The sequence below is a fragment of the Lactuca sativa genome, chromosome 8, assembly GCF_002870075.4.
Source record: "Lactuca sativa cultivar Salinas chromosome 8, Lsat_Salinas_v11, whole genome shotgun sequence".
NCBI lineage: Eukaryota > Viridiplantae > Streptophyta > Magnoliopsida > Asterales > Asteraceae > Lactuca > Lactuca sativa.
The window spans coordinates 41,988,446-42,060,534 of record NC_056630.2 but is presented as its reverse complement, the minus strand read 5'-3'; the positions used below and the strand labels follow the sequence as shown (position 1 = coordinate 42,060,534).

Below are 72,089 nucleotides of genomic sequence, written 5' to 3'. Positions count from 1 at the left end.
TGTCCACGACGTGGCAGTTAACTGAAGTCAGCTTTGGCCGTTTAACTTTGACCATTGACTTTTTTACTTAAGTTGACTTTTGGTCATACTCCTAGTTTTGGAAGGTGGGCTAAGGTTTTACCTTGTGTGACTGTATAGGTGGTGTATAGCATCTATATTTTCGGTGGTGAGAGCGGTAGAAATTGATTATCATATGAGAGGTGAGTCTTCTCACTGTACTTGTGGGTTGAAGGCACTAATTCCAACCCAATGGATTGTGTTATGTAGGATGCTAGTTGTCTTTGGATAAGGCATGTTTGTGGCATTGTCGTCTTGGACATGTCAGCAAGAAGCGCATAGGCCAACTGTAAAAGGCTGGAGTCTTGGAGTTATTCGACTTAAGGTCGGATGACACTTGTGAATCTTGTTTGCTTGTAAAGATGAACAATTCACCATTCATGGGTACTTGTGAAAGGGGTGAAGATTTGTTGGATCTCATACAAACCGATGTGTGTGGACCTTTTAGAATCGCCATAAGGGATACTAACCGCTTCTATGTGACTTTTATTGATGATTACAACAGATATGGATATATACTTAATCAAACATAAGTCAGAAACCTTTGAAAGATTCAAAGAGTTTAAACAAGAAGTGGAGAATCAGCTGGGTAGGAAGATAAAGATGCTCCCATCCGATCGGGGTGGTGAGTATCTTAGTATCGAGTTCCAAGACTATCTTAAGGAATGTGGGATTGTTTCACATTTGACGCCACCTAGGACACCACAGCTTAATGGTTTGGCTGAGAGGCGCAATAGAACCTTGTTGGACATGGTTCATTCCATGATTAGTCGAGCTTCGATACCTATCTAATTCTGGGGGTATGCCTTAGATATTGCTGCCTATATCCTTAATCTAGTCCCAACTAAGAAGGTTGCCAAAACACCTCACGAGATGTGGACATAGAAGGCTCCCTTGTTAGCACACATCAAGGTTTGGGGTTACGAGGCTTTCATGAGACACGAGACTCACGACGCTTGAACCTCGTAGTGAGCGGTGTATTTTCATCGGCTACCCACATAACTCCTTTGGATATCTCTTCTACAGACCGACTGACAATGTTGTCTTCGTTTCGAGTAGAGGAGTCTTTTGCGAGAGATAACTCATAGGCCAATGAGACAGTGAGAGGGAAATTGACCTTGAAGAGCTTCAAGAGTCAAGTGGTGAAGGAACCTCAAAAACTAGCGATCAACCTGAGGAGGAAACTCCTGTTGAACCAGTTGACGAATTCGTACCTCAGAGGCGTTCCAGTAGAGTTAGTGTTCCACCTGTGTTTTATGGTTTCCATATAACATCTGAGGGTGATACATTTATCAGTGATAGCACACTGGTAAATCAGAATGAACATAACAATTACAAGGAAGCCATGGTAGGCCCCGAGTCTGCAAAGTGGAAAAAGGCTATCGACAGTGAGATTCAGTCCATGTATGACAATCAAGTTTGGAACTTGGTTGACAATCTACCGAGTCGTAAGACAGTCGGGTGCAAATGGATCTTCAAGAAGATCGACATGGATGGGAAAGTACACACATATAAGGCGTGAATGGTTGCGAAAGGATTTACTCAAACTCATGGAGTTGACTATGATGAGACCTTCTCACCAGTAGCGAATATTAAATCTATTAGGGTTATGTTAGCCATAGTTGCATTTCATGACTATGAAATATGGCAAATGGATGCAAAACCGCTTTCCTTAATGAGAAGTTGGCTGAAGATGTTTACATGAGTCAGCCAGAGGGTTTTGTCAATGTAAAGTATCCTAATAGAGTGTGTAATCTTGAGAAATCCATTTATGGATTGAAACAAGCATCTCACAGATGGAATCTTTGTTTCGATGAGAAAGTCAAAGAGTTTGGATTTTTGAGAAGCGAGGATGAGTCATGTGTGTTGTCAAGGCTAGTGGGAGTACAGTTAGCTTTCTGGTGTTGTATGTGGATGACATACTACTCATATGACATGACATTCCAACCTTGCAGGAGGTTAAGTCCCGGCCTGGAAACTGTTTCGCTATGAAGGACCTTGGAGAAGCTGCTTGCATCCTAGGGATAAGGATATTGAGAAACAGGAGTAAAAGACTAATTGGACTTAATTAATGTACCTACTTGGAAAAGGTGTTGAAACGGTTCAACATGGAGAATTCCAAGAAAGGTGACTTACCCATCCAAGGCAATACTAAACTGAGTAAGACTCAGAGTCCGAGTACAAAGGCTGAGATAGCTGAGATGAGTCGAGTTCCATATGCTTCCGCAGTTGGCTCAATCATGTATGATATGACTTGTACTCGCCCTGATGTGGCTTTTGCTTTGAGCATGGTCAGAAAATATCAAGGGAACCCTGGTAAGGCTCACTGGACTGCGGTAAAGAATATTCTTAAGTACCTACGCATGACTAAGGACAGGGTCCTTACTCTTGGTGGGAGTGATGACTTAAGAGTCATAGGGTATAGTGACGCCAACTTTCAGACCGACATAGATAATTTTCGCTCTCATTCGGGCTGGGTTTTTACCCTGAATGGTGGAGCGATAGCTTGGAAAAGTTCCAAACAAGAGACTGTAGCTGATTCAACATGAGATCAATAGTTAAATAATTGATTTGTTAATTTATATGGTTTATAAATTAATGAGAAATCAATGAAAATTAATTAATTATTAATCAGAATTAATCAGAAATTAATTTGGGATTAATTGGAATTAATTAAAGGTGCAAGGGGTGAATTGTAATTATTCAATAGTTGAACAAAAGAAGGCAATTCTAGAACCATCCAAGGGTGGACGGTTTTGCAGGCTCTACTCGGGTTTCTAGAAGCCTCCTAGATGCTGATAAGGAAAAGATTTCAATTGGTATTAAATATATTATTTAGTTAATTCGAATTTTGTTTTGCCTGCAAGTTAGCTAAACTATAAATAGGACCCTTTGGCTCATTATTTTCATTCATGACCTTCCTAAGAAGCATAGGAATGAAATTTCCTGCTCTCCCCTCTCTCACCTCTTCATTCTAGAGTTTTTAGGGTTTTGGGTACAACCATTGGAGACACTAAACTTTTGGTGCTTGCTTTCTAAGGTTTTCAAGAGAGAATTTTGTATAGTTATTTACTATAATAATAAAAAGGTATGTAAACCCTAACTCTATGTTTATTTCGATATTATAGAGTTCCTTTATGGTTCTTTATGTTCATAGTTTATTGCTATCAATAGAGAAAATGTAGATCCAAATATGTTGCATGTGAACTTAAGGGTTAAGTAATTTTCCACCTCATGCATAGATTTATAACATATAAAACTTATCACAAACCGATGGACAAAGTGAGTGGACTATCCAGACGCTCGAGGATATGCTCAGAGCTTGTGTGTTGGATTTTGGCGGGAGTTGGGATACGTATCTTCCATTGGCCGAGTTCCCCTACAATAACAACTATCATGCCATTATCGGTCAACCTCCCTTCGAGATGCTCTATGGGCGGAAATGCTTGGCCCCGGTTTGTTGGGGAGAGGTCAGACATCAAGTTATGGGGAGCACTGAGGTAGTACTCAATACCACCAAGTTGATTTAGCAGGTGTGAGGTTGACTGTAGACCGCGAAAAGTCGCCGGAAGAGTTATGCTAACCGGTGACGACCAGACTTCAAGTTTTAGGTGATGTATTATATACTTTTGAAGGTGTCGCCTTCAAAAGGTTTCATACGATTCTAGAGAAGGAGCAAGTTGGGGCCCTGGTATATTGGTCCTTCTAGATTATCGTCCAGGTGGGCAAGGTTGCGTACTGGTTGGAACTACCTTTTGAGCTCAACCAGATCCACAACACATTCCACGTTTCTCAGTTGTGTACGTGTGTAGCTGATGATTCTACGGAGATTCCCTTGGATGATATTCGGGTGGATGAGTGCCTGAATTATGTAGAGAGACAGATTACGATTCTTGATAGGAAGATAAAGACCTTATGCAACAAGGTAGTGGGCTTAGTTAAGGTGCAATGGCAACACCAGAAGGGTTCATAGTGGACTTAGGATCCTAAAGAGGAGATGAGAGAGCATTACCTAGAGCTATTTGCAGTTGCATACTTCGAGGATGAATTCTGATTCAATTAGGAGATAGTTGTAACATTTGAATCTTGAGGTACATTTTATTATTCATGGTTTGGTTGTTTAGGGTTTCCACGACATTGTGGAGGATCACACGAGGTGGCGAGGCATTTTTGGGCGCGTACTTCTTTTGACCTGCCACGGCGTGGTAGGTTATAGGCAACAAAGTGCCCGCCATTGGAGACTTAAACCTTAATCTTTTGGGTTTTGCACCATATTTAATAGAATGAGGAGGCTAGTATTTGCTCATCCTCAACCTCTATCACCCTCTTAAGCTCTAAAGAATCCATAATCCCTTTCCTCCATTGTTGAAGCTTATTTTTGTGCTTTTTGGAAGATTTACAAGGAAAATGCAAGAAGAACTGAGCCAAGCTCCAGCAAGCAAGTTTCCGTTTTTTATTCTAGCACACTTTAGGACCTCTATAAGTTTCCAAAACTCAACCTTTATGTTGTTAGGTTGCTAGATCTTTAGTTTGGATACATTTTTATTACGATGGTTTTGAGACATATGACGTATGGTTTTGATGATTTTTAAAAATGAAAAAAAATTATCATTATTTTTGGGACGTTACGGTTGGCTTCTTCAACTCAGCTTTATTAAGTCTAATTATAGGTTGCTATACATATCAAAAATGGAAACAAACAACCGATGGTAAAATTAAGTTCACAAATAGCATTGTTTGATGTGGTTGTGTTAGTATGACTACTTTCAAAATTCAGTGTAACCTTTTTCTCAGGTAAGTATAGGAAATTCTACACATTTAATTATTTCTTTACATGTTTTCACTTCATACGCGAAATGCTCCTTGTCAACTTGGAAACTGAAAGTCAAGTGGTTCTGGTGGATCAAAAGCCAATGAACAAGGGGAATTTGTTATGTTTTCTAGTGTTGATGAGGCCAAAGAACTCGAACTATGAAAATCTACACTTTCCCAAATCGACTATTTTAACATGATATAACATGTAAAAATGGTTGATTTGGAAAACTATCGGTAAAAACTGATATAAAAAAACTGGCAATGAAACTTGATATAACAAGTCAAAATGGTTAATTTGAAAAAAAAATTATGAACTTCCACCAATTATTGAAAACAAATAAAGTATAAGTGGTTACATCACCCAATTACAGGTGAAATATTATCCAACAAAATTACATGTGGATGATATAACATGTCAAAATGGTTAATATGGAAAAACGTCTAAAACTTATGGTTTAATTGTAAAAATGACATAGAGTGTAATGTTTTTCTTATTTGAATATTTTTGTAAATTAAGAGACGGAGAAAAGAAGTTGTATAAAAAGTTATCATTGATGATGAAAATAATAACGCATTTGATGCTGAGGTGCATACCCATGTTTCTAGATAAAGAAATTGTTCATAAATATTACAACGACTACTACAACAACATGTTATGACCACTTTTCCATTACCTATAACTTCCACAAGAAGACTCTTTGGTCACAACCAGTAGCTTCCAATCCCAATTTTTGCCAACAAAAATACATATAAAATGTTTGTTGATGTGGTAAATGAGCATTATGAAGAATGTGGCATGGTTTGGTGCCATGATTTCTATCTTATGTTTCTACCCAAATGTATCAAAGATCACAAAAAAATAGGAAAGTTGGATGGTTTCTTCATACGCCCTTATATTCTTCTGAATTTCATAGGACATTACCTTCTAGATCATAACTTTTACGTACACTCCTTGTTGCTGATTTGGTGGAGTAAATTTGTAATTTTGTTATCATTTAAACATAAAGTTCTTCATAATTGCAACACACTTTACCTTTTACCGATATAGGTAATGTAATTTATTTTCCACCCATAATAAAAATGTACTTACATTAATTTTACCCATGATAACAACGTACGTATATTTTTTACCAATACTAGCAAGATGTACCCATAATAGCAACGTACTTACACTTTGCTACCAATATATAGAATGTACTCTATTAGTTATATATTACTATTATAGGTAAAAATTGTAATAATGTTACAAATTTGTACAAAGAAAATGTTGCATATGTTGCCATTATGGGTAAATGTGTAACAATGTTACAATTTTGTGTAAAGAAGATTGAGTAGTATGATATTCTAGTAAATATAATAAGTAAGTTGCTATTAGGGGTCAATTTTTTATTAATGTTTGTAATACCCTGTTCTGGGGAGTTTCTTAATTCAAGATTGTGGACCATAATTCAATCATGTAAAGGCTTTGGTCTTTGAGAAAATAAAGTTTAGACCATATTGAATGTTTAAAATATTGATCATGAGACTTAAGCCCTTGATTTATGTGTTGGAACCAAAGGCTAAAATGGGAAAATTGTAGGCAGGCTTCTTGTATGGATTATGGTTTTAGTTCGACACGTGTTAAGCCAAAGGTAACTATATAGGATTGTGGGGCTCGTCAATACCTTTCCGTGCATATAAAGAATGACGGAAACGAAGTTGAAACGAAGAATTTATGACTATTTGAAGTTGAGTTGGAAATTGAGAATTTTGCCCTACGTTGGGTGTATGAAAGCTACGTTGGGCGTAGGTGCTGAATTATGGACGGGAGTTTAATGACCTATGCACGACGTAGGTTATGCTGCGCATGGAGTAGTTGTTGCTAACCAAAACCCTAACCCTAAGGTTTTGACCCTTATTTAAGGTCTCTAACTTCTTCGAATCCTTCTTATTACTAGCCTCAATCACCTCATATCGTTCCATGGAAACCCTAGCCACCAATTGTGAGTTTTGAATCTTTTAGAGAGTTTTATGTTCTTTTTGAAGGAAGTTAGTGTTGGTTGAATCAAGTGGGAAGCTTCAAGGTGTGTAGATCTGGGATTTGCAAACCAACATTTATCTTTGGAAGGTTTAAAGATTTCATCTTGATGCTTGTACATGTTGATGGGTTTTATGCAAAAAAAAACAAACTTAAACTCTTAAGTGTGCATGCAACCCTAATAACAATATATGTTTTCTCTATTGAACCCATAACTAAGAACATCTAAAAGAAATCATAAGAACCCTAGGTAATTTTTGTATAATACTAAAGAAAAGGTTTAGGGTTACATACATTTTAGTTGTTATAGCAAACAACTAGAATTCTCCTTTGTTGATCTCTTGGGAGAAAGCACCATAAGTGTAGTGCCTCTAATGGAATCACACCCAAACTAGCAAGAGGAAAACCATAGAGAGAGGTGAAAAGATCCAAGATTTTATCCAAGGCTCTTAAAAGAAAGGCATAGACGGAATTAAAGGGGTATGGACTCCTTATATAGCTGAGGAAACTTGGTGCCAAAGCAAGGGTTAAAGGGATATGCCCTAGATCCTTTACTTCGTGACCAAGCAGCCCAAAACCCCTTGTCAAAGGGACCTTGGACGAATTCTCCTAGGGATTCCCTACATATTTTCGTCCACCTCCTCCAAGGGGTTCTAGAGCCTTCTTTTCTCAACTATTAACAAATAACAAAACAGTCCATGTACTCTTTATTAATCCAATTATTCCCAAAACTAATTCCAATTAATTTCTGATTAATTAGTAACTAAATAATATGATTTCTAATTAATATATTATTTTCATAACACATTAGTAAACCATTTATTTAATTTATTATTGACATAATAAATTAATCCCTCTCTCTAAAATCATCATGTCCAATTGCTAGGTTTGAGGGCGACCCAAAAGGACTATGCTACTATCAATTCAAGTACATACCAATTTTAGGTATGAGTTTAAACACCTGATCAAACACATGTTAGATATAGTATGTGTGACATCCCCATTTTCATGCCAGAAAAGACCGATTTTGTTTATGCTTTATAAGAACCAGAGTACATCTATTAATAAAAATGTTGTGGAATTTGTTCCCAGAAAAACATGATAAATACGTTATCAAAGCATTTCCGAAGAAAAGTATTTTTATTCATTTTAAAACATTTGGGATGTCATGGTCAATACAAAAAATAAGCATAAACAGAACTTACATTCATTATCACTAGTGATTTATATCTCCTTAATCTCTCAGTGTAATGTAACTTCATATCGACACCTGTGATATAAATAAACTGAGTGGGTCAGGTTGGGAAATCTGGTGAGTACATAGGGTTTTCAACCCACAATAATACTTTTATTATATTTAAACATCAAACAATCAACCCAATTACCCATTCTCATTACCTTCTTAAGGATTTACCCTAAGGATAAGCTAATCCTTGTTCATTCATTCCTAAGGATCATCCTAAGTAAACAACATGAAGTCCATTGTTGCCAATGACACAGTGGTCAAGCGCAGCTGCTAATATTATCGTGTAGGCGCAGCTGCCAGAACTGGGACTTTTTCTATGAGGCGCTTCTGCCGGTATTGATCTTTAAACGCTACTGTCATGGTCATAAGGCTCCCTATTCGGCGCATCTGCCGATACTGTCCTTAGAGCGCAGCTGCTAGGACATTTACCGTAGATCTAAAACATCTATGGGTTGTGGCACAACTGCCAGTGCTCATCTATACGGTACTAGGTCCATTGCTGCTAATGTTTACCTATAGGGCACTAGGTCCATACTACTAATGTTCCTCTATTTCAGCTTTTATCCCTCATCATTCATCTACCTATGTTTTACCCAACATATTTTGTAGATATAAAATACTTTATACAGTTTACATCATTTAAAACATGTATAAAATCATTCATCCATCAAAGACAACAAGTATTCAGACAATATGCACACATAGCACGTAATTTATATTAAAATACTTCATATGTATGTGTAAGATGAAAGGGACTATGCACTCACCTGGGAAGGTGGTGACCCGGGACTCAGACAACACTTCGTTACTCTTAAAACAACTTCCTCGACAAAAGCCTAGTATCAATATCACTAGGGTTTAGTCTAATATTCGTCAAGGCTAACTAATAGTCTGGCTATCATTAGTATTATATAAGAGTTAAACAATACTTATATAACCCATAATAATAGCCCAACTACTCCTTATAAGGTCCTAATAACATTACTATATTGAAACATAAGCTATACTAAAGATAGCGTAGGCATAACTCACTTACAACGAGTTTTCTCGAAAACCGGGTTCGCTGGAGCAACGTTTCTGAGCCGAAAGGCTCTTTTCTCGAGGATTTGGGAGCCTCGGGGCTTCCTTCGGGTGCTAGGGGGTTTACCTAGACTTTAGGGGGGGTTTGGGGCTTTAGATAGAGAAACTAGAGAGAGAAATAAGGGTTTGAAGGTGTGAGGAAGTGAGGGAACGTATGCGCAATTAGGAAAAATCAAAACTTTCGCATAATACCTAAATCAAAGTTGTATTGTTCATCGAGAGTATTCTAGGGATATAAAGAATGTCAAAAACGGATCTCATATGCGAAATTTATGGCCTTTCGATGATTTTAGGGAAATACCTGCTATGATGACGTAGTAGCACCAGAGTGTGCCATGTAACCGAGATATTTGGGTCTTCCAACCGACATGATGAAGTGGCACCACGAGGTTGTAACACATGGTGCCACGATATGATGACACATGGAGATGTTTTAGATGGTAGCCGACACATCTATATGAACCAACAATTCGACGACACGTGGCAACAAGGCAATGGATCAACATTAATTAAGGGCGCGACGCGCCTCACATACAACCTATATATATGTTATGATTTTTTCTCTTTTGGCTCACACATTCAACCCCAAATCCTATCGAAAGCTTCATGTACCCCTAACCCCGATACTCCATTGTTCTCGGATACTTTAGCGAGGCTTTGAGGTATCTAAGAGCCCGACGAAAAAGAGCTTTTGGGTCGAGATTATGCCCGCAACTTTCCAAAATTTCGCTAGATTTTCTGTAATTTAAGCTGCACTTACTATGATCTAAGTGTAACTTATATTTATATTCATAGTCGTTACTATGAATGTATAAATAAAATCTATCAGTGATTCTAGTCATAATATCGATTATTATACTTATGGGAATGATGTCTAGGGTTAGATTTAGTGAACTGTTTAAATTTAGATTTCCAAATAGTATACTCTATATACCAAAAGGACCCTACTTATGATATGGTCTTACTTGGTTGTACCTTTTTTGATAGATCTCTATATATATTCATTGGGATTGTTCACGAATCCAAGAAATAGTATAAATACAAACAATTATCGAAGCATAATAATATGCATACTTAGGTTGTTTAAAAGGGAAAATTTTGAAACGTTAGCCCAGGGGCTAGCATCCCAAGGATCTTCGACCTTAATTAGGCAAGTTTCTCATTATTCTATATATTACAGTATGTGTCCTCTGTAAGTTAGGATGTAGTTGCACTATGGTATACTATTAGACAAATGGATTAGTTTAGTTAGTTGTATGTTGTATTGGATTGTTGTATGTCTTTCTGCTATATATATATATATATATATATATATATATATATATATATATATATATATGTGTGTGTGTGTGTGTGTGTGGTGTGTGTGTGTGTTGATATATTATGTGGGGAGTTGAGGGCGGACCAACTTCTTGCTGAAGGCTAATATATTCGGGCAGACCAACTTTATGCTAAAGGCCAATGGGCGGACCAGCTTTATGCTAAAGGCCATTATGTGTATGTATTGTATATGTATTGTGGTATATGTTATTTTGGGGAACTCACTAAGCTGTGTGCTTACCCAGTTGATTATAAATATTTTCAGGTACTTTTTTGGATCGTGATAAGGGAAAGGCTTGACTGCACACATGCACATTGGCATCATGTTTTCTACATAATTTAATTATCTTATGATTTAATTGAATAATAAAAGTGAAAATTTTCTAGAGTAAATTACACAAATGGTCCCTATGGTTTGGGGTAATTTGCGCGTTTGGTCCCTAACTTATTTTTTTAACTCGGAAAGTCCCTATTGTTTGTTTTTGTTACACCATTGGTCCCTACTGTTTGCTTTTGTTACGCTCTTGGTCCCTATCTTACCTAAAAATACTACTATTTAAATAGAGAAAAATGGTGGGGTAGGTAAGGTAAGGTGAGGGGATGAGGTTGGTAGTGTGTTTATTTAAATAAATTAAAAAATCAAGGGAAAATAGGGTTTTTAGGTAAAACAGGGACCAAGCGCGTAACAAAAACAAACAATAGGGACCTTCCGAGTTAAAAAAATAAGTTAGGGACCAAACACGCAAAAATACTACTACCGAGTTACAAGTTGGTATCAGATCCCTGGTTTGAGAGAATTGGATGAATACTCGTGTGATTTCAGACTCAAACTAAGGATTTGAATATCTTAAAAAATATTTTAAATAAAAAGAACTTTATTCAAAAGAAAAGAATGTGATGCATAAAGTTAGCTAGAGCTCATAAACAAAATAACACATGCCTTACACTAGGTAGGGTCCTTTTGGTATATAGAGTATACTATTTGGAAATCTAAATTTAAACAGTTCACTAAATCTAACCCTAGACATCATTCCCGTAAGTATAATAATCGATATTATGACTAGAATCACTGATAGATTTTATTTATACATTCATAGTAACGACTATGAATATAAATATAAGTTACACTTAGATCATAGTAAGTGCAGCTTAAATTACAGAAAATCTAGCGAAATTTTGGAAAGTTGCGGGCAGAATCTCGACCCAAAAGCTCTTTTTGTCGGGCTCTTAGATACCTCAAAGCCTCGCTAAAGTGTCCGAGAACAATGGAGTATCGGGGTTAGGGGTACATGAAGCTTTCGATAGGATTTGGGGTTGAATGTGTGAGCCAAAAGAGAAAAAATCATAACATATATATAGGTTGTATGTGAGGCGCGTCGGGCCCTTAATTGACGTTGATTAATTGCCTTGTTGCCACGTGTCGTCGAATCGTTGGTCCATATAGATGTGTCGGCTACTATCTAAAACATCTCCATGTGTCATCATATCGTGGCACCATGTGTTACAACCTCGTGGTGCCATTTCATCATGTCGGTTGGAAGACCCGAATATCTTGGTTACATGGCACACTCTGGTGCTACTACGTCATCATAGCAGGTATTTCCCTAAAATCATCGAAAGGCCATAAATTTCGCATATGAGATCCGTTTTTGACGTTCTTTATATCCCTAGAATACTATCGATGAACAATACAACTTTGATTTAGGTATCATCAGCTAAGGTTGATATTATCGTGTATCAACCTTCAAAATTAGAAAAATCATAACTTTCGCATACAAGCTCCGTTTTCGACGTTATTTTTTTCAACGCGTAGGTAAAATCAAGATCTACAACTTTCATTTAGACTATGTTGGCTAATTCTCGACCAATCTCAAATTTAACATTAGGAGGCGTTTAGACTGTTAAATGACCGCGAAGATTTCGTAACTCCTTCATACGGACTCCTTTTTCGTCTATCCTTTTACCGTTGAGTTCCTATTAATGAGATCTTCAACTCTCATTTAGGTCGCGTAAGCCAAAAACCGCTCGAACTAAAAATCGAGTTTCGGGTCGTGCACTGTTAAGCCAAATCTTAGAAATTTCATAACTTCCTCATATGAAGTCAGATTTGGGCGTTCTTTTTTTGTATGTTCTCGGTTTAACATATACTACAACTTTAGTATAGATTGCTAAGGCTAAAAGTCAATCCATCATAAATTTACTATTTACGCTTCCCGGTGTCATGCCGGTTTTGCCGTAAAACTTCGACGGGCCATAACTTCTTCGTTATAACTCGGATTTCGGCGTTCTTTATATGTACGGAAACCTTGAGACATATTCTACAACTTGGTTAAGACTATTTATTATAAATAATCTTTTGCCGAAAAGTCATTTTCGACACTTATTGTCTCTAAATTGACTAGCCCGGATCTGCAGGCGTTACAGTATGGTTATGAGTTTCATGCTTTTTTCCACATAATATTGGTCCTTATGAGTATGGGTTACTCCGGACCATTTAAGTGCTCCCTTCTTGTAACACTGTAAATTTTCAAGACAATTTTTCTTTTGAAAAAACATATGATTCTCAATACACACTTCATAAACATTATTTGTTTAGTTTACAAAACACAATCCCTTCTTAATTACTTAATAATCCAGGATCCTCGAAACATAATTCTTTCACTGGTGTGTACAATCAAGTCGGTACCGTCCCGAGATACTGAGAAAACCTGAAACACATATCACATAACACGGTAAGCATAAATGCTTAGTGAGTTCCTCAAAATACCACATACAACACATACGCCACTCGAGGCTATATTACGACCAACCGGTCGATGTGTCTCAGCGGGAACCTCTAGTCCTGTAGCTCGTTGGACCCTCTGGTCCGGTTATAGCTCGTTGGACCCTTCGGTCTGGTCTATATCGTTGGACCCTCCGGTCCGATCTATACAACACATAGCATACATATATCAAAATGCACATAATCTCATACATACAAATAGCACCCAAGACCATCCGGTCTACACATAGATACCACTCTAGGTAAAGTATAGTGAGAAGACTCACCTCGAATGAAGTCGGATAAACTCTCGTGCTCGACGTCTCGACCTAGCCTCCTCCTATCATCCGGATAACATTCCTGATCAATACCATGTCATAGTCTCGTTTCTAAAGATTGGGTAGAAGGCCATTCTACCCCTCCCTAAACTCTCTTGAATCACTCTTGATCAAACCTAAGGTCAACTGAAGTCAACGGTCAAACTTTGACCTGACTCTTCGAGTGCACAAGGGCGACTCAGCGAGTCCATGCGGGGTCCCCTGAATCCTTCTAGCCTCACTTGGCATGTCGAGTTATCCCTTCACTCGACGGGTTACTCCTGACACGAATCGCGGGGCAACCCCGACTCGACTTGTCGAGTCCACTTATGAACTCGGCGAGTTTCTTCCATGACAACACTCAAATGACCTTCTGAGGTCAGATCTGCTTCTCTAACCTATAGATCTGACCTTCCCAAACACGATAATCACGTAATGGTCCGGACTTTACATGCATGCAACATACATAGGGCTCCTTTTGGTGAAATCTCCTATAAAATGGAAACCTAAGTTCATTTCCCCCATGAAACAACATAAAGCAGGAAGGATAAGGCTCTCTGGACCTCTAAAGGTCAAGATCCAGAGTCTAACACTCAAAGGGACAATAAACCCAACAAATCAAGCCAATAAAGGGTATAGAAAACCCTAAATTTCAAGGGTCTTAAATAAAATAGAGAAAAGATCGATTTGCTACCTCAACACTGTAGATCTAATCTTGGAAACCACAGATTAGCAACCCTCTTGACCTCCTCTAGCTGGAAACACCTTCTTCTTCGCAAAGCGACACTAAAAAGGATTAAAATAACTTTCTCTCTCACACAACTCACGCCAGCTCTCTAGGGTTTCTCTCTCTCGACCGGTAGCCGTAAATGAGGGATATAAATGCCTTTAAATAGGCCTCCAAACCCCATGATATAGGATTTCCACTTACAGCGCTTACTCGGCGAGTCTACTCTTGGACTCGTCGAGTAGTTCATTAAACTCACGTGGCCACCCCACAGCTACTCGACGAGTTATGGCGCCAACTCATCGAGTAGATCAATGATTTTCAAAATAAATCATTAAAAATAATATACCTGGAAATCCGGATGTTGTACTTCTGTTGTTTTTAGGTTATAAATCCATAAGAATGAGAGCTTGGGAACTCTCATCCATCTATGCGTGGGTTCTTGAGCAAAAAGTGATAATATGGACTTAAAGTTTTGGTGTTGTGCTCTTCTTAGACATGAAAATGGATAAATTTAGAGACTTTATCCATTAAGATATTTATTTAGATCAGATCTGGGAGTTTGAGAGTTTGGCTTGTTGTGTTAAGATTTTAATAGATCTTGGGCGTAGCCTCTATACGCATGGCATAGCTCTACACTGAGTGTAGATTAGCTACGTTGAGCGTAATTCAATAGAGAGTTGTGTTGGATTTGGTGTCTAGGCCCATAACTATAATTGGTATGTACTTGACCCGGGAGTAGCATGGTCCTTTTGGGTTGCCTTCACCAATGCAACTTGATAGGATGGACTTTTGAGAATAAGGTTATTTGTGATTTGTTAATATATTACAAGTATAATATATTAATATGAAATCATATTATTTAATTAGTATTGATCAAGAATTAATTTTGAATTAATTTAGTGATCAAAAGAGACTAAATAAATATACGGGGACTGATTTGGTAAATCAATGATTCTTATAGTGTGGGCCAATGATCCATGGTTATTTAGGATGGGCTAAACCAACATAGATAGTCCATAAAGGTTTAACCCATGGAGCCTAAGTAATATGAAGAGTCATGGTGCATTAGGGTTTGCATGGATGTAACTCTAGCACTTGTCACACTATAAAAGGAACTCCATAGGGCTAAAATCGGTTGCCACATACATTCTTGGAGAGTGTGAATCGATTTTGTGCTAAGCAACTTATTCTCTCAAGCCTATTTTTTCACTTGGTGTTTGTGACACATTAGAGGCATCACATTTGTGATGCTAAAGCTTTTGAAGGCCAAGAACCACAAGTCCTATTAAGAGGTAAGTTATCTAACTAGTTATTTTTGTTCAGTTGAAAAGTTGTATGCTAGTTAGGATGTATGTTTTGGAAAATCAAATTGCATGTATAATTAGAGAAAACATAGATCCAAAGCATCTAGGGTTGCATGTGCACCATAAGGTTGTTAGAGTGCTCAAAACCCTTCAAGTTGACTGTTGACCTTTTGACCGTTTTGACTTTTGGTCAACCATGTTGGGACTTAGTATTGGAAGGGTAAAATGATCTTTTTCCCAAAAGAGGTTTAATTGTGAGCCTAGACCTTTCATGAATTAGTCATTTCCTTAATTACTAATTAGGGTTTTACTATGGTTATGTTTAGCAAGAGGATACTTGATATCGTTGGCTCGAGTGGGTGGTTTATCTTGTCTTAAGGGTTGAGCTTAGTATTCTCATTATACTATGTAGGATTCCAGTAGTCTTTGTGATGCTGCATGGAAGACCAGGTGGTGGCCCCTGGTATATGTATGCAAGACCAATCAGTGGCCCCTGTAAATTGTATGCAAGACCATGGTCTGGCCCCCGACAAATATATGTATGTTGCTAGTTGTATTTGTGATGCTTGCAAGAAAGACCAGGAGGTTGCACTTGCCACTTGTACATAAGACCAAGATTTGGCTCTTGGTGTGGTAAGGTAAGACCATGATTGACTCATGGCTGATAGTGACAGTAAGACTATGGTCAGCCCATAACATTCTCTATCTTATGTATGATATGTGATATTTTGGGGAATTCGCTAAACTTTATGCTTACGGTTTGTGGTTTAAACATTTTTAGGTACTACTAGTTCCAAAGGGAAGGGCCGACTTGACTGCACTACATCCCCTGATGGTTTTTTCCACATTGATCGTTTTTGATATACTATGATGTTTGAAAATAAATTTTACTTTATTTGGTTTTGGAACAATTGGTTGTATGACTCGATGTTTTAAAATGAAATTTTTATTGGCATTTTTGGGACGTTACAATGTTGGTACTCTGCATAAAGAAAATGTTGAGTATTTTTCTACAATAAAAAAATATAAGTATGTTTCTATTATAGTTAAAAATAATATAAAGAAAGTACATTGCCCGTATTGCTACTTTGTATAAAGGAATATATATATAATTTTAAATATGATTTATGTCTATAAACATAACATATAATTAAATAGTTTCAAAAATCAACTTTTTTTGAAAGGTGTAAATAATATAAAAAGAGCTAGCAGGACACTAGAAACCGTTACATTGTACAAATAATAGTAGGAAAATACACCAATCAAACCATCATAACATATTAAAACTAGCACTATGTTTTATCTAGCCAAATGACAATTGTGGTTGTCGAGGCCAACAATTAAACAACCGTAAAAACTACATACTAGATATTGTATAATGGCAAGGGGATCGAATCCACGGAGATTGGTTAAATTTGTGATTCTATAGAAATCTATTTGCAAGAATACTCTTAAATCGAAAATAAACATAAAAACGGGGGATTGAATCTTTTGGTTGTCTTAAAGAAACCGAGTTATAGTAAAACTTGAAAATTCCAGTTAGACAAGAAAAGAGTTTGGTTCAAATCAATGAGAGAGATGGTTGAAATTAGCCTTCACAACATAAATATCTAGTGAACTTATCATTATATGTTAACTCATGTTCTACCCAATATATTTTGTAGATAAAATACATATACAGTTTAAAACTTGTATAAAACATTTATTCAACAATCACCTCATATAAACACTTAATATAATTACACATAGCACGTATTTTATAGAAAATACTTCATATCTAGGTATAAGATGAAAGTGACTATACACTCACATGTTTTGATGAAAATCGGGCAGCAATTCGTTTCCTAAAACGATCGTTTCTAATAAAACCGGGAGTTTTATTGAGAAACCGGGCTCTACAAAAGTCGGGCTTTGAAACCGAAAAGATAAAATTTTCGGGCTTCACGGGCTCTTCTTGGCGTACTCCGGGGCTTATAATTGATACCGGGGCTTCGGGGGATGATAATATGAAAGAAATATGGAGAAAGGGGCTAAAAATGACAAGTTTTCAAAATGCCCCCGGGAGGTCTCGCACCCTTCTATTTATAGGGGGAGGCTTCTGATCGGCCGGCTAAGAAGAAACCACGTGTCCTACATCCGAGGGCTCGCAGGGAGGGTGGCTCGCACATGGCTCGCACATGGTTTGCGCATGCGAGGGGCTCGCTGGCAGTCTGTGATTGGACCGAGGTCTAGGGTCCTAAGTAGGGGGTTCGTGGCATGTTGCGAGGGCTCGGTCTCGTGCAAGAGGGTACGTGTTGCCTTCTCAGTGGACCACTTTGGATAAGGCCAGGTGCTCGGATGACTCAGCAGGACACGTGGCGCGTTTTGAGCGAGGGTGACGTGGCAGCTCGTGACTATGCGAATTTTCTTGATTTTGCGCCAAAACTTCTAAAATCCATAACTTTCGCATACGAGCTCCGTTTTTGACGTTCTTTATATGCACGCGTAGCTAAAATTACACTCTACAACTTCTGTTTAGACTTTCGCATACGAGCTCCGGGATAGGAAATCCGTTAAAAATTCATAACTTCTTCATCCGACGTCCGTTTTCGTCAGACTTTTTACCGTTGTGCTACTAATGACGAGACCTTCAATTCTCGTTTAGGTTGTGTCGGCTAAAAATCGCTCGATCTAAAATTCGAGTTTTTAGCTGTCTACTTCTAAGCTGAAACTTCGAAAAATCATAACTTCCTCATACGAAGTCAGATTTGGGCGTTCTTTTTATCGAACTTCTCGGTTTAACGAATACTACGACTTTCGTTTAGATCACTAAGGCTAAAAGTAGTTTATCAAAAACTCACTTTTTACGACATTCAGCACCGTGCCAGTTTTGTCGCGAAACTTCGACAGGTCATAACTTCTTCGTTATAACTTGGATTTTGGTATTCTTTATATCCCCGAAATCCTTGTTTCGACCACTACAACTTAATGTAAAGATATCGGGCTTATCTCACACTTTAATTTTGATGCTTATTTTTATTCTTAATTAATTAAATGTTAGTATTAAGCATAAACACATAATTCACATAATATTCACATAATTCCTTTTCATTTCTTCAAAATGAGTTACAAAGGTTAACCTAGACTATCACCTCAATATAAATGCCTAGGATAGAAACACGAGTGTTACAATTCTCTCCCCCTTAGGATGATTCCGTCCTCGGAATCACATATCACCAAACAACTGCGGGTAGCGACTCATCATATCACTCTCCGTTTCCCAAGTGAGATTTGGTCCATTCCTATGTTTCCAGCGCACAAGGACTAAATCAACCATCTTGCGTCGCAACTTCATAGTCTTACGGTCAACTATTGCCTCAGGTTCTTTAATTAACCTTTTGTTTTCATCCAACCTTAACTCAGAAATTGGAATTATGCCGGGCACATCTCCCGTGAACTTCCTGAAATAACACACATGAAAGGTGTTATGAATACGCTCCAGTTCTTCCGGTAACTCTAGCTTGTAAGCTTGATTCCCGATCTTCTGAAGAACTTTGAACTGTCCAATAAACCTTGGACTCAACTTTCCTCGTTTCCCAAATCTTATAAGTCCCTTCCACGGCGAGACTTTAAGTAAAACCGAATCTCCAACTTTAAAGGTTATCGGTTGTCTTTTCTTGTCATCATAACTCTTTTGTCAATCTTGAGTAGCTAACATCCTTTCCCTTATCAATTTCAACTTTTCACCAGTCTGATGGACTATTTCAGGTCCCATAAACTGCTTTTCCCCAGCTTCCAGCCAACATGATGGTGTTCGACACTTTTCTCCATACAAGGCATGATAAGGTGCCATCTTAATGCTTGAGTGGAAACTATTATTATAGGAAAATTCTACTAGAGGTAAGTGTTCATCCCAGTTACCTTGGAATTCTAGGGTACATGCTCTCAACATATCCTCTAATGTTTGAATCATTCGTTCTCTCTGACCATCGATTTGAGGATGATAAACAGTACTTAAACACAACTTGGTACCCAATTCCTCTTGTAGACTTCTCCAAAACCTTGAGGTAAAACGGCTGTCACGATCGAATACAATCGTTACCGGAACACCGTGAAGCCTCACAATTTCCTTCACGTAAGAATTCGCAAGTTTATCCATAGACCATTTCTCTTTGGCTGCTATGAAATGTGCACTCTTAGTGAAGCGATCAACGACCACCCAAATCATGTCGTGACCGTTCCTTGTTCTGGGCAGTTTAGTCACAAAATCCATGGTGATGTCTTCCCATTTACCCATGGGTACGGGTAAAGGTTCTAAACTCCCATATGGTTTCTGATGTTGTGCCTTAACTCTAGCACAAGTTACACACTCGGCCACATACTTAGCAACATCGAGCTTCATCTTCGGCCACCAATAATAGCGCTTTAGATCCCAATACATTTTTGTACTGCCGGGATGAATCGAGTACAGGGTCTTGTGAGCTTCTTCCATCAGAAGATCTCTTACTCCGCCCGTCATAGGTACCCAAATTGTATCTTGGAATACCTTCAACCCTTGGTTGTTTGTACCGAATACTAACGTTTTGCCCAAACATTCTTCCTTTCGGTCATTTTTCTCTAAAGCTTCCTCTTGAGCTTTCTTTATACTTTCCACAATTGTCGAGACAACTTCAATTCTCAACGCTCTAGGCCTTTTCTTTTCAAGGTTTACCTTCCGACTGAGAGCATCAGCACAACATTTGCTTTACCAGGGTGGTAAAGTATCTCACAATCGTAGTCCTTGAGTAACTCTAGCCAGCGTCGTTGCCTCATGTTCAATTCCTTCTGATTAAAGAGATATTGGAGACTCTTATGATCAGTGAAAAGTTTACACTTTGTGCCATAAAGATAATGCCTCCTTATCTTTAGGGTGAATACTACCGTTGCCAACTCCAAATCGTGAGTGGGGTAGTTCTTTTCATGCTCCTTCAATTGCCTCGATTCATACGCTATCACCTTATCCCTTTGGGTCAGAACACAACCTAACCCAACTCCGGACGCATCGCTATAAATTGTGAAGTCATCAACTCCTTCCGGCAACGAAAGAATCGGTGCTTCACACAATCTCTTCTTCAAATTCTCAAAGGCTTCCTTATGCTTCTCATTCCAAGCATAAGTAGCTCATTTGTGGGTCAAAGCTGTTAATGGAGTAGCAATCGAAGAAAAGCCTTGGATAAACCTTCGGTAATATCCAGCTAATCCTAAAAAGCTTCGAATCTCCGTAGGACTTTTTGGTTGTTCCCACTTCATTACAGCTTCAATCTTTGCCGGGTCAACCATTATTCCTTCTTGGTTAACCACATGACCTAAAAATTGGACTTCTTGAATCGAAAATTCACATTTAGAGAACTTTGCATACAGCTTCTCCTTTTTCAGGACTTCTAGCACTTCACACAGATGCTTTTCATGCTCCTTCTTGCTTTTCGAATAAATCAAGATGTCGTCTATGAATACTATCACGGATTTATCTAGGAATGGTTTACAAACCCTATTCATCAAATCCATGAAAGCTACTGGGGCATTGGTTAGTCCGAACGACATAACCAAAAATTCATAGTGTCCATATCTTGTTCTCAACGCAGTCTTTTCGATATCCTGCTCTCTCACTTTTAGTTGATGATATCCCGACCTAAGATCGATCTTCGAGAAATAGCTCGAACCTTGCAACTGGTCGAACAGGTCATCGATCCTTGGCAACGGGTACTTGTTCTTTATCATCGCTTTGTTCAGCTCTCTGTAATCGATGCACATTCTCACGCTCCCGTCTTTCTTCTTTACAAATAACATAGGGGCTCCCCAGGGCGATGAACTAGGTCGAATGAAACCTTTGTCTAATAACTCCTGAAGTTGTGTCATAAGTTCTTTCATCTCTGTTGGTGTTAATCGATATGGTGCTTTTGCTATCGGCTTTATTCCTGGTAACAAGTCGATACGAAATTCTACTTGTCGATCAGGGGAAAATCCGGGAAGATCTTCGGGAAAGACTTCCGGATAATCACACACCACCGAAATATTCTGCACCTCCTTCTTTTCCATCTTAGCATCGATCACGAACGCTAAATATGATGTACACCCCTTGGCCAAACACTTTATGGCTTTCATTAGAGAAATGATTCCAGAATTTACTCTGCGTTTGTCTCCATACACCATAAACGACTCTTTCCCTGGCGGGTTTACTTTTACTATCTTCTTTCTACATAATATTTCTGCATCATTGGCGCTAAGCCAATCCATTCCTAAAACTATGTCGAATCCATTTAACTCGATAGGCAATAATTCCTCGTGGAACTTATTCCCATCCAAGTCAATGAGGATGTTTTTCATACGATGGCTAACAAGTACAAATTTGCCACTAGAAATCTCGACTATTATAGCATTAACTAGTCTATCTATAGGCAAAGCTAGCTTTCTACCAAATTCATGCGATATAAAGGAGTAATTGGCTCCAGAACCAAACAAAATTTGGGCAGGCAATTCGTTTACGAGAAAGGTACCTGAAGCGACATCGGCTTCTTCTTTCGCATCTTCAAGTGTCATTTGAAAGGCTCTCGCCTTCGGCTTTGGTGGAAGATTGGGTTTTGCTGCGTCCTTCTTCTTCGGGCAGTCCCTCAAAATATGCCCTTCTTCATTGCACCCAAAACATACGTTCTTATTGAAGGTGCATTCATTGGCATAATGCCCAGGCTTTCCACATTTGTAACAAGTGACTTCCACACTGCACTTTCCAGCATGTTTCTTCTTACACTTGTCACACCACTTGGCTTCGGCTCCTCCTCCAAATTTTCTCAAACCAGTCTTCGAGAATTTGTTCTTTTTATTGGAACCTGAAGTTCCTTCAAACTTTCTCTTTTCGCCAACTTCAACCTTGATGGCGGCTCTCCCTTTTATCATATCTTCAACAGACTTGGCATCCCAGATAGTTGCTTCCAAAGTAAGTGCCTGACGTACTGGCACCGCGTACTCCCATGGAAGTCCCTTTGCGTATCTATCAATTTTTGCCAACTCATCTGGGACAATACGCAAAGCAAACTCCAATTTGTCTGTGAAGTTATTCGTATATTCGTCAACGGTCATACTCCCCTTCTTCAACGTTAGAAATTGGTTTTCTAACTCAAGCACGTTTTGGGCCGAGTCATAAAATCCTTATACTTGCACCCATTTCTCTCCATTCTACCCTCGTAGTTATTTCTCCCAACCACAAGTGGATTAGTTTGACTAACAGATCTACTGTTGTTTCCTTCTTCAGATCGATCGTCATTCAATTCACGTTGTTCAACAGGAACTGAAGGTTCATCCCTGTTGTTCAGCAACATTTGCCTCAATTCCTCCCTTTGTTCAACCAACATGGTCTGAATCATAGTTCGTACTCCAGCCATGGTGATGGGTTCAGGTGCAACTCCTACTATCGGCACCTGTTCCACCACTTGAGGTTGAGGTTGTTGGTTTCTGTTTGCATTTGCCGCTCCACTTCGAGTTCTTGCCATTACAGTCTATATACCGAATAAGGTGAATTTAGGTCTTTATCCTTGTTAGACATGTTAATTCGCTTATCACTCCGAAACGTTTACATGTTAGTTCTAATCTCGTAATCATACGCTTAGAATCCTACACACATAAGGTTTCCAGATCCGGTCGACAATAGACCATAGATCTGAACAAATAATGGCATATATGGCAACATATAGCATTTAGCACATAAAGGCACTTTAGGAATCTTTCATAAAATAAACTAGTGCTCGTGTCTAAAATATGGTGGACACTCATCTCACAATTATCACTTAGCATTCTAAGTTCAAGTCTAGAAATTCTATAATTTGTTAGTTCGATTAAACTAATGCTCTGATACCAACTGTGACATCCCCTAATTTCTCTGCCAGAAAAGACCGATTTAATTTATGCTTTTTAAAATAAAATTAGAGAAATCTTTTTAAAAGATGTTGCGGAATTGGTCCCCAAAATAATACATGATAAGAGTTTATCAAAATCATTCCTTAAGAAATGTATAGTTTCATTTCATATCAAAACCTCGGGATGTCATGTTCCGATATAGATTCAAAGCATAAACAAGACATTATAAGCCTTTCAACAGTTATTTACAACTACTGGCCTATAATCAAAAATCTCTCATCATCTTCCGACTATGCTCGGGGTCCACTACCTGTAATCATAAAAACTGAGTGGGTCAGGCTTGGGAGCCTGGTGAGCATATAGGTTTTTCAACCCACAATAATAATATACTTATTAAGTTCACCAATCAACAATAACCTTGATTACCCATTCCCGTTGTCCTCAATTTACGTCCCTAAACACCTATCTCAAGGGACCTAGCCTAAGGATTATCATCGGGATGGACACTACTGCTAAGGGGTTTCCTCAGCCATATATGTCCTAAAGGCAACCATGAGGGGGATGGAGTACGCCAATGAACATTTAAGTCATCAACACCTACAAGTTGTGAACCTGCTAGTGTTCCACTGGACTATCTAGAAAGGTCCGTGGTCGTCATCTATACTCCGCTAGATGACTACAACAACATCGAGGCATCTCACCATTTTAACACACATTATCTATTTCATCTACCTATGTTCTACCCAACATATTTTGTAGATAAAATACATATACATTTTAAAACTTGTATAAAACATTTATTCAACAGTCACCTCAAATAAACACTTAATATAATTACACATAGCACGTATTTTATAGCAAATACTTCATATCTAGGTGTAAGATGAAAGTGACTATACACTCACATGTTTTGATGAAAATCGGGCAGCAATTCCTTTCCTAAAACGATCGTTTCTAATAAAACCGGAAGTTTTATTGAGAAACCGGGCTCTGCAAAAGTCAGGCTTCGAAACCGAAAAGATAAATTTTTCAGGCTTCACGGGCTCTTCGTGGCGTATTCTGAGGCTTATAATTGATACTGGGGCTTCGGGGGATGATAATATGAAAGAAATATGGAGAAAGGGGCTAAAAATGACAAGTTTTCAAAATGCCCCCGGGAGGTCTCGCACCCTTCTATTTATAGGGGGAGGCTTCTGATCGGACGGCTAAGAAGAAACCACGCGTCGTACATCTGAGGGCTCGCTGCTCGCAGGGAGGGTGGCTCGCACATGGTCTGCGCATGCGAGGGGCTCGATGGCAGTCTATGATTGAACCGAGGTCTAGGGTCCGAAGTAGGGGATTCGTGGCATGCTGTGAGGGCTCGGTCTCGTGCAAGAGGGTACGTGTCGCCTTCTCAGTGGACCACTTCGAATAAGGCCAGGTGCTCGGATGACTCAGCAGCTCGGATGACTCATCAGGACACGTGGCGCGTTTTGAGTGAGGGTGACGTGGCAGCTCGTGACTATGCGAATTTTTTCGATTTTCGCGCCAAAACTTCTAAAATCCATAACTTTCGCGTACGAGCTCCGTTTTTGACGTTCTTTATATGCACGCGTAGCTAAAATTACGCTCTACAACTTCTGTTTGGACTTCGTCAGCTAATTTTGACTTTAATTTTTATATTATTATTTTTAACAGACCGGGACAGGAAATCCGTTAAAAATTCATAACTTCTTCATCCAACGTCCGTTTTCGTCAGACTTTTTACCGTTGTGCTACTAATGACGAGACCTTCAATTCTTGTTTAGGTTGTGTTGGCTAAAAATTGCTCGATCTAAAATTCGAGTTTTTAGCTGTCTACTTGTAAGCTGAAACTTCGAAAAATCATAACTTCCTCATATGAAGTCAGATTTGGGGGTTCTTTTTATCGAACTTCTCAGTTTAACGAATACTACGACTTTCATTTAGATCACTAAGGCTAAAAGTAGTTCATCAAAAACTCACTTTTTACGACATTCAGCAGCGTGTCGGTTTTGTCGCGAAACTTCGATATGTCATAACTTCTTCGTTATAACTCGGATTTTGATACTCTTTATATCCCTGAAATCCTTGTTTCGAACACTAAAACTTAATGTAAAGATATCGGGCTTATCTCACACTTTAATTTTGACACTTATTTTTATTCTTAATTAATTAAACGTTAATAATTAAGCATAAAACACATAATTCACATAATATTCACATAAATCATTTTCATTTCTTCAAAATGAGTTACAAAGGTTAACCTAGACTATCACCTCAATATAAATGACTAGGCTAGAAACACGAGTGTTACAACATCACCTCTCGATCTGCTACTTAGATCCTCCGGAATACTCCCTGCATCGGGTATGGGTCCTCTACTTTCAGTAGTACGGGCCCATACTACCTGCCACATCTACCCATACTCTCTACACGGACCATCCCAGATTCCCTAAGTAGCTGCTCAACCTTCTCAATCGCCAATCCCAACACGCATGCTCGCTCCCCAGCGAAATGCTCTACTCTGTCATCGTACTCATATGACTAAGGTCACATCCTAGGCTCTTCCTAGGTTCGCACACTTCTCCGCCTTCAGTTGCTGAGAAACTCCTTATGATGCCAGTCATCTACCTTCTGAATATCGTCACATTCACTTGGTAGATGACTCTCATCATCGGGAATTCCACAAAGCACGAAGCAAGCAGCATTCGGGCATCGAATAAACACGTAAAACCCACTCTAGGTGATAACTCCACTTGCTCTACTCATACTAAAAAGATATCACCGAACTCTGCAACTCTACCCCTCGCAGGTATCTAGCTACTCCCTTGATAGGCTCCACAAATATTCATCTAGGCATCTCTCCTAGATTACTCCTCTACTCAAATCCCTCTCTACAAGGATTCCTACTGGACACTCTCACTCAGCACATACTCGAAAGTGCATCACAGATAGCAGCAACTCCTAGGCTAAGGCATCACAACTCAGGCCACTCTGGTCCTAAATATAAATACCTAGCCTACTCTAGCATGCATAAAATCTCATAATATCTCATAACACATAACGTAAGAGTATTTTCGGAAATCACCGTTCGGGCTTTGGCTGATTTTACACACTGCTCTGTCTCGTTTTCTTCGAGAAACTCTTGCTCATTTTTAGAAAAAATCATTTATTTTGAAAATTTTCCTCAATTCCTCAGTTTGAGTCCAGATATACCCTAAGGTGCATCCAAATCCCTCAAACCAAGGCTCTGATACCAACTTGTAACACTGTAAATTTTCAAGACAAATTTTCTTTTGAAAAAACATATGATTCTCAATACACACATCATAAACATCATTTGTTTAGTTTACAAAACACAATCCTTTCTTAATTACTTAATAATCCAGGATCCTTGAAACATAATTCTTTCACTAGTGTGTACAATCAAGCCAATGCCGTCTCGAGATACTGAGAAAACCTGAAACGCATATCACATAACACGGTAAGCATAAATGCTTAGTGAGTTCCTCAAAATACCACATACAACACATACGCCACTCGAGGCTATATTACGACCAACCGGTCGATGTGTCTCAGCGGGAACCTCTAGTCCTGTAGCTCGTTGGACCCTCTGGTCCGGTTATAGCTCGTTGGACCCTTCGGTCTGGTCTATATCGTTGGACCCTCCGGTCCGATCTATACAACACATAGCATACATATATCAAAATGCACATAATCTCATACATACAAATAGCACCCAAGACCATCCGGTCTACACATAGATACCATTCTAGGTAAAGTATAGTGAGAAGACTCACCTCGAATGAAGTCGGATAAACTCTCGTGCTCGACGTCTCGACCTAGCCTCCTCCTATCATCCGGATAACATTCCTGATCAATACCATGTCATAGTCTCGTTTCTAAAGATTGGGTAGAAGGCCATTCTACCCCTCCCTAAACTCTCTTGAATCACTCTTGATCAAACCTAAGGTCAACTGAAGTCAACGGTCAAACTTTGACCCGACTCTTCGAGTGCACAAGGGCGACTCGGCGAGTCCATGCGGGGTCCCCTGAATCCTTCTAGCCTCACTTGGCATGTCGAGTTATCCCTTCACTCGAAGGGTTACTCCTGACACGAATCGCGGGGCAACCCCGACTCGACTTGTCGAGTCCAGTTATGAACTCGGCGAGTTTCTTCCATGACAACACTCAAATGACCTTCTGAGGTCAGATCTGCTTCTCTAACCTATAGATCTGACCTTCCCAAACACGATAATCACGTAATGGTCCGGACTTTACATGCATGCAACATACATAGGGCTCCTTTTGGTGAAATCTCCTATAAAATGGAAACCTAAGTTCATTTCCCCCATGAAACAACATAAAGCAGGAAGGATAAGGCTCTCTGGACCTCTAAAGGTCAAGATCCAGAGTCTAACACTCAAAGGGACAATAAACCCAACAAATCAAGCCAATAAAGGGTATAGAAAACCCTAAATTTCAAGGGTCTTAAATAAAATAGAGAAAAGATCGATTTGCTACCTCAACACTGTAGATCTAATCTTGGAAACCACAGATTAGCAACCCTCTTGACCTCCTCTAGCTGGAAACACCTTCTTCTTCGCAAAGCGACACTAAAAAGGATTAAAATAACTTTCTCTCTCACACAACTCACGCCAGCTCTCTAGGGTTTCTCTCTCTCGACCGGTAGCCGCAAATGAGGGATATAAGTGCCTTTAAATAGGCCTCCAAACCCCATGATCTAGGGTTTCCACTTACAGCGCTTACTCGGCGAGTCTACTCTTGGACTCGTCGAGTAGTTCATTAAACTCATGTGGCCACCCCGCAGCTACTCGACGAGTTATGGCGCCAACTCGTCGAGTAGACCAATGATTTTCAAAATAAATCATTAAAAATAATATACCTGGAAATCCGAATGTTGTACTTCTGTTGTTTTTAGGTTATAAAGCCATAAAAATGAGAGCTTGGGAACTCTCATCCATCTATGTGTGGGTTCTTGAGCAAAAAGTGATAATATGGACTTAAAGTTTTGGTGTTGTGCTCTTCTTAGACATGAAAATGGATAAATTTAGAGACTTTATCCATTAAGATATTTATTTAGATCAGATCTGGGAGTTTGAGAGTTTGGCTTGTTGTGTTAAGATTTTAATAGATCTTGGGCGTAGCCTCTATACGCATGGCATGGCTCTACACTGAGTGTAGATTAGCTACGTTGAGCGTAATTCAATAGAGAGTTGTGTTGGATTTGGTGTCTAGGCCCATAACTATAATTGGTATGTACTTGACCCGAGAGTAGCATGGTCCTTTTGGGTTGCCTTCACCAATGCAACTTGATAAGATGGACTTTTGAGAATAAGGTTATTTGTGATTTGTTAATATATTACAAGTATAATATATTAATATGAAATCATATTATTTAATTAGTATTGATCAAGAATTAATTTTGAATTAATTTAGTGATCAAAAGAGACTAATTTAATATACGGGGACTGATTTGGTAAATCAATGATTCTTATAGTGTGGGCCAATGATCCATGGTTATTTAGGATGGGCTAAACCAACATAGATAGTCCATAAAGGTTTAACCCATGGAGCCTAAGTAATATGAAGAGTCATGGTGCATTAGGGTTTGCATGGATGTAACTCTAGCACTTGTCACACTATAAAAGGAACTCCATAGGGCTAAAATCGGTTGCCACATACATTCTTGGAGAGTGTGAATCGATTTTGTGCTAAGCAACTTATTCTCTCAAGCTTTTTTTTCACTTGGTGTTTGTGACACATTAGAGGCATCACATTTGAGATGCTAAAGCTTTTGAAGGCCAAGAACCACAAGTCCTATTAAGAGGTAAGTTATCTAACTAGTTATTTTTGTTCAATTGAAAAGTTGTATGCTAGTTAGGATGTATGCTTTGGAAAATCAAATTGCATGTATAATTAGAGAAAACATAGATCCAAAGCATCTAGGGTTGCATGTGCACCATAAGTTTGTTAGAGTGCTCAAAACCCTTCAAGTTGACTGTTGACCTTTTGACCGGTTTGACTTTTGGTCAACCATGTTGGGACTTAGTATTGGAAGGGTAAAATGGTCTTTTGTATGACTCGATGTTTTAAAATGAAATTTTTATTGGCATTTTTGGGACGTTACAATGTTGGTACTCTGCACAAAGAAAATGTTGAGTATTTTTCTACAATAAAAAAAATATAAGTATGTTTCTATTATAGTTAAAAATAATATAAAGAAAGTACATTGCCCGTATTGCTACTTTGTATAAAGGAATATATATATAATTTTAAATATGATTTATGTCTATAAACATAACATATAATTAAATAGTTTCAAAAATCAACTTTTTTTGAAAGGTGTAAATAATATAAAAGGAGCTAGCAGGACACTAGAAACCGTTACATTGTTCAAATAATAGTAGGAAAATACACCAATCAAACCATCATAACATATTAAAACTAACACTATGTTTTATCTAGCCAAATGACAATTGTGGTTGTCGAGGCCAACAAATAAACAACCGTAAAAACTACATACTAGATATTGTATAATGGCAAGGGGATCGAATCCACGGGGATTGGTTAAATTTGTGATTCTATAGAAATCTATTTGCAAGAATACTCTTAAATCGAAAATAAACATAAAAACGGGGGATTGAATCTTTTGGTTGTCTTAAAGAAACTGAGTAATAGTAAAACTTGAAAATTCTAATTAGACAAGAAAAGAGTTTGGTTCAAATCAATGAGAGAGATGGTTGAAATTAGCCTTCACAACATGAATATCTAGTTAACTTATCATTATATGTTATGGTGCAATACTTTTGATTTAATTTAACTTGGCTATATTGACTTATAAGCTTAAGTAATTTAGGCTTTTCTTCAATGGTACAAAGGCTATTGAAGCTCATAACATATTTTCTTAGTTAAAATCATAAATCAATGAAACATATAATTTATGAAAATCAGCTAGCATTAAGATTTAAGAACCACCAAATCCAAAAGAAAATCAATATGCTTTCATTACCATTATGTAGGAAATACTTTCATGATTTAAGTGAAATGAAAACAATATAAATCATTTGTTTCCTTTTAATTTGAAGATCTGTTACTTAATCAAGAAATTAGGCAACTAATTAAACATTCATTCATCCAAACTAATGGTTAAAGACAAATAAACATAAAAAGATGTTTAAGTGTAAAATACTACCATAAACTTTAATCATAAGTTCATAACAATCTTCAAAATAACTAGCCATCCACGGGTTAACCAAGATCAACCAAATATTAGCTTAGCCTAGCATGGCTAAGTTTAAGAAAAAGAAAAAGAGTTAGGAAGTACTCAATATTAATTCCAAATGAAAAAAGAGATGGATTATTGTGTTCTTCAAGTTCCTCGAGCTCTAAAATCTCCAGGAGAAAAGCTCTCAAATAATGTTACAAGAACCACACCAAACTTCCCCATATAGCAGCCTAATGTGATTTGATGAAATTACCCCGTAGGAACTTATACGTGCCACATAACTCTCCGCACAAATTCTACATTCTCCGCGCAAAAAGTATGTAACATCCCAAAAATCATTAGTAAAAATTTCTTTTTAGGTCAACCAAAAACCATCAAGTATTAAAATCAAAAAATCCATAAGTATGTCAATGTGAAAATAGTTATTAGAGTGCAATCCTAAAATCCTAAAAAAAAAAAAGGTTGAACACGGGTGAATGCGCTACGAACAAATCGGGACCTTCCCCTTCGAATCGGTAGTACTTGAAACATAAAGTTAAACAGTAAGCACAGAGCTTAGTTAGCATCCCCAAAATACTACATACCATACATGTAATGGGCCTCGCCCGACATCCATCAGGCCCCGCCCGACATCGAGCCCCGCCCTCTATACATACAAACACATACAATACATGCAAGAGTCACACAGACAACTAACATCATATAAACAAAAAATCAATGGGCCGACGTTGGCACCTTTGACCAACCAAACACTATGAGAAGACTCACCTCAGTCCGATGATAAACAGTCACACACAAGTTGTTGCTTCGGAGGCTCCTCACACTGAATATATTCAAACCAACCTTAAACACTATTTAGGGTAATAACCCAAAAAATAAAAGCCCAAATCATAAACTCTCTCTCAAAGGGAAAAAAAACCCTTTTACCCTTCATACTCTAGGCCCAACATACCATGACCCAAGGCCCAAACTAGCCCAAATCCCAAAATGGCCCTAATGGGCTTCAGGTGAGTACGTTGTGCATACGCGATGTGTACGCCAACGTACTGGATCTCTTCTGAAAGGAGACAGGGCCTCAGCCTGTTACACCATGCGTACCAGGAGGGTACGCCCAACGTACTCGTCAGATAAACAAAACTCGATATTAAGACCTTTCATCCAACTTAGAGATCTCAACCTAAGGGATGTCTTAACTGATAAAGTCGACAACTCGATGGCTTTGCATGGCTCAACAAGGCACAAATCCAAACCCTAAGTCAAAAGTACACTAATTTCCAAAATCAATTCATGGATGAATGGGAGTGTCCAAGTTCCCATTTTTATGACTTCATCAACTCAAAAATGACCAGAAATGACACTCATGACGTTTAGAGTAACCCATTCCTCCTAAGTCTAAATCTTGGGACCAAAAGCATAACATAACATGGACCAACTCTAGATCCAGGAAAAGAAAAATAAAGGCACAATCTTTATACCTTCAAAAGCTTGCAAGGATGATGAAAGTTTTGGATCGAGGAGCTTGGGCTTCTCCAAGCTTCAATGGTGGACTTCTTCTTCTTCTAATAGTACCAAAAACCCACAAAAACACTCAAAGGTCACAAACTTCCACTAATGGGGGCTAGGGTTTCAAATAATAGCTTTGGAGTGAAAGGAGGTTGAGCATGAAGAGGTCACAAAGGAACATAAGGTGTTTATATAGGGTCCAAACCCAAAATTTAGGGTTTCCATCTGCCACGAGTACCCCCAACGTACTCTAGGTACGCCTGGCATACTAGAGAGAAACCCCGTGTCCAAGACTCGATGAGCTACGCCCTGCGTACCCTTAATTACGCCCAGCGTAGTGGTCACTCATGAAAAAATAAATACAATCTAGTTTTAAAGGAGTTTACATGCGATCCGGGCGTTGCAAAGTAGCTGCCATATTTGACTTGCACGCACAAGTCCCTTTCATGAATTATCTTGCTTGTCTCTTGCTTCCAACTCTCTAGCATCTTCAAGGTCTGGATTTGTTGCCCAAAACAACTTCTAGATTAATATTAAGCCCAAATTCCTTCTTCATCCACTCTATAGCCCATGTTCTTTAAATCTTCATTAATCTCTAGCCCATAAACTAGACAAATCTCCATCATCTTGTTTCACCATCTTTTCCTCTTAGCCCAACTTGCTCCAACATTCCAAATTTACAAATCTTGATGACCACTTCATTTCTGGAAATCTCGTATGTCCCTGTTTGTCCTTCGAATCTTCACCGCTCCGCCCTAATCTTCTAAAAATCTACAATAACAGCAAAGACTAGAAAACTACATAATATAGATAAAAATAACGAAAAGGAGAAATATGCATGATAATTAACAAAAAATAAAATAAAATATACTTAAATAAACTATAAAAAAAAGTAAATAAAATACACATGCTAACAATAACTACACATTATCCGTCATTCTCATTGAGATGCCTTTTCTATTCTTGAAATAAAATTATTTATGGTTTTCCAAATGCATCACAACATCGAGCTAGACAATGCCATGAACACTAAACTTTACTACTTTGCTATTTACCACAAATTAACTAGGTTGAATTAAGACGAATATAATCTGATTTTGTTACTAACCAAGTTATAGTGAAAGTGTTGACTTTGTCATACAATAATCTTTACTACTTCATTATATACAAAAAAAAAGTCATTTCATTTTCATCGTAGTATTAGATATTTACATTTTATTTTTAAGTTTGTGTGCAAGTATGTTGAAAAAAATAAATAAATGAAAAATAATCAGTAATAGTGTAAAAGATTTGTCATTTTTTTTTTTGCATAAATGTCATTTAGCATGTAACACTTTTTTTTGTCTCTTACCACTTGATGATGTGGTTTTTGTAAGATCGGTCGGACATGGAATATTTCTGAAATTCAAATGTTCTTCTTTGTATAATTAAAGTCAAAACAAATCCTTGTTATTATTTATATTGTCTCGATCATCATCTTCAAAACTTTTTCTTTTTTAATCGCTGACGCACTTATAGGTTGTAAAGCCCTTGAACATACGATTTCTCGACGATTATGCTTCCATTAGGAGTCACATGCTACATTCTCAAAAAGACACCGAAGAATTTGAGGTGTACCTGGATGAGACATGATATTCTTAACCTAAGTACTTATCTAATATTTTGGATCGTTGCCAAGAAAAAAGTAACTATCTACCTACGACACCTTTTATGAATTAATATGACATTTTGGAACTGTTATTTACATTCCGGACATGTTCTTCTGTTTCAAACTAAAATTTTCTAGTTAAAATAATAAATCCAACAAATACAAGTAAAAGAATGAAGAATTAACTCTAAAAACCCAAACTCATCACAATTGGATGTAATTTTTCTTTTTGTCAACTTTGTCGGAAATATGAAGATATTTATTTCGACATATATTTTGAAATCTCATATCTAGTGAGTATTCGATATGAAACGCGATATAAAATACGTTGAGATGAAATACTCAATTTCAAAATGTAGGCGTGTTCGGTACGGAGCGTTTGTGAGCGTTTAGCTTCTAGCATTTGACAAAACGCTCCGTTTTTTACAGAAAGTCTCGTTTGACACTATAAGTTTCTAACGTTTAGTTTAAACAAAACGCTCTAAATCTAAATGTTATTTCATGTAGCGTTTAACAAAACTCTACCAACTACAAGCTACATGTTTCATGCTTCAAGCTACCAGCTAGTTTTGTCTACCACGCCCTAAATAGACGGTCCTTTCATACACACAAAAATAAAATAAAATAATAATTTCTTCAAATTGCTTTAATCATTTAGTTAGTGTACTCAATTTCACTAAATAATAATATATTATAAAGAACCCTTTCTTATCATCTCAATTTTTCCTCAAATTTCTTTTTATTTAATTTAAATCTCTATTCTAATAAATGAATAGTTTTAATCACCATTTGCCAAGTGTCATTCTAATACAACTCCTAATTAATATTATGTCATGTGTCATGTAGATATATTTGGTAGCTAATTTCAAATTTTACATTTTCTAATTATATATTCAATTTGAATTTATAATAACTTTATAAATATGATATATCTCCTAATTAATAATTTATTTAAAATAATTGATTAATAATTATAAATTTTTATTTTAAAACTTTAATTAATTTTATATCTGATTCTCACAGATTATAAATGAGTTATAAACTAGCTACTAATGAAAAATTCCGTATTTACAAAAGCATCCAAGAGAGAACGAGTGAAGAGTGAAGAGTGAAGTGTGAAGACATCTAGTATTAAAAATTCAACCGACATTTCACAAGATCTCTCCTCTCTACTTGTCCTTAATTAATTCAGCTAAATGTCTTCTTTACCTTTTTCTCCTCACCTGCTCCCTCACTCACTCTCACAAATCTACACAAACTCCGCATCTTCTTCTTCTTCCCCTCTTCCCGAATCTTGAAACTCCGACCAAAAAATGGGCTCTGTGTCCCTCAAAATCGGCGATGGAACAGCAAGATTCAAGAGCGCCACCGTCTGTTCGTCGGCTGTACATATTCTCATGTTATTTTCAGTCTTGACCACAAATCTGTTTGCCTTATACGCCTTCACATACTCCCCAAAACCCCATCACCAGATTCACTTCCTTAGTCACCATCATACCCACAAGAACATCTCTTTAATCTCCGAACAAGTCTCTTTAATCCTCAGAGAGATCGATTCTTCTCAAAAGAAACTTGCCCAGATGGAAAAACAGCTTCTTGGATACGAAAGCATTGATCTTTCAACACCCAATATGCCAAACGAGTTGAAATTGTTTCTACAAAGGAATCAGCTTCCATTAGGTAAAGATTCAAGAACTGGGATCACAGAAATGGTGGCATCTGTGGGACATTCGTGTTACAAATCCATGGATTTTTTGTCGCAATACATGAATTACAAACCGAATGGAGCTTGCCCTGATGATTGGAGTCTTTCACAGAAGCTTATTTTGAAAGGATGCGAGCCTTTACCTCGAAGAAGATGCTTCGCGAAAACAATCCCTAAGGTTGGTCTTCACCCTTTTCCCCTTTCACTTTGGCGAAATGTTAGCGAAAAGATTTACAGTTGGAGTGGCTTAGGTTGCAAGAATCTCATCTGTTTAAACAGTAAGAAACTAAATCGCGATTGCGCTGGATGTTTTGATCTCGCTAATGGAAATGAGAATCAAAGATTTGTAAAATCAAGAGGTAAAAACGATTTCTTGATTGACGATGTTTTAGCTTTAGGAAGCGGTGGAATTAGAATCGGATTTGATATCGGCGGTGGATCTGGTACTTTTGCCGCTAGAATGGCGGAGAAAAACGTCACAGTCGTCACTGCAACTCTCAACATTGATGCTCCTTTCAACGAATTCATAGCTGCAAGAGGGATTTTTCCTCTCTATCTAAGTTTAGACCACAGATTCCCATTTTACGAAAACGTTTTTGACTTGATTCATGTCGGAAATGGTTTAGACATTGGTGGACGATCTGAAAAGCTCGAGTTCTTGATGTTTGACATTGATCGGATCATTAGGGGTGGTGGGTTGTTTTGGTTGGATAATTTCCTTTGTTCTAATGATGAAAAGAGAAAGAATTTGACCCGATTGATTGAAAGATTCGGGTATAAGAAACTGAAATGGGTTGTGGGAGAGAAGATTAATGGTTCAGGGAATTCAGAGGTTTACTTATCTGCTGTTCTTCAGAAGCCAGTAAGAGTTTGAAGCTTCTTTTTACTGGTACGACTAGTGTTCTTGATGGTTTGGTGATTTTAATCTATTATATATTGCGAAATTTTGATTGAATTTTATGGTTACATAAATTTAAATTCCTTTTAGAATGCGAAATAAGTGATGAAATGAAAGAATGCTTGTTCGTATACCCGATAGGAAGGAAGTTGTATGCTAGAATGTGGAACTTATTAGTCAAATTAATAGTTTAATACCAAGTTAGATTCTTGTACTTATGTATATTTTCTTGTTGTTCAAAAAATTTACTGTCTTGAAGATCCATTGATGAAATTATATTGGATGTTTAAAAGTTTTAATATGGCTATACTAATTTGTTATGTTAGAAATTTTTATATGGCATTATATTATGTATATAATGCATGTATATAGGGGCGAGTTTTAAACAGAAACCACCATGATTATTTCATTCCCAACATGTCAACATATGTACAAGAGTAGGGATGCCGGACCCAAAACCGAAAAAACCAAAATAGAAAATGAAAATTTCAAGGTACCAAAAACCAAACCGATTACCCTATGCGATTCCAATCAGTACACGGTTCAGATTCGGTTTTTCAGTTGATTGTTATGTCCCTATACAAGAGTATCCTTATTTATCTATTGTAAGTAAATATGTATCTAAATTTACTAGTTAAGTAAAATACATAAAATTATCCATGACTAATAGTCTCCTTAGTTCGTAGCGGAAGGTGGAGGAATGTTGAGATTGTTTCGAGTATGCACCACATGAACTTCACAACAAGCTACTTTTTCACGAACAAAATGGATATTCATTTCAATGTGTTTGTAGAATGACATTCTCGAGAAAGACTTTTTATTCTGTTTTCTCAATGATGGCTTTTGTGATTTATTAATTTCAAAGAGAATAGGCTATAAAAGAAAGTCTTTTTTATTCTTTTTTCTCATACTTTGCGAAAAACTCTATTATATTTCTCCAACAAAAAATTTAAATAGTTGCACCCAAGTGGCTGGAGCTGGCAAAAATCCATCCAACCCGCCAACCCAACCCAAAATCAGCGAGGTTGAGTTGAAATTTTCAACCTATTTAATTTAAATGGGTCAACCCGTCTAACCTATTTAATTAAATAGGTTGGGTTGGGTAAAAGCTATAAACCCGTTTTCAACCTGTCAACCCATTTAACTTTAATATATATTTAATTTAATATTATTTGAATATTATCATGTATTAATCAAAGTATTAATTTGTAAATTATAATGTTGCATTATTATTATCTATGTTTAATAAAATTCAATCCGAATTTCTATCATTTTTTAGCACAAATAATACTGGTTACTTTCCAAAATCACAAATCACGGTGAATCTAAACATCTTAAATGTTATTTGAACAATTTATTTGTATTTATGAATTATGATTGTTCTTTTGTCACAATTATGAAGTTTTATTTACATTTTATAATTTAAGTGGTATAATATTTAATTATATAATTGATTTAATTGATTTTAAATAGGTTAACCGAAGTTTAACCCATTTATTTAATAAGTTGGGTCAACCCGGTGACAGCTCATTTATTTAAAAGGTTGGGTTTGATTGGAAATATCAACCCAGATCGACCCATTGCCACCTCTACAAGTGGCTAAGACCATGTTATAATTTTTTAGAAAAAAACAACATAAATAGAAGGAGTGCAAAATTGATGAAAATTGGAAGCTAAAAGAGGGTAGGTGTTCTTTATAGAGTTGGATCTCATGAGTTGTGTCCTCGTGTCGTTATCTATATACAGATTTTAAGCCAGGGGTGAAGAGACATGACTTATCGGTTGGAATGTAAGCCATGTTTGGGTTAAAAGATGCATTATAGACTCGATGTGCTCAAAGTCGTCAATGCTCATTATAAATGCTCGTGTCCAAGGAGTGATATTCAAATACGAAGAAGGTTTTGCTTCTATGAATGTGTTCTATATAGAAAAGTCAACTTTTTGATAAAATCCAAAATATTTTTTTTTGTTTTTGATAAAGTCCAAAATATTTTTCTTAATAGATATGTTCTGTTATTTTGGAAAAATCACATATCTTTTATTTTTTGTTAAAAGAGAAAAAAAATAGTTTCGTTAATTTTGGCAAAATGTTAAATAATCAAGACTTTTCTGTTTAATTTTTTTATAACTTTATCAAAATTGCTCCACCACGAACGGTCGGGCTGGTGTGCATGACCATTGTTCGTTGCCATGTGTACCATAGACCTGTTCGTTGTATGCATACCGGTAGGTTTTATGATATCTACTAAGAAAACTAAAACTACAATTGAGAAATTATATTTCAAATAATGCGTTTTTCAATGCTTGGTTGTAGCAAACAACATAGCATTATGATACGTCCAAATTGTCCACATAACCGTTTGAATAACGACATCAAAACCCTTTGTGATTTGTTGCACATCTTTTTTTATCTGCTCAACATAACCAGTCATTCTCCAAAAAAATTAAGAGGGATATAAATGTTCCACCAACGACCACGTTTGTTCTAAATCGAGAATGCTATGAGAAAAATCACAAACAAATGATATGAAGACTTTATATTCCCATCAAGAAGGTGTCACATAACCAAATCTACATCAACGTCTCACTCATACAATATATCTTTCATAGGTTCACGAAGAATAATGCACCACCCTAACATATCAACTTTATGGGAATGTTTTTTTTCCAAGCAAAATCCAACCACTTTACCTACTTCATTGCCCCCAACCCTTTCTCCCAACTGACCCACCATCTCCGTGGACGCTATGTTATCCGAACTGGTATGATTGTCGGACCCTCTCCTCGCTGGCCTATTGGGATAGATATGTTTGAATTTCAATAAAAAAAAGAGTAATGAAATAAGACCTCGTCATGTTCATCCTTACCAGCATCCCATAAAAAAATATTTTATTTTTTACAAGAATCATTGTAATTCATACATTAAAACTTATGCCCAAATAGTTTTGTATGTTTTTAATTAGTTTTGTATGTTTTTAATATTTTTATTAATTAAATTTGTATGATTTTAATTTGTTTGTATTTATTTTAAAATTAAAAACCGAATGGTTTGGAGGGATAAGAAAAGTTGGGTTTCCATGTGTTGTACGATGGGAGGGTGGAAGTGAAAGGAAAAGGAAAACCTGATGAGACAAGTGGGTTAATATGGGTGGTAGGGATGAACTTCCTCAGCCCTAATAAGTTACTGATATGACCATTTTGATGTAACTAACACATGTTGTATTTAGTTTAAAATTGTCATTTCTACACCCAACAATGATATTGTTTTAATGAAATGAGGAATAAAATGTGTAAGTAATAAGCTATAGAAGAAACTGACAAAAATGGCTCGACAAACGGACAAATAAAAGTCGGGATATTACATGTTGTCTTGGAGGCTGTTGGAGGGGTTGTGTAAGGCGTCGAAATAGAAAACTGAAAAAAATCTCAATCGAAATCTAACATTATGAAGACATGAACTAACAACCAACTTGAATTTGTAGAGATGCCACCTCAGGCACCACTTCAGACTCCCCATCGTCGAAGAAGCCATCTTGTGTTGTTGATAGAACACACTAAAGGAAAATTACAATAAGATGTGGGAGTATGTCTTAAGTAGCTTGACCTCTTAGGCGCCTTATAAAGTGCCCAATCCAATAATTTGCAACTTTAATGCCAAGTTCTGAGGCGACTAATAACCTTAAGGATGTCTTAGGTGGTATGTTCAATGGAGTCATAAAATTTTCCTTATTTAGGGACATTGTTTCTGTAAAACACGACATGATTGCAAATATTGTCAATTATTTATGCCAATTATCGATGAGAAAATATGGGATGTTACAAGGTGGTATGATAATAAGCGAATTAATTTGTAATTTCAACACCCAAACTTAACTTGTGATGAATAAGGAGAAACAAGTTGCTTTAGGACCAAGCGATATACTTAGGTGTTAAAAAAAGTTCATTAGAGAGGATAATAACAAAAAATGAGTATTCTATTTAGTGGTTAGGTAAGGTGCAAGTAGGTCAATGAGCTATTGATTTGGTTAAAATAATGTTGAACTCCCGTGTGATAAAAAACCGAGAATTTGATTTTGTTTAGTAGTAAGAGATACATTATGTGAACGAGCTTAATAGTAAGCTCGAGCTCGTCTCGAGCTTGTTTAAAATCGGTTTTGAGTCAAACATTTAGCGTGTCGATCCTGAGTAGCTTGGCTCATTTGCACGCCTAACCCTAAGGATTCTAGTTTTAGTTAGCCGAAGACTTGGGGGTTTGATTCAAATTTATATCGGGTCTCCAGAGGTAGTCACACTATGAGTCGTTGTTAGGCATGTCAAACCCAACAAATAAAGGGGTACAATATACTCCAAAAGAACACTACTATATTGCACTAAAAAGTAGTACAAGGAAAGTAGGGTCGATCCACAGAGGCACGAGACAATCAGTCTATACCTCTTTGTGCAAGGTACTTTGGTTACCAACAGTAAAGTGGGGGTTTTTGAATGAAATGATTAAAACAAATAACTAAAGACACAAGTAATCGCCTAAATAAGTGAATTAAATTCAGAAATTTTAAGGACTCCAACTCTATGTATGACAACTTAACAATGCGATTCAAAGATGACTAGATACTTGCTTAATTATATCTAAGTTGGTACTTGAAAGTGTTAACAAGCTCTAACACTTCCCATTCACCACATTAATTAACTAAAATAAGCTCTTTGATTAACCCTAACCTTACTAACCTAATCTAAACAATCTCTTAGAATTAGATTAAAAGATTACATTAAGCTTTATGTAAATGTTCCCAACATCACCTAATACTCCTCACAAGCTCGGGAGTGTAAGAATGTGTGCATAAGATTTACACTAAATTCATTTAGTGGAAATCAGTTTAGTGCTTGTTACTTAGTCCAATTCACAAAACAGTTACTGTAACGCCCAATTTCTGGTATGTTGCTTTCGTGGCATTTATTTAGAAGTTTTCGAGAGGGACTCGGCGAGTCTATGGCCCGACTCGTCGAGTAGGGTCGAGTTTTCGAGCACGTGTTAGTCGGCGACTCGGCGAGTCCATATTCGGGACTCGGCGAGTCTGCCTGCCAGGTAGAAACCCTAAATCCCCGGGTTTGCACCCTATTTAAACCACCTTATGAGCCCCAAACTCGTCCCCTTCACCCTCAGAGCATCATTTAGCAAACCCTAATCGTTTCCTTGAGTAATTGAGTATTTCTTGTGTGAATCTTGAAGTTTTGAAGAGAAGAAGGAGGCTAGATCCAAAGGAGAAGAAGAAGATCCAAGGTCTTGCACCCATTTCAGAGTTTATTGAGGTATCAGCCGATTTCCTTCTGTTTCTATGATTTATTTATCTTTCACAAGCATATTTAGCCTCTTTTAGCCATTTCTTAGCTTGTTCTTAGTAGATAGATCACATTAGATTGATTAGCCTTCGAATCTAGCCATGTTTCAGTTCCAAAATCGTAGATCTATCACCTTTATAGGGCCATTTTGCATGATAGCCCTAGATCTACTCTTATAAGTACCTTTTTAGCCTTTATATCCCTTTTCATGCGTATGTACACGTAAAGTTGGAAACTTTACGTGGTAAATTAGCCTTAGGAACTCAGATCTATAAATTGTATGCGGTGGTTTCGAGCAGAATCGAGTTTTTAGTATCTGCATGCATATGACTCGGCGAGTCGTTCTTCGGACTCGGCGAGTCAGGTCGCGAGTCCCCGATCTTTACCCTTTGAGTGATTCCGAGTGGAGGCCAGTGAGCAGTAGGATGGACTCAGTGAGTCGGAGGTTAGACTCAATAATGGAGGGACTCGGCGAGTTGTTCATACAACTCAGCGAGTCCAAGACAATCTTCTTAGATCGAAGAACAACTCGTCGAGTTGTTCATATGACTCGACGAGTCGGATGCAGATTGCCTGAGCTTTTGAATCAAGAGGGTACTCGTCGAGTCGATGCCATGCTCGACGAGTAGCCATGAGTAGGGTTGAGAAGTGAGACTAGGAACTCAGCGAGTTGGTGGCCCAACTCGGTGAGTCCGGTCAACTGTAGGTTGACTTTGACCGGGAGAGTTGACTTTGACCAGGGGTAAAAGAGTCATTTTACCCAAGGCAGTGATTAGCATCTGATTGAGTGTGTTTATGGATTTGTAGCCGGGGAGATACCGGAGCAGCAGCAGTTAGCTTCCAGAGCCATACACTCAGCAGCCAGTTCACGAAGTGAGTTTCCTTCCAGTAGGAACGGGTCTAAGGCCACAATGTCGGCCCGTTCAGTTAGCAGTAGTCTCTGGACTTCGGTCCAATGCAGTAGTTAGTATGTTTGACGCCTCCGTGGCTCAGACAGGATTTATGTGCTTATGCTAGATGATATGTTATGCTATGCCGTGTTCAGTTAGTCCGGACTTCGGTCCGATGCAGGGGACGGGATCCCAGTCAGTTTCGGACTTCGGTCCGATGTAGGGGACGAGGTCCCAGTTAGTTTCGGACTTCGGTCCGATGTAGGGGACGGGGTCCCAGTTAGTTTTCGGACTTCGGTCCGATGCAGGGGACGGGGTCCCAGTCAGTGGGCAAGGCCCAGTATGTGCTTTTTATGTATTGTATGGTATGTGGTAGTTTGGGGGAACTCACTAAGCTTCGTGCTTACAGTTTCAGTTTTGGTTTCAGGTACTTCCGCAAGCAAAGGGAAGAGCTCGGGATGATGACATCGCACACACCACAACTTCAGTTTTTGTCCTGGGAGTTGATTCAGTTTCTTGATATGTTTGGATACAGTTGTGTTACAGTTTCTCTCATAATATTTTATTATGGTTTTTTTTTGAAACACGCAACGTATGGTTTTAATATGTGATACTCAGTTTCATGGTTTTGTTATAATAAAAATTGAAATTTTTGGGTCGTATTTTTGGGTTGTTTCAGTTACGAATTTTGCAAAATAGATAACTTGAATGACCTAACCCTAATTCAAATGGCCAAGAATCACAATTAGAATCAAACATTTGATTAAAGCAAAATCAAATTCACTAGATAGAAATTAAAAGCAAACATCAAGTCATATGATTGAAATCACAACTCAAGAAGTCAAAACATAAAGTTTAAGAAACTAGGGTTCTAGCCACACATGCCTAGAACAAGATTACAAGTCGGAAAGATGGACATAGTACGCAATTACAACTTACAAATAAGAGAAATAATATTTCCAAATGATAAATGATCAAATCCTTGCAAAAGCCTTCGAAATCCCCTCACCAATAGTGCTCTAATATGAGGTGTCTGTCTAAAAATGAGCCAATTACCGTGATATGAAAAATAGGAAAAACTGCCAAAAGTTGGTGTTCGGGCCGAACACGCCCCGTGTCAAAATAGAGTAATTCAACACGGGTCGTGTTAAGTGAAAAATGACATTCCACCCTCGATTCTAATTCCAAAGTACAATGCTCAATATTACTTAGGTGGGCTAACACGGCCCGTGTCAAAATAGGCTAAACTTACACAGGTCGTGTTCAGCAAGGTCAAACTCTTCTTTATGGTCAAACACGACCCGTGCCCATTTTGCAGAGCAAATCCAACACGACCTGTGTACTCCTCCGACTCCGAATCCAAACTTCATTTTTTTCAACTTTTCTGTTCTTCATCCGATCAACCCGAAATCTTCATCAATGCTTCCTGGCACATCCCAAAGCGCGTTCCAACCTTCGGTTTACCTAAAAAAAGACATGAAAGTGTGAAAATAAGTTTGTTCTAGAGACTAAAACACAAGAAGAATGAAGTATAACTATGCTAAATAAATGCATAAAAATGGACTAAAAGGTGTGCAAAAAGGTGCGCAAAATGCACCTAACAGTCGTATACATAGTGAAAATTTATGATTAGATAGGGATGATATTTAGAACCAGAAAACCGGACCGGAACCGGAACCGTTAGAACCGGTTCCGGTTCCAGGTTTAAAAATTGGCTTTATCTGGGTTCCGGGTAATCAGGGTTTGGGTCCATCGGGTCCGGGTAAACCGGGTCTAAAAATCGGAACCGGTGTTTGGAACCGGAACCACTTTAGGGTCGGAACAAGTTTTTGTGAAACGTTTAAAAGATGCATATCTCATTCGTTTCAACTCCGGTTGACATACGGTTTTTTCCAATATGTAGTTTAGAGTTTGTACAAGATTTTATACTATAAATTTGTCGTTTTTAGTTTTATATTCATTGACTTACACTCCCCCAAAGTCGATATATCAAAGCTGGAAGTTTTTAGTTTTTTAGTTTTTTGTATTCGTTGAAAGTTTTAAAACATGCATATCTAATTCGTTTGCAGTCAGATTGACATGTGGTTTAGAGTTTGTACATGATTTTAGACTATAAATTTTCCATTTTTAGTTTCATATTCATTGACTTACACTCCCTCAAAGTTGAGATATCAAAGCTGAAAGTTTTTAGTTTTTTAGTTTTTTTGTATTCGGTGAAAGTTTTAAGACATGCATATCTAATTCGTTTGAAGACAGATTGACATGTGGTTTTTTCCAACTTGTACTTTACAATTTGTACATGAGTTTAGACTATAATTTTGTCATTTTTGGTTTAATATTCTATGATTTATAGTCCTCCGAAGTCGAGATATTAAAATTGAAAATTTTCAACTTTTCATCTATTTGTTTTTGTAAATTGTATTCTGTGAAAATGTTAACACATGCATATCTCATTTGTTTAAAGTCGGATTGTACATGAGGTTTTTTTTTTCTAGAGTGTATCTTAGAGTTTGTACATGATTTTAGACTATAATTATGTTAATTTTGGTTTCTTGTTCAATGAGTTACAGTCCCCTGAAGTCAGGATATCAATATGAAAATTTTCAAAATTCAAGCCACTAAGTAGTAAGTAATTTCCAAAAAATTCCAGTTTTTCCGGGTTTTTCGGTTATAAACCCACTTTATCCGGTTCCAACCTACCCACTTTGATATTTTCGGGTTTTTCGGTTCTAGACCTACTTTACTCGGTACCGTACCCGGAACCGAACCGGAACCGTTTCCTATATACCGGTCTGGTTTCCGGTTCTACAAAATCCCGTTAACCGGTTCCGGGTTTTCCGGGTCTGGGTCCATATGGTCCGGGTTTGGACCCACTTTCATACCTATGATTAGATGATGTTTACCTCATAGTTTTCCAAAACAACACTATTTTGGCAAAAATAATACAAAACCTGTAAAAACTTTTTTTGGATAACGTGGCGTCTTTTGTTAAAACTATATATGTTCCCCATGCTCCGCATGGTCCGTGTGCGTCTGATTTGAGTGTTGTTTTTTGTTTATAGATTAATAGGCGTCGTTGTTGACTCTTTTAGTTAACTTTGGATTATTTTCATACGTATAAACAGTCGGGGATAGATAGAGGGCAGGAAACAAACAAAAAAGTTAAATATGAGGACCAATAGTAGAAAAAATATATCAAAAGAAGAAAATGACAGACACAAAAACTACAAGGACGAAAACAGTAAAAAAACGTGAGTTTCACTATTCCTAACTCGTTGTAGACTCTTTTAGCGGCAAAACCCGGGTTTTGCCCTGGGCTATTTTTTTGTGTTTTTTATGAAAAAATATAAAAGTTTTGAGTGCAAGTATCAAAAGTGTCAAAATGGCTAAAGAGTTAAAGGGGTTGGAATTAACAAGTTTTTAGAAAAGGGACCAAAGCTGTCAATTCCTTAAAGTTTTGTGGCCAAACTTTAAATATTAAAATTCGTAAAAAATGTAAAAATTTTGATTACAATGACCAAAAGTGTCAAAATGGCTGAAAATGAGGGGCAAAGTTGACAAAATAAAACATATATATATATATATATATATATATATATATATATATATATATATATATATATATCCCTATTATAATAAAAGAATATGTTTAATCTCATATTGACAAGTGTCATACAATTAGAACCTCTCATTAATGTTATATATCACATATCATTCCACTTGTCAACTTATTAATTATCAATTTCAAATTTCAAATTTTAAAATTTTCACCCTAATTTTATTAAATTAATAATTGATTATTCATTTTAAATTTCAAATTTTAAAATTTCTCCCTTTAGTTATATTAAATTAATAACATTAGATTAAACAATAATATAAAATTAATATAAATTATAAGATGATATAACTTCACGTATTTATTTAAATCAACAAGTATAATTTTATATAACTAAAAGAATTTCTATTCAGTAATAATTTATTTAAAATAATTGATTAATAATTTTGATTTTTTAATATGAAAGTTTAATTAATTTTGTAACCGTGGTTATCTCGGGTTATAAACTAGTATATATATATATATATATATATATATATATATGGTTAGGTTATTGTGTTCTAACTATGTATTGTGTATATATAGGATTGATTATCGACCAATCATTTTAGTTATTTTAAGAAAGTAATTAATGTATATTAAATGTATTAAGTAATTAATGTATATTAAATGTTAAATATATAATGAGCATTAATTAAACTTTCAGCATTTAATATGTATTAATTACTTTATTAAAATAACTAAAATGATTGGTCCGGAATCAATTCTATAAGGAAACAATAGATAGTAGAAACATTTGAAACTAACTCTTTCTCTCTCTCTCTCTCTCTCTCTATATATATATATATATATATATATATATATATATATATATATGGTGAAAGTGAACAAGTTTGTGCGACTCTAGAGAAAGTAGTCGATGACATAAGTCTTGAAAATGACGCACTACAAAACATCTATTAAGGGTTAATATGACTCTATTATCTTAGAGCTTTGTTAAAGTGTAACCACCATGTTTGAAAAAAATGTTTAGTGGAGATAAGAAGTGATAAGATAATCGTGGATTCTTTAAATTTTCGCATGTTTACATTATGATGCAGTAGTTAGATCATATATGTTGTGTTATCTAGATAATAACTTGCAAGTTATCAATAACACTTATGCTATAGAATGGTGAATCATGGTACATTGACCTTTAAAATTCATTGAAAGGCCCAACGAAGACCGTTAACTAGTCTTAATGACAACTTTGAGAAATGAGATCGATATATCCGGACAACGAGCATTCATGCTCTATACACGAGTGGTTTATATGACTCATTTGGAGAATGAGGTTTTGATAGAGATGACCTTGTAAGATTATGAATTGGGGTTTCATTTTGCAAAACTGATGTTTGAGGATAGGATTCTTATGATTTCTATGTGGATTAGATGACCCACATGAAATGACGTGAGTGTGTGCTATATTATTATAAATCTTGATATTGTTTTTCTTTTGAAGAAGTTGAAGATAATAAAATTGTCATTTTTATGAATTTTATGAACGAAAAGAGATTGAATTATTTTTCTTTTGAAGAATTTAAAGATAATAAAATTGTCATTTTTTTGAATTTTATGAACGAAAAGAGATTGAAGATGAAAATAACTTATTGATTATATTGATTATGTATTTTATAAAAATCCAATACAAAAAAATATATATAAAAATATGATCCTTAGACATAAGAAACCCTAAGGCCATAGGCTAAGCCAAAACTAATGGATACAACATTTACATTATAACAAATTCTAACATGATTGTAACACCGTGAATTTCAAAATAATTTTTCGCATAATATAAAAACATTTTCATTTAATTTTCATAAAACATCAAGTTTAAAACTCCAATCCATATCATACAAAATCCCAAGATCACATATCATAAAAATCCCATGCGTGTGTACAAATCAAGTCGGGGCCTTCCCACGGTCATCACTAGTACCTGAAACAAACAACACTAACACTGTAAGCACAAAGCTTAGTGAGTTCCCCAAAATACCACACATAACACATATTAGCCACTCGAGGCTATAACTCTGTGGGTCCGTAGACCCTACTCTGTGAACCCACTGGTTCTAACTCTGGGAACCTTCCGGTTCCAACTCTGTAAACATGCACAGCATAAATCACATCGAAATAATGCAGTACAACACATAACATACATATAGCATACAAATACTCTGTCACATAACTCTGATTACCTACTCAAGGTAAAGTATAGTGAGAAGACTCACCTCGCGTATCTCGATAACTCGCAAATCCCGGAAATCACTCGCGCTCGATCCTCTGAGCTATAATCCTCCTATAACACAATATATCTCTAATTAACATTTTATCAACTAAGGTTGACTACCCCCATCAAGTCAACACTGGTCAACTCTGGTCAACAGTCAATGGTCAACTTTGACCGGACTCGGCGAGTGCACTAGAGCGACTCGGCGAGTCTATACGTGTTCACTGACTCCCTAGGATCCTCTTTTGACACATCGAGTACTCCACTGACTCGACAAGTTCCACCTGGCATGAATCGCGGGGCCACCACGACTCAACTCGCCGAGTCCCAAGAACAACTCGGCGAGTTCCAGCTCGACTCAGTCCACCTGTCAACCCTCTCTAACTCTCCCTGACTCACTGAGTCAACCCTTAACTCGGCAAGACCACTCGCTGAGTGGTTAAGGACAATCTTCATGCTACTCGCCGAGTCTGTTCTTCGGACTCGGCGAGTCCATGCCATGCATCAACTCAATCTCGCTTCTGAGGTCAGATCCGCTCCAACAACTCATAAATCTGGCCCTCCCAAGCACATTCATCACGTAAAGTCACAGTCTTGGCTACCATGCAACGCCTACAAGGCTTCTTTTGAAGAAATGACCTCTAAAATGGCAACCTAAGTCTCCAACTCAAAAGGAAAGGCATAAAGCATGGCATTTGGGACTCTCTGGACCTAATAAGGTCCAGATCTAGGTACCATATCCCCATGGGACCTCTCACACTCCAAATACACGGCAAACAAGGCATGAAGAAACCCTAGATTTGACCATATCAAGAAAAACACGAGAATAAGCTCTGAATATTACCTCAAATAGCTTCTTCTGCCGAAATGGGAGTAGATCCAAGCTCCCCAACTTTTCTAGTTTGGCCTTCCTCTTCTTTTCTTGCAATTACACACAAAAATGGTGAATAATGGCCTTTTATCTCACTCACAAGAACTCTCAGCCGCTCTGGTGCTCTCAAGGTCGAAGGTAGCCGCAATGGAGGGGTTTAAGGTCCTTTAAATAGGGCTCAAGGCCGGGAAATTAGGGTTTCATTAAACAGCGCGGACTCGCCGAGTCCAGGCGCGAACCCGCGTCCAAATCCGCGATCATACTCGGCGAGTCTAGGCTCCAACTCGTCGAGTCTCGTCACAAATTAACAAAATAAATAAATGAATAATACCTGGGAATCCAGGCTGTTACAATGATTAATGATTAAGCTCCTAAAAACAAAAAGCAAAGAAACAAAAACATGAATGGAAAAGATTATCTATACAATAACGAAAGGTAAAAATGATAGATATAATTTCAAATGTATCAATTAACGAGCACTACACTTTACTTAATATGTATTTTCTTTGACTCATACTTCAAAACTCTTAGATATGCATTTTTAATTTTCTTTCAAGTTATATGTATTATTTTTAACATGTATTATACTTTTTCCTTTTATTCAAATTAAAAGAGTCAAAAGAAAAAGCATACATATCCCACGTGGCACCACCCGTATTTTGAAAATCAAACCAGTCTTTGCGGGATTTTGGCAACACTTGCACTTAACTACTTAAAGTCTGCAACCCCCCTTCCCCTCATCTAATCCCCACTACAAGTCGCTTCAGTTCATATAAACAGAAAAAACTCATGTACACACCAGCTAGTTTTCTTCTTCCACACCGACAACCTCTCCTCTGATCTCTCTCCTCCATCCTCCGCCTCTTCACCGGCGTCTTCCATTTTCTCCGTTCACCAAAACACCAAGTTGCACTGACTCACAGGCAAGTAAGTATTTCCATCGCTGTTCCTACTTTGCGTTAGAATTTTCAACTGATAGTTTTCATCTTCACGTTCCTCATTGATTTTTTTTTCCGGTTATCGGCTACAATGTTTGATAGAGATATATGATTCTGTGTTAATTTAAGAGCAGATAGCTCCTTGTGATCCATTACTTGTAGGGCACGATGTGTGTTTATTTACTGTGTTTTTAGATAGAACTGATGTAACTGAAATTGAAATCAAAGCCGTTTGAAACCTCGAGATCTGCGTCTCATTATTCGCTACAATCCCGTTTATTTGTCGTTGTTCTTATTCTAATTCTTCTTCCATACCATGTTTCCTTGCAAATCCGTATGAATTTTCGCGATTTATATATTTTGATCGTTGTTGAAACAATCAAACATGGAACAATAGCCACCGGCTGCATTAAATGCTTTACCTCTTGTCCAGGATTACACCAACCAAGCCACTGGTCATTATTTTCCGACACGAAACAACAATTATTTTAATCTATTATCGGTATATAACTTTAAATTTCAATTCGACTCAATTATTTCACATCTGGTGTAATATAATCGTACAATTATTATATCTATCTGGCTTCTAATTGGAAGCGTTGTTTCCGATATTTGCAGATGATAGGGCCGGCTGATAAGATGTTACCTGTAACCTACTCAAACTCCTCCGCCGCCGTAGACGGAATATCGCCGTCGTCATCGTCGGATCAATCACGCCGGAGCAAAAGCAGATTCATCAGTAAACCTTCATGGCTCCTACTCTCGATATCTGGTGCGTACCTTTTCCTCAGAGTTTTGTCAACTAATTTGAAATAATTGCGATTTGTGCTTTTTTCATCGATTATTTTCTTGGAATCTGGATTGAAAAGTTAAAAAGTACAAAAGTTTATTGAATTGAATTGCAAATGAAGATTTTTCACACGTGTTCCGATTAATTAGTGATACTTACTAATCATTAACGTAATCACTTAAATGCTTAAAAAATAATTCGTACTCATGTTAGCCTGTTGTTACATGATTATTTGTCAATAACTTTACAGTGTTGTTTGACATTTTCAAAGGTACATAAAATTATTTAAAAAAAAATTAAAGAAAAAAAAACAAGCTTTAAATAAATAATAATAGGGAATTTCTGATTTGGCAAGCATCCAATGTTTCAAAAGAGTAATTCAAGGACAACATTATATTTTCTGGTGTCTGTTGAGTTTTTTAATTTGTTTTCACATTGTTGTAGTGCATTTAATTTTAGATATATACTGAAAAGGAATGGTAAAAAAATTTGATTTTATATGGACGGCTGAGATTTGCCAGAAATATATATAATTTATGATGAAAATTTTATTTATTAGTTTGACACGGAAACGTCTACTCAATGGGGTTACCTTTCAGCGGGGCTATATAATAGGACACTGACATACTGCAACACTATTATTTTTATTTATTTCACATTATTTAGCCTATTTTTGTTTATTTTGTTTTTTTTTTTAAACTTGTACCTTGAAGAAAATCACAAAAAATAGCATTCAGGGGAAAATTGTTAAAATATAATTTGTTGACAAAATTATGTAAATGGTCCTGTTGTGAAATTACTTGATTAGTGATTAATTTGTGTAAAGTGTAAAAAATGTGTCATTTTGTTGAGAATTCAAAATGTTTGTTATTTTTGTGATTTTATTGAATTGGTCAAATATTAGAAATGAAAAAAAGAGAAAAATAGACGTTGGCAAAAGCAATTATTCTTTTAGCTGCTGGGCAAGAATCTTTCGGATTTTGAATAAGATATTGGAGGGATTGGTTAGACTGGGGTGTATGTACTCGAAAATAATTTTTATGAATAGTCGCTTTCATCTTTTTCCTTAACTTTTTTATTTTTCTGATTCCAAAAGTAAAATAATTTCTATATTTAATGCCATGAAACAAAATGTTCTGATCCAAAAGGGACTGTAAATTTAGAAACTTTTTTACTTTATTTTCAAATTTTGAAATTACCTTATGGGACTTTTTCTTCTTTTTTCTGACTTTTCTTTTTCACGATTTCGTTAAATATTTTTTTTTTCTTTGAGTGTTTTCTATTAATTTAAAGTTGAATATAATGAGTAAATATGTGATTTGCTAAAATACTTGTAACCTTAACAAATGAAAGTAATTGCATTTACTTTCATTTAATAATGTGCCATATAATGTTATTTGACTTTAATTTAATAATACCTCAGTACTCATTATAGTTTTTTTCTTGCTCAAGAAAATTTAAGATAAGATGAATTAATTATGTCTACTGTTATTATTACAATTTCATCAACTTTTTAATCGGAAATATTCAACGTAAAAATAAAACTCAATTTTTACACCCAATTTGTTATTAAAATATTCCAATTAAACATATTTTCTTATACTATTTAGCATTTGATGTTTTACTAAAACGATGGATTAAATAATTATTTTTAAATTAATATATTTTACTAACAATTTTGCCAAATCAGATATGGAGGATAAAATACAATCAATCAACGGAGAAGACAAGCCAGACACCTTCGGCGAACGCGCCGATTTCTACTACCGGAAACGCCCTGAACTTCTCTCCCTCCTCCACGACCTCTACAATCGCTACCTTCACTTAGCCGATCGCTACACCCGCACTCTCTCCAAACACCACCACCACCTCCACCATGAATCACAACCACCAAGTCCGATTTCAATCCACACCACCACCACCACCACCACCAACGATTTCTCCGACGACGCTCAAACAACCTCAATCTCCTACCAACCCCCTGAAAAACAAACTCCCTCAGATCTCGTAATATCCGAACTCGTAATCAAGTTTGTCGAATACGATTTCATGGTGGATGAGTTAAAGGTGTCCGATTCGATTCAGGAAGAATCGAGGAAGAAGATCGAGTTACAGAAAAGTTTGTTAGACGTTTTGGAATCGGAGCGTGTAGTGTTAACAAACGAAAACTCTCGTCTCGCTTCGGAATCTCTCTTCATGAAACGTAAAGCCGGTGAGCTTGCTCGATGTGTGTTACTCGAACGAACCGAAGATCAACGTGTGTTCATTCTCAGCCGTAAGATCGACGATCTTCAAGGTCAGATCTATGAATTGGAGAAACGAAACAAAGAGTATTACGAGAAGTTAATGAAACAAGGTAGTAAGGGAACCGAAGGAAAGAAGAGTAATATTAGTATTAATATAAAGCGGTTGATGGTGGGAGGTGGTGGTGGTGGTGGTGGTGGTGGAGGAGGTGGCGGCGGTGGTGGTGGGTGGAGTAGTAGTAGTGTGAGTTGGAGTGGTGGGGAAGATGAGATGGGTTGTTCGATGAGTAGTACAAGTAATAGCAGCACATGTACAAGTCTGGCGCAGGTGATGAAGGACAAGAAGGGTCCACGTGGCGGGGTGGGTGGGAAGAAGGTTAGTGGGTGGTGGGACCGGGTGAAGAAGTTTGATATGTTTATGTGTGGGCCACATCTTGATGTTACTTGCTGACGTGGCTTGGTTTAGTAGTGGTAATCAGTAATCAGTAATTAGTAATTACTAATTAGTATGTAGTATTATGGAGTATGGTTGTTGTCTCTTTTGTTCAAATGCCATATATTGGACATTGTTACCTCTGTAATGTTGAAAATTTACAGTGGTATTGTTTTTGTTAGTTAAATGTTTATATGTCGTATGTTATTTGAAATACTATATTTTGTTTTGAAATTAAAATTTGATCAAGACCTTGTGAATCCATTTAGGATGAGTTATGACTTTTGTGATCACTTATGACATAGGTATCATAAAATAGACATTTCCTTGATGCATTTGAGATATTCCCTTCAATAGTTTGAGATTGACTTTGGTATCGGGAGTAAAAGTATATGTATTTTGTTAGTGAACTTGCTGATTTACACTTTGATGGTGTTTGGAAATGTTCCTTTTACCAATTATTATATTATTATACTATATATTAATTAGAAAGTTGCTTATAAATAGTAACTTTTCTTGGTTTTGAACTTTTGCCGAAAATGTTTTTATAAATACTATATATGTTTTTATAAATACTATATATGTTTTTAGTTTTAAAGTTTTACTACAAATGTTTTGGATTTTGGCATATTTACTCCTTATAATTTTTTAATGTATAGAAAAGGTCCTTATAAAATTTGTTTTTATAAAAAGAGTCTATATATTTAAGATTTTCGTATGTTGACAGGTTTAGGTGCTGTTTGTTTTTTGAAAAAAATCTCTTCAAACATTTTATTGTTGCGCGACATAGTACACGCGCAACACTTTTTCATCTCGCAGTTGTTTGTTTTTAAAAGTTTTCTGAGTCAAAAACCTTTGCGCGTGCTCTGTTTGGGTTTGGCGCAACACTTGTACTGTCTCTTCCAACCTCTTCTTCTTTTTTTATTGCTGAAATTTTGATTATATGTTGTTAAAGTTTTATTTCACATTTTTTTTTCGTTTATTCTTATTGAATTTATTTTTCGTTTTTTTATATTCAATAATGATAATTTCTTGATTAAATATCATTATTTTTTACTAAAATATCTTTAATTTTTGTTGAAATATCATTATTTTTTACAGAAATATCATTAATTTTTACCGAAATGTTATACATTATTAAATTTTACGTATTAAAAAGCTATTTTCGGTTTATAAAATTAGTTTATTTTAAATTTTTAATATCTGCAACAATATGTAGATGTTAAAAAACAAACACGCTTCTTATTACAGTCTGCAGAGGGTTACAGAGATGGTCCGCAGACTTTATTAATTTTTGTTTCAGAAAATCAAATAATACCTTAGTCTCTATACAGAAAACAAATTACAAAAGGGTTTTCCTAAATTACCAAAAATGTCATTGTGTATTTTTTTACATAAATGATCCATGTGTTTAAAAATTAAAAAAATAATCCCTAAATAATAGAAAGTTTGCAGATTACTCCCCTGCACGCCCCCATAATATATTGTCATGTTCTTATTCAATTTTTTTTGGGTTTCATGCTTTCGCCATATGAAATTTGTGTATTTATATGTTTGCTCCCGTACACCTTTTATGTCAAAAACACTTTTGAATTTTTTTATTTAAAAAAATGTTTTAAGCAAAGCTTGAATCACCTACTAGTTAAAAGATTAAATCATATCCTACCAACCAACTGTTGCTTTCCCTAAAAATCTACATACAAATCCATAAATTGAATAGATAAATTTAAATCTCTTAACAAATCGGTAAATAAATTTACATTTAAGGAATTTACATATTTATTTCCTAAAATGAGACCAATAATTACCAATTTTTTGGTAAATTGATAAAGATTGCAATTGTATATAATCGTCAACAAATTGTTTCTTGAATATCATCTTTTTTTTGCGATTGATCACTTTTTATATATTCCCTTTCCAACTCTGTTTTTTTCAATTCCAACATTTCTGTTCTTGCAGTTGGGATACCAACATTCCTGTTCTTGTCAACAAAAGTTTAATAGCTAAAATAAGTCCATGAAATTATTACCCCTTCATTATGAATTATTTTTTCTGTTTGAAGTCATTGTATCATTATCACAAACTTTATTTGTTTTTGGATAATCGTTTCTCTTGGTTGGATCATGTTTCTGGCTTTATTTATTGAGAGTAACAACAGTTATGAAACTTTTATTTGCAAAAAGAAAAAGAGCAAAAAGCTAAACTTTAAATGTAATCTTGAGTGGCTCGTCAACTAAAACAACAATTTTACAAAAAGAAAAATAAACAATGTTAGCAATGCTAAAGATCACAATAAAAAGAAAAAGACACCGAACCAAAGATAACAACGAATTAGGGTTTTTAGGGATAAACACCGACTTGATTCCATCATATTCTCGAATTCCTTTATCATATCCTACGACATGATCGGCCATTTTTGTGGGGTTCGGATCTGGTTCAAAATTCTAATATAAAACCAAAAATTTAAAATAAAAGGGTAAATGGCACAAAAAACACTCTTTTTATACAGAAATTCGATTTTGACACTGTTGTTTTTTTGTGTCAATTTTGACACTGTGTTTTCAAATTTGTTACAATTCTGACCACTTGACCGGTTAACCAGGTTACATGCTGACATGACATGATGACGTGTCAGTTTTTGATGACGTGGCATGCTGACATGATATGCTGACGTGTTAAAATTGAATTTTTTTCTCACAAAAGACACTAAGTTTTTATTTTTTTCGATTTTCACACTAAATTTAATTTTTTATTTCAACTTTGACACTATATTTTTTTTGTTCCAAATCGAACATCATTTTTTTCCAATTTTGTTCAATGTTGACAATTTTCTATTTGAAACCGTATAAATATTTTTTTAATACATTTAAACCGTATAAATATGTTTTTTTTTTTTTTTTTTTCATTTAAAAACCATAGTTTTGTATAAATATTTTTTTTACACTCAAACCATATTTTTATGTATAAATATGTATTAGTTATATAAAAATTGTATTTTATATTAAATATGCAACTTTAAAATGTGTTTGGAGGTTTGGAGGCGTGTAGTCGATCAAAACTCGGATATCAAGTTTGCAACTTATTAAATTTTTACATCTTATTAGAAGCTTATGGTTAGTTTGATTCTCATGATATAACTAATGCTTTGAATGTAAGAAAAAAGACACCTTGTATTTAAATAAAAATGTGGTTTTTAAACGAAAAGAATATGTTTATACGGTTTAAAATGTAATAAAAAAATATATTTATACGGTTTCAAATGGAAAATAGACAAAATTAAACAAAATTTGATAAATGATGTTCGATTGAAACAAAAAAAACATAGTGTCAAAATTGAAATAAATAAATTAAACTTAGTGTCAAAATCGAAAAAAAGTGAAAACTTAGTGTTTTTTGTGGAAAAAAAATCAATTTTGACACGTCAGCATATCATGTCAGCATGCCACGTCATCAAAACTGACACGTCATCATGTCACGTCATCATGTCACGTCAGCATGTAACCTGGTTAACCGGTCAAGTGGTCAGAATTGTAACAAATTGAAAAACACAGTGTTAAAATTGACACAAAAAAACACGATGTCAAAATCAAATTTTTGTGTAAAAAGAATGTTTTTTGTGTCATTTACCCAAAATAAAATGATGTTTAGTTATTCAAAACAAAGAGCAGTAGATTATAATATTTCTCCCTTGCAATTTATATATATTACAATAATAGTCCTTACATTATTAGCCAATATCATTATATTTTCATATTGTCAATAGTTACCTATAAAGGTCCTTCAAATGAGAACCATTTTGCAAAAAAAGTAGTTCTTTTTACAATAATAGTCCTCACACTATTAGCCAATTACCATATTTTGTCATTGTAGATTTTAAATTTTGGGCTTTTGCACATAAGTTCTACCTAATTAAGAAATATATTGTCTAATAAATGATACGATGTATTTCTCTATTGTTATTCTAACAAAATATAACGTCCAACGAATGAGTATATCAAAATAGGTGAATATAAGGAGTATAACTCTAACAAAAATTTATTTTACAATTAAAATATAAAATGAAAATTTCGGTGTTCTAAAAAGACTCCAAAAAAAAAATCTAAAAATGGCAAAGTGGGCTTATAGTGTGACATATGTGGTGTCACCTTGTGCGTCTAAACTCTAATATTGCAAAAGCATTCCAAAAATTTATATTAATTTTCATTGAATTTTTAGATGTGAAATTGAACAAAATGGTAGAATATTCATTTTACAATGGATTTGGTATAGAAAGATATATGTATTAGAATGCTGGATAGTCCTTCTTGACGTTTCTATAACTAGAGTGCATATTGAAAATTTTTAGTAATTTTCCATTATCTTCTTGTATGTTCAACCAATTCATTTTCTTTTGTTAAACCAATTCATTTTCTTCTCTTTACGAGTCCCTGCCAATATTAGCTTGCACAAAAAAAAAAAAGAGTCAAGAGGGCTTGGTTGAGTCACATGTGTTTAACAAACATTAGTTTTTTCACAAGCAAATACATGACTCAAAACACATCTGCTAATTGTAGCATGCTTCGTCCTTCATTCTCTACTCTGAAAATGACGATTTCCTTCATAAATTTATCATTTTTACTTAAATATATTGCAGTTAAATATGTATTGACATTATTAATAGTTATTATAAAAAAAATTATAATATGAAATGAATGAGTTTTCTTTCATCACACATCTAATAGTTAGCACATGAAGGACAATTATTGTGTATAGTATGGATCTTTTTAAACTCTGCCTACATTTTTGCTTTCAATAAGTAGAAACAAAGTTTGCTGCTCTATAGGTGACCATATTCGTTCAATTGTATCGACCATTTATCCTTCTTTTGAAAACCATCTTAATATTATGTCAGCTTTATATAACGTTGGGGGTGTTTGGGATTGCTTTTCATGCTAAAAAGTTCTTTTGACAAAAATCATTTTTGATTTTTTGGCTTTTTACAAAAGATAGTTTTAAAATGTGTTTGGTTCATCTTTTGACTTTTCAAAAGCTAAAAACCCAAAAGTTGCAAAAAGTCACAAATTCATGACTTTTCAAAAGCTTATTTTTGTTCTGGCCAAAAAATTGTTTTAAAAGAACTTCTTGAAATGCCCAAACATCTTTTTTAACTTTTAGCTTTTTAGAAAAACTAAAAGTTCTAAAAGTCATTTTAAAAGATTTTCCAAACACCCTCTTTATATGTATCTCTTTTATATGTTCCCCGCGTTTAAATGGGTCATAATCTAGTTCTTTATTATACTACTACTTCAAATGACACAGACATCCATTAACATGTCCCATCTTTGGCCATTTCCTAAACTTCGACCATCTTTTTTCCTTTTTAACATCATCGAAACCAGTGGTGGATGTATGATAAAATCTTAGTGTTGGCTCACATGATTTTAGGGTTGACACGTCGTAAAATTTATATTATGTCGAAAATTTTCGAAAAAAAATTCACTATGCTTTAAAATTTAAGGGGTTGCACTGGTCACCCCAGAAACCCCCTATATCTGCCACTAAATGGAACAATAAATATTTTTGTTTCTTTTATGGTCAATGATCACCTGTAGTGTTACGATCCGCAACAAGATTGAGTAACATTAAAATAGTTATAGATAAAACACTTTATGATCCCAAAATTCGGATCACCATGTAGCAAAACTTCTAATAATGTTCACAACCAGAGGCGGAGCTTCAACGTTTGCTTCGGGGGGCGAAAATATAATATGTAAAAAAATTGTTAAGCAGGGGGGCCACAGCCAAAATTTTATATTTTTGGGCCAAAAATGTATAAAATGAAAGTATGAGGGCTGTTTATAACTAAAAAATCAGAAGGGGGGGCACAACCCCCCTTGCCCTTATAAAGCTCCGCCAATGTTCACAACCATATGATATAAAATAGTTATAGATAAAACACTTTATGATCCCAAAATTCGGATCACCATGTAGCAAAACTTCTAATAATGTTCACAACCATATGATATGTAGTAGTTTATACCTCGGTGTGAGGTTCGTTTGAGAAAGTGTAGAATTCCAATATCATAAGGACCAAAACAACTTCTATCTAGTGGTATCAAATTCAAGCATAACACCATATTAGGTAGGCTTGACTATGGAGCGGGTTTGACCCTAACTTAACAATTATATGGGTTTGAAGCATAGTTTTTGATCATTTACACGTTGAAGACCCGTACGCGCTAACCCTTTTATTAAAAGGGTCGGGTATGGATCATCATTGATCCGCTCCGTTTATAAACCACCGCGTATAAATTTTAGAATTATATATTTATATTTTATACCACCTAAAGTATACTTTTAATTCTATTCGAAAGTCCAAAGAGAAAATGCCAAAGACTAAACTGTTTTTACATAGGTCTCGAGGACTCGATTTCTAAAATTCCAATCATCTACTAAGAATCATGATGTCATTCATTTATATTTCATAAAGCAATCACCAATTTCATTCGTATATCAATAAAGTCAATTATCAACCGGAAGAAAATATGTAATTGCTATTCTTTATCAATGCAATCGACGGTCAAAAATTCCAATCATCTACTAAGAATCATGATGTCATTCATTTATATTTCATAAAGCAATCACCAATTTCATTCGTATATCAATAAAGTCAATTATCAACCGGAAGAAAATATGTAATTGCTATTCTTTATCAATGCAATCGACGGTCAAAAATCAATCTGAATTTACTGCAATAATGATTTTAATTCCAATCGAAAGTCCTCGAGTACGTAATGTGTTTTCTAAATCAACATTTGTTTTATTTGATAAATATTATTTTAAGATTTATGAAAAATGTGTTTGATTATTCAAAAAACCTACGGGTTACAGGGTGGGTTTGGATATATGTAGATTCGGTGGATAAGGGTAATCGTTTTGCTATTCAAAACCTACAGGTTATAGAGTGGGTTTGAATCGGATTTTGAAATTTGTTAAAACGGTTTGGATCAAAATCGATTCGCTCCAAACCGGCCCCATTACCAGGTCTAAAATTAGGTAGCTTTAAGAAATTAAATAATTACACGGTGGTGTAATGTTTACATGGCGGCGTATTTTTAGTTACATAGCCCATAGGGGTGAGCAAAACGCACTGCAACTAAAATTAACCGTAAAAACCGCAACCGATAAACCGCAACTGTAATAAAAACCGATGGTGATGTCTTATGTTTTTCAAAAACTATAAATTTGCGGTGTGGTTATTAGTTTTCAAAACCGCAGCGCACCGCATATATTATATACAACTTTTATATTAATTATTACTCCCTCCGTCCCAAAATTATTATCCACATTTGACTTTTTAAGTCTATTTTGTTCAACTTTGACCTTAAATAATTTACTTTTTGTTATATAACTTTTTATGCAAGATATATGAATAGATTTGTAACGCCCCGTCTCTGGTATGTTGTCCCCGTGGCATTTATTTAGAAGTTTTATTGTGGGACTCGGCGAGTCTATGGCCTGACTCGTCGAGTAGGGTCGAGTTTTCGAGCACGTGTTAGTAGGCGACTCGGCGAGTCCATATTCGGGACTCGGCGAGTCTGCCTGTCTGGAAGAAACCCTAAATCCTCGGGTTGCTCACTATTTAAGCAATGCTTTGTGCCCCAAACTCGCCTCCTTCACCCTCAGAGAGCTGTGAGAAAACCATAATCTATCCCTTATTTGTTTTAAGTGCTTTTGTGTGGATTTTGAAGGCTTGAAGAAGAAGAAGAAGAAAGGAGCAAGGAGAAGAGGTGTGGAGCAAAGATCCAAGGGCAAAATCAGAGTTCATTGAGGTATTTCTCGGATTCCTTCTGTTTTATGCTTTAGATCTTCATTAGAACTCTTCTAGGGCTAGTTTGATGCATTCTCTAAGCCCTATAGTTGTATGGATGCCTTTATGGGACGAGATATCCCTAGATCTGTTCATTTAGGAGTTGTAGAGCCCGGATCTGTTGCCTTTTTGGAGATGCCTTGCATAAGAACCCTAGATCTAGCCTTTATTATGCTTTTTGAGCCTTATTATCTTCTTGGTCGCTTTTGGGCACGTAAAGATAGAATCTTTACGTGCTAACCGAGTTAAGGAAGCCCAGATCTATAAGTTTCAGCCGCTGGATTCAAGCAGAATCGAGTGTAGAGTAGCTGCATGGCTATAACTCGGCGAGTCGGAAGAACGACTCAGCGAGTCAAGTCGCGAGTCCCGTTTTTCCCCTTTTTGAGTGATGACGAGTGGAAGCCTGTGAGTAGTAGAGTGGACTCAGTGAGTTGGAGAGCAGACTCAGTAATGGAGGGACTCGGCGAGTCCAAGGCAATCTTCTTAGCTCAAGAACAACTCGTCGAGTTGTTCATATGACTCGGCGAGTCGGATGAAGATTGTCTGAGTTCTTGGATCGAGAGAGTACTCGTCGAGTCGATGCCATACTCGACGAGTAGCCACGAGTAGGGTTGAGAAATGAGACTAGAGACTCGGCGAGTTGGCGGCCCAGCTCGGCGAGTCAGGTCAACTGTGGGTTGACTTTGACCGAGAGGGTTGACTTTGACTGGAGAGTTGACATTGATCGAGGGTAAAAGAGTCATTTTACCCCAGTACAGTGATTAGCCTTTGATTGAGTGTGCTTATGGACTTGTAGCCGGGGGAGATACCGGAGCAGCAGCAGTTAGCTTCCAGAGCCATTCACACAGCAGCCAGTTCACGAGGTGAGTCTCCTTTCAGTAGGAACGGGTCTACGACCACAATGCCGGCCCGTTTAGTTAGCAGTAGTCCCAGACTTTGGTCCAATGCAGTAGTTAGAGTGCTTGATGTCTTTGTGATTCAAGCATGTTTGTGTTATGTGTTCTGGACTCTGTGCCGATGCAGTATGCAGTATATGTGATTATAATAGTTGATATGTGTTCTGCTAGGCCATGATCAGCCAGTCCCGGACTTCGGTCCGATGCAGGGGACAAGGTCCTAGTCAGTTCCGGACTTCGGTCCGATGCAGCTAGTTCCGGACTTCGGTCCGATGCAGTCAATTCCGGACTTCGGTCCGATGCAGTTAGTTCCGGACTCTGGTCCGATGCAGGGGACAAGGTCCCAGTCAGTTCCGGACTTCGGTCCGATGCAGCTAGTTCCAGACTTCGGTCTGATGCAGTGGGCAAGGCCCAGTATGTGCTTTATATGTATTGTATGGTATGTGGTAGTTTGGGGGAGCTCACTAAGCTTCGTGCTTACAGTTTCAGTTTTGGTTTCAGGTACTTTCGCAAGTGAAGGGAAGAGCTCGGGATGATGGCATCGCACACACCACAGCTTCAGTTTTATCCTGGGAGTTGATTTAGTTTTCTTGATATGTTTGGATAACATTTGTGATACAGTTTTTCTCACAGTATTTTATTATGGTTTTCGAAACACGCAGCATATGGTTTTATTATGTGATACTCAGTCTCGTGGTTTTTGTTATAATAAAAATCGAAAAATTTGGGTGGTATTTTTTGGGTTGTTTCAAGATTGTTTTTTAAATGTATTTTCATTGTTATAAGTTTCATCAAAAATTATATAAAACAAATAAATTTATTTATGGTCAAAGTTGACATGGAAAGACTTTAAAAGTCAAATGTGGACAATAATTTTGGGACGGAGGGAGTAATATATTAAATATTAAAAATAAGACAAGTTTAATGGATGAAGGATGGATAAAATACTACACCTCATTCCCGAGTTTAACAAAAGAAAAGAAAGTCATGAGAGAAAACAAGAGAAAAGAAAGGAAAACAAAATTTTCTTTTGTGTTTCCGAGTTGGAGAGAAGTGGAAGGAAAATGAATCATTTTGTTTTTTCTTTCCAAATCCTCCCAAATCGGAAAGAAAGTTAGGAGGGAAAGTGATCCTCCCATTTCCCTCAACTTCCTTAAAAATATTGGTTTTTTGTTATGTTTAACTTTGAAAAACGGTGAAATTAAACCATTGTAAGATATTTATTGTTAATTACTATTGATTTGATGTTTTTAAGATATTAGTTGTTTGTGATTTAAGTTAATTGTCTTATATCTTATGTTTTTTTTTATTATTACAAGTAATATGTTTGAACTCTTAAAACCGCTTGAGCTCTAAACCGTTGTTATAAACCACACAAAATAACCACACCAAATCCATGTGGTTAATAACCGCGACAAAAAAAACAAAACCGCACCGCAAAAATAACGCCTAACTGCACCGCAAAAATAAGCGCACCAAGTGGTTTTGAAAATGGATTAACCGCATTTGCGGTTAGTGGTGAGGTTTTGGCTCATAACTGCACCGAACTGCACCACGCTCACCCTTAATAGCCCACATGCAATTTTTCATGATTGGTCCCTACGCTTGCTCCGAATATTTCCAATGATCCTATATATCCATTTTAGGTAATTTTTATTTATTTTTACACCTCCTAACTTATTTAATATCATTGATCCTTAATTTTATAACTATAACTTGATGATTAAGATGGTGTTTGTTTTTTTGAATAAAAAATTTATAAAGTCTGCGGACAATCTCTACTACAACCCTCTGAAGTAGAAGACGTGGATCAAACGGCTGCAAACTGTAATAAAATACGTGTTTGCTTTTTTAACATCTACATGCTGCTGCATATATTAAAAAATTAGAACAAACTGATTTTATAAACCGAAAATAGTTTTTAAATACCGAAAAGTTAATAATGAATGACATTTCAGCAAAAAATAATGATATTTAAACAAAAAATAAAGATATTTTAGCAAAAATAATGATATTTCATCAAGAAGTTATCATTATTCAATATAAAAAACGAAAAAAAAAATCAACAAGAACAAAAAAAAAACGAAAAAAAGGTAAAATAAGATTTCAGCAACATATAATCAGGATTTCAGGAAGAAAAAAGAAGAAGAAGAGGTTGGAAGAGACAATTAAAGTGCCGCGCCAAACAGAACACGCACAAATGTTTTTTTTTTACTCTAAAGACTTTTAAAAATTAAACAGATGCAAGATTAAAAATGTTGCACGTGTACTGCACCGCAAAGTAATAATAGGTCTGAAAGAAATTTTTTTACAAAAAAAATAGACAACACCTAAGTCATTTAGACGGCACAAAAGCTAAATGGAAGACATCCAACACTCTCATTAGCCAGTTAGCTCTTAATGACTTCGAACACCACCAATGATATTCCTAAAAAACTTAATAAGCTCTTATTATATTTATTAATTATCCTATTAAGATTTGAAATACCCAATTTCATTGGATTGATAGGCTGAAATGAGTGATTCTAGAGTTGATGTATCTCATTAATATCAACTTGCATTTTTACAAAATTTATATTTTAGGGTTTGGGATTCCGTGTTCTCTCTCTCTCTCTCTCTCTCTCTATATATATATATATATATATATATATATATATATATATATATATATATATATATATATATATATATATATATATATATATATATATATATATATAACATTTAAGGTTTATACTTATATTTCTTTTTGATTATTTAACAACGATATTATTAAAAAATATGTAATTTATTTAACTAAAATTCTGATTAGCCGTTAAAACATGATGTTACATCTACAAAAATTAAATATATTTACTTGAACTTAAAAATATAATTTTTTTTTTTAATTGAAGAGTTAAATATTATTGATTTCCATATCCAATAAAAACCAACCCGACATTATATATACTAGAGTTTAATCAATTGAATTAACATTCCAAGTAGTTTAACTCTTCCAATAAATTATGTATTTGGTATACTTTTATGAATCATTAAACATCATTCATTGTATACCATTACTTCGTATACATTAAATTCACTACTTTTTTCATTGGCAATAATTTATTAAATAATTAAAAGTATGAAATAGTAGCGACAATTCTTTATTAGGTATTACTCCACTTAATTGCATACAACATGATCAATGGGATTTAGAGAGAGAATTTCAAGTACAAAAATAGAGGCTGATATAAGTTAAAACATATCAAGTGCGAGGTATGGGGTTCCTTTCAAGGACAACCCATATTCCTGGGGACCTCTACACTAAAATCCCATAGAAAACGACACCAAAATTGGAAAGTTTCCATACGTAAACACTAAACTATCTATGTATACATACTTATACTTATTATATAATATATATTATAGTATGAGAGAAGATGGGGTTGTTATTTGAGGTGGGTGAATGATGCTTTTACTTGTATTGTCCTCCCATGTGAATACCTTATTCAATTCAATTAAAGAAAGGTGGTGACAAAAATCCATATATGATATACTCTCTCTCTCTCTCTCTCTCTCTCTCTCTCTCTCTCACACACACACACAACAAAATCGAAAACGTTTGTTTTATGAGGCGATATGTGATTAGTTAATTGTCAGTGAGCCCATAACGAAAAAATTTCTTTTTATATTTAACGTTCTTTAGTGAAAAATAAAATAAAATGTGTAATGTCCAATTGTCCATATTTGAACCTTAAGAATTGTATTATTGTTTGTTACCTATTACCATCGTCACTTATGAGGGTAAATTTTAATATTTAACTATGCAAAGTCTATTAGGTGCGAGTTTACCATTGCTTATCTAGATTAGCATGACTTATAGGGATTACTAGCATCAAATTAACTAGTTTAGTGGCTTCATATAAAACATCCTTTCATATGATTTAGCCAAAATACATATATAGTGTAACATGTGTCGTATGAATGAAATGATTGTGCCAAATCCAACCTAAAATCTTTTTGAAAGTAATATATAAGATTTGATTCCTCTTATAGGAAGTTAATAAAGCAGTTTATTAGGTAATTAGGAGTCAACTTTGTTTGCTTAATGACCAAATATGCGTGGGTGGGATGCACTAGATGTAAAGGATTAACTAATACAAGTAATAATTATTCTTAGTACAAAATTATTAGCCTTTCTAATCATTGCCAATGATATGTATTCTATTTTATCACTTAAAAAAATACTTGTTTTTATTTTGGGTTTAAAAAGAGTGCGAAATAAGTCTCAAGATTTGCATAGGAGCCAAGTAATCATTTAACATTCCATCTAGGAAGATATTCATGTAGTTAATAATCTTATATACAATAACAACCAAAAAAAGAAAATAATAATAATAATAATAATAATAATAATAATAATGCAAAAATAAGCATATTTCGACCTATCTCAAGTCATGACTGGCAGTATTTTCCAGTAGTAGATTCCACCCAGAGCCTTAGTTGGGCTTTGGGATTGGGCTATTCTGAATTGGGCCATTGCCAAGTAGGCAAGTCATTTACTCATTTTGATGGATTTGATCGAAATATACATATTTAGAGGTGAATATTTACCGGTTTAATCGATTTCGGGTTTTTAAAAAACTTATTGGATTTTATATATATATATATATATATATATATATATATATATATATATATATATATATATATATATATATATATATATATATATATATATATATATATATATCGGTTTCGATTATAATTATTTTGTTATTTTTTGGTTTTTTAAGTGAAATTGAGTTTGAAAAACCATTTTTTTTAAAAAAAAAGTTATAACTCCATGGTAAGTTGGTAACTACTCATGAGTTGGTGTTTGAATCCAATGATTTGAAAAACAAATGCCAATAACTCTTAAAAAGAAGATATTGACCACAATGACAAAAATTTATCACGGTTTGAAAGGTAATAACCCCCCTCTCTTTCTCTCTATGCAAATAATATATATATATATATATATATATATATATATATATATATATATATATATATATATATATATAATATTGCTTATGTATTTTTAATGAATGCTTTACAACTTGATGTCATTTTCTATGGGATTTTTGGGTCCCTAGGATTATGGTTATATGGGGTGTAAGGATACCCCATACCTGAAAGTCGTTGATATGCTTTGGCAGATCTTTAATTGTGTTTTATAATGATGCACAACAACCTTGAGGCATTGCCACGTCATAACCAACTTCAAATACCATAAACTTGACGTTTCATCAACTTAGTTTCCAATGCTTCAACGATTCACAGCCTAACTTCTCTTAGATATAATGATTATTTAATGTCAATAAACGATAACAGTTGAAGTAGATCGGTAGAGTTAGATTGAAACGATAATTCACATGTTTAATAATCAATATAGTTATAAGAATCATGTCTCTAATATTACGAATAAATAGTATCCAATGTTAACAACGAACAATAGTACGTTTTCAAAATGAGACCATGTTAGCAAGAGACCAAGAAATCCGTGAACCAACATCACCATGTTAAAAACCAGCAAGAGTTTTCTATTGGGTCATTCTTTGGATAATATGTATACATATTTTGGGTATATATATATATATATATATATATATATATATATATATATATATATATATATATATATATATATATATATATATATATATATATATATATATATATATATATATATATATACACCTCATTTAGAAGTGATACACTAAACATTTACCTTTTTGCACATTTATATACACATATAACATTGTATAAATTTACTTGATTACTTGTAAGTTTCTAGCGTTTGTTAGATGATTATAAATTAGTACGTTTAGCTTCCATGGCAACAATTTCATGCTTCCATCTTTCTTATATTTTTCATGTTTAGTACGGGGTTTTTGGTCTCATGTTGTCAAATATAGATTAATGTCGTCAAATGAAATCAAACAGAAGATCTTTGTTTTCTTGAAGATGCAACTTATATTAGAAACTAGAAAGTTCCATTAGTGCCATATCACTGTGATTGGTGTACTAAAAGATCTGGTAATATTAATATCATATCATGTGTGACCGTTATGGGGTTGCTTTCGATAGCCCATATTAATTTTTTGGGACCCTCCCTACGGAAATCCTTTAGAAAATGACATATTGTTTTGAAAATAAAATAAGAGATAAAGTGAGCTAATAAGATGCGAGATTGGCGAATGATCCTCCTTCCATGTGCAACTTTTAATATTATATTCACTTCAATTCAATTAAATAAAGGTCGGAAATTAAAATACATCCCTTAAAATGTTCTTTCTTTCTCTCTATATATAATCTTTTTGTTTAACCTTTTATTTAAGAGTTACATATATACGAGTCTTTTTTCTGTTTTCCAAAATTTTAATACAATGTGTTATATCTCACATAGGCCCGACATTTTAGAGGCCTTGTTTAAAAACTAAATTAAGGCCCCATATTTTTCTTGTAAAATATTATTAAAAAATTTGGAAAACATTAAAAATAAAAAAGGTCCACTACTTGATCACAAATCAAAATTCTATAAAAAAAAGATAATACCTTATTTATGTTCTTTTTCAAAATTAAACATTATCAAAATTTATATTATTATTTTCAAATACATTTTGCTCAACTGAACGGTCTCTTGGTTATGATGATATTTTTGACATATTTTTCTATAATATATCTAATTGAACTAATAGTTTCACTCTTGTTGCATGTTTCAAAACTAAAATGGTGACATTTAATTTGACCTTATAGCTAAATACACTTTCAAAAGTTGAATTAAGCTTTGGAACTTTAGTTTTGTAGTATAAATATTTATATGCCAGTGTCAGATTTTAATTGATATTGATAGCATATTTAACAAACATAATTTTTATTATTAATAATATAAATGAGATTTGTAACATGCAAATAAACTTTAATTAACATATTATTATTATTTTCTTCTAATTTTTTAGTAATATAATATTAAAAAAAATTCAATTGGATGCCCTTTACGGTTGGAGATCTCGTGCAACCACACACTCGCCCGACCCCTAGGGCCGCCACTGATCTCACAACATATTGATTATTATGTATTGCATTCCATATAGTTCAATGAATTGTCTTATCATCGCTCTACATTGCATACAATTTTATTATATTTTTCCTACAACACATTACATCTACAAAGCTCAATAATGAAACATTATCAAAACTAATTTATAATATATATTTAAAAATTAGAAAACTTTAATTTTTTTTATGAATAGTTTAATGATCAATGAACTAATGAACTGCAAAACTACTGAATATTAACATGATATTTCACAATGATAAAGTTTCATTAACTAAATAACAACTAAACTTACCATTTCATTCAAATGTGCCATTGAACTCTTCATTGTGGATGTTCTAATCACATAACACATGCACGTAATCAAATATTATTTCTGTATGATATATATATATATATATATATATATATATATATATATATATATATATATATATATATATATATATATATATATATATTTTGGAGTTAGATAACATAAAAAACTCTTAATTATTTCTTCTTTCAATGACAAAATACTCGAATATACAAACGATCATTCATTTTGAATCCCAATCCCTTATTTTCATATAAGTAAATAGATCATATCAAATTAAAATGCTGCAAGTTATGTTATTTCTATGAATGTTGTTTATTCTTTCTCCTCCTCAATATCACGCCAATCTATGATTTCATATGCAAATTGATCATTTGATCAGTGAACTATTTAGTCTCATCTCATGTTGCATGTAAACGTATGCATTCCCACTCAATTTGGTTTGTTCTAAAAAGAACATCATTAGTTATAGTCAATTTTATTATTCGATGTGTGTTTTAAAATTGTGAGAAGTTCAAACTTGGCAATGGCGTTTACTCTAACCTAACTATATATTAAAATGCTTTAAATTAAATTGCATGTAAATGATTGCCAATGATTAGGAATTGCATTATTAAAATCCCCAACGCTCGTTGAATCCCACCTACCCACATCAGAAAATGCCATCACCAATAACCCTTAAATCAAGAATATCGCAAGTACCTCTTTTGAGTTGGAAACCGTAAGGTATGTGCCAGTTGGGGTACTAAGAAATAAGAAATAAGGATATAAGTTGAAAGGAATCTATATGACCAGGGTGTCTTATTTACACTCATTATAATAATAAAGTCTTGATAGTATTTTTATTTGATTGAAATATAAAAGAATGCCTGGTAATTGGTAAAAGTTTCTATTAACACGAAATGACGAAAACGAGGATATAACTAAAAAAGATCTAACCAGAAACTAGAACATGAAATTTTTAGTTGAAAGGTTTATAATGAAATACGTAACTGATATAAAAATTATCTACAAGAAACCTAATACTCCAAATTTTAGTTAAGATAGAGGCTAAATGCACATTTATATCTTATGAAACTACTAATATCGTTGTGCGAGCATTTGGACAGGACCGAACCGAACCGAAATGAAACGTTTTTGTACCGGACCGATTTTGGAGAATATTGTGGACTGTAGACCGGGCCGGATGAGACTTACTGGTTCAGGTCCAGGTCTGGTTTTTTCAGTTTTTGGACATAGTTGGACTGGTATAACTTACATGCATATAGTACAAGTCGTTAAAACGCGTTTTTGGGTTTGATACAACTCGTTAAAACGAATATGTTATTGGGTTTAATACATTACAATTCGTAAAAATGAATATGTTTCCGTTTCTTGTACCCGTTGGACCGATCAAAATTTGATTGTATATACCATTTGTTAAACTTTGAATCAAATAAGTTAACAACTTTATCATTTTTCATGCATAACTAATGTAACTTTATCTATAATATTATAACTTGCAAAATTAATTTTCCAAATAAAAGCACCTAACATATAAATCAAGTTCACCAACAAAAGTTAACAATCTTAACAAAAACATACAAAAATAATTACCTTAACACCAAAAATTATAGTTTAAAATTTAAAATCAATCCAACTAACAAACATTATAATTTAATCTTCAATTGGTCTCTTCTCCATATCATTTTAATCTAAATCTAACATGCTTAAAGTTTGTGCAATCTCTACGTAAACACAAAATGAAAATGTTGTTAGTATTTAATTAAAAATAATAATTGAAAAACTGAAATATTTTAGTTTTGATATTACAAATTTGACGTATTGTAACTTACTGAATATAACAACAAAAACAGTAATGTTATAGTCTAAATTCATCTACAAACTCTAAATTACATGTAGGAAAAAATCGCATGTCAATCCGACTTAAAACGAATGAGATGTGCTTGTTTAAAGAATTTCACAGAATACAAAATTTAAATTTCTTGTTGAAAAGCTAAATATTTCAGCTTTGATATCACAATTTTGAAAGATTGTAACTCGTTGAATATAACACCAAAATTAACAAAATTATAGTCTAAATTCATCTACAAACTCTAAA

General features: G+C 35.3%; 2 protein-coding genes and 1 long non-coding RNA gene across 6 annotated transcripts; 2 read left to right on the top strand and 1 right to left on the bottom strand.

The window, feature by feature from the left end:
• Nucleotides 1-35,017: 35,017 nt before the first annotated feature.
• Nucleotides 35,018-36,815, top strand: LOC111892728 (probable methyltransferase At1g29790). The gene has a single exon (XM_023888776.2). It carries the CDS (start codon nucleotides 35,227-35,229, stop codon nucleotides 36,490-36,492), a length of 1,266 nt encoding a protein of 421 aa, XP_023744544.1. The 5' UTR covers nucleotides 35,018-35,226; the 3' UTR covers nucleotides 36,493-36,815.
• Nucleotides 36,816-48,100: 11,285 nt separating this feature from the next.
• LOC128127557 (uncharacterized) lies at nucleotides 48,101-50,017 on the bottom strand. Of its 2 annotated transcripts, XR_008225438.1 has the most exons (4): nucleotides 49,774-50,017; nucleotides 49,416-49,487; nucleotides 48,573-48,640; nucleotides 48,101-48,280 (listed from the first exon to the last, which is right to left on the bottom strand). It is a non-coding gene; the product is annotated as an uncharacterized LOC128127557 (long non-coding RNA). The 2 variants fall into 2 exon arrangements; XR_008225437.1 differs by having other exon boundaries at nucleotides 49,416-50,017.
• Nucleotides 50,018-50,196: 179 nt separating this feature from the next.
• On the top strand, nucleotides 50,197-54,039 carry LOC111892745 (kinase-interacting family protein). Of its 3 annotated transcripts, XM_023888800.3 has the most exons (4): nucleotides 50,197-50,369; nucleotides 50,814-50,882; nucleotides 50,999-51,152; nucleotides 52,861-54,039. In XM_023888800.3, exons 3-4 carry the CDS (start codon nucleotides 50,999-51,001, stop codon nucleotides 53,862-53,864), a joined length of 1,158 nt encoding a protein of 385 aa, XP_023744568.1. In that variant the 5' UTR covers nucleotides 50,197-50,369; nucleotides 50,814-50,882; the 3' UTR covers nucleotides 53,865-54,039. The 3 variants fall into 3 exon arrangements, with proteins under 3 accessions (XP_023744568.1, XP_023744567.1, XP_023744566.1); XM_023888799.3 differs by lacking the exon at nucleotides 50,814-50,882 and having other exon boundaries at nucleotides 50,197-50,365; XM_023888798.3 differs by lacking the exon at nucleotides 50,814-50,882 and having other exon boundaries at nucleotides 50,198-50,369.
• Nucleotides 54,040-72,089: the final 18,050 nt, after the last annotated feature.

Bases quoted from the DNA above. Each gene is read 5' to 3' on its own strand.
- LOC111892728 (XM_023888776.2), top strand. From the start codon at position 35,227: ATGGGCTCTGTGTCCCTCAAAATCGGCGATGGAACAGCAAGATTCAAG.
- LOC111892745 (XM_023888799.3), top strand. From the start codon at position 50,999: ATGATAGGGCCGGCTGATAAGATGTTACCTGTAACCTACTCAAACTCC. The intron at 51,153-52,860 runs GTGCGTACCTTT...TTGCCAAATCAG, and splicing joins GCTCCTACTCTCGATATCTG to ATATGGAGGATAAAATACAA.